The 60,948-nt window shown below is 41.0% G+C and overlaps 1 protein-coding gene across 1 annotated transcript; it reads right to left on the reverse strand.

Moving 5' to 3' along the window:
• Positions 1-23,328: 23,328 nt before the first annotated feature.
• srm (spermidine synthase) lies at positions 23,329-59,927 on the reverse strand. Its single transcript, XM_059951706.1, has 8 exons — positions 59,653-59,927; positions 53,884-54,004; positions 44,130-44,222; positions 40,765-40,918; positions 39,611-39,694; positions 30,591-30,736; positions 26,153-26,275; positions 23,329-25,560 (listed from the first exon to the last, which is right to left on the reverse strand). Exons 1-8 carry the CDS (start codon positions 59,781-59,783, stop codon positions 25,543-25,545), a joined length of 870 nt encoding a protein of 289 aa, XP_059807689.1. The 5' UTR covers positions 59,784-59,927; the 3' UTR covers positions 23,329-25,542.
• Between the last annotated feature and the right edge of the window lie 1,021 nt (positions 59,928-60,948).

Raw genomic sequence — 60,948 nt, forward strand, 5'->3', positions numbered from 1 at the left:
CTAATTATGCCACGTGGAAAAAGAAAGGGGACATTATGGTCAAGAAATTAAGCCAAACGTAGTCAGGAAGCGGCAAGGAGAGGGAGAGAACAAGAATTGGATTAGGCCAGGGCCGCATGACTCCAGGATCGAAGAGTCAGGACAAAAAAGATGAGAGAAGGAGAGAGAGAGGAGGAGAGGCGTGCACGTCTCCAGAATGACATCAACTGGCACAGAAGGAGGAGGGAACAAGAATTGGATCAGGCCAGGGCCACAGGATGCCAGGATCAGAGGAAAAGAACAAATTGTAGAAGAGATGAAGAGACAAAGGATGAAAGGGCTACGCTTCTCCAGAATGACAACAACTGGAGACAAAGGAGCTGAGAAATGCAAGTCTCCAGGATCAGAGACAAAGAACAAACGGCAGAAGAGAAGAAGAGATGGGGGATGAAAGGGCTGCGTGTCTCCAGAATGACAAAAGCAGGCACAGAAGGCGGAGAGAGGAAGAGACAGAGGAGAAAAGAAAAGATCGACTCGAGAATATGCGGCAAAGAGTAATTATTGCGAGAGTTTCTGAAGACGACAATGCCTGCTTTCAATGACAACACCTCAACAGAGAAAGAGCAAGGCAAAATTCATGACTCGCATGCCGTAACATTTCTGCTGATGTTGGAACGATGACCAGAGTATGCCCTCACTGCCGTGCCTTCCTGTTCACTGGAGAAACCGCAAATTTCTGCTGTATGAAGGGAAAGGTCAGGATAGGCAATTTGCAACCTCTACCCAATGAACTCCTCAGTTTATACAGCAATCTATCACAAACGTTATACAACCTATAGGTTATACAACCTATCGCAAACGAGGTCAGGAAGAACATCAGACAATACAATTGCCTCTTCCAAATGACATCCTTTGGTGCCAAAGAAGTCCTTCCAACGAGGAATGGATGAAATCCTTCTGTGATTATTCAAAGCCAAATCCATCATTACATCGGACATTTAATGCCAGACCCCAACCAGCAAGCCCGATTCCTTCAAATTTACTTCAAGGATCCTCAAGACAGTGTAGAATTGAGAATGGGGATACCACAGAATGATGGAATTCAACATGAGATTGTTGAATTATTGGAAAACTATTACGACAACAAAACCCGTACATTGCGTCCCTTCATCTTGCAGAAGAACAAATTCGAGGCATGCCAGAGGCATCCATTGTCATTGATCCTGACCAGAGACCAACATTTGAACATGAGAGAAGATTTAATGCACAAATTGCCAACAAGGTCACTGTCATTATACCGAACAGCACCGAACCTGAAGCAAGATCATGACACATTGTGTTGAAAGAACGAGGAGGTGACTTGCAAATAATTTCAGAGTCCCATCACTCATATGACAACTTTCAATACATAGTTTTCTTTCCACTTGGAGACAATGGTTGGCATCATCAACTCTGAATGACGAACAACAAGAAACTGATGGCAATGCGTTATTATGCCTATCGAATAATGAACCATGAGAATGAGTTTAATAACCTTCTCAGAGTAGGATATCTACTCCAATAATACTTGGTCGATATGGCTGCTAAGATTGAAGGCAAGAGGCTGAGCTACATCCGAATGAATCAAGCAACCTTGAGATCAACAACATACAGAGGCCTGACGGATGCATTGAATGATGACGATGATTTCAGAAACATCGGAAGGTGCATCATCCTCTCCTCAACATTTCTCAGTGGACCGAGATACAAGAGGGATCGACGTCAGGATGCCATGACGTAAATATGGAGGAATGGTAATGCTACATTGTTCATTACAATGACATGCAATCCAAACTGGCCCGAAATCCGACAGCAACTTTTTTGCATCAGCAACCAAATGATCAACTAGATTTAATCGCAGGAGTGTTTGACTTGAAGAGAAAGTCAGTTATGAGGTACCTCACTGGATCAGATGGTCTCTTTGGTAGGAGTATCACTTACATTGTAAGCGTGGAATACTAAAAGCGGGGTCTGCCTCATCTGCACTGTCTGCTGTGTCTCAATGAGGCATCCAAGCCAGGACCACAAGATTATGATCGATTCGTGCAAGCAGAAATACCAGACCCAAATGAAGATCCCAAGATGCATGAATTGCTCTTGAAGCTCATGATACATGGTCCGTATTGTACCACTAAATCACCATGTTGGCAAAATGGTGTATGCAGTAAGAGGTACCCGAAGCCATCATTGAGCATACAAGGTGTGGGGATGATTCATATCCTGCGTATAGGAGATGGTCTGTGGAAATGGGAGGATTCGAAGGTCATCAAGTAGGACAACAAAATCGAACTCTAACTTCTGAATGGGTGGTCCCCTATAATGCCCAACTACTGAAGCTGTTCAATTGTCATCTAAATGTAGAAATGTGCTCATCTGTCAAGTCCATCAAATACCTGATCAAGTACACCATGAAGGGGAGTGATCGGGCAATTTCTGCAGTGAATAGAGAAGACGAAATCACACAGCATTTGACAGGCAGATATATCAGGCCCTCTGAAGCTGTTGGACCGATACTTGGATTTCCAGTTCACGAGAGGGAACCAGCCATTGTTTGCCTTCAAATGCACCTTCCCCAACAGCATCAAGTATTCTTTCGAGATAATGTCGCTGTGCAACTGATTACTGATAAGGCAAGAACCACTTCAACGGAATTCATGGATCTTTGCACTCGTGATCCATTTGCAAGAACCCTGTATTATGTGGATTTTCCCAGATTCTACACTTGGACTAATAAGAGATGGTAAAGAAGGAGAACGGGGAAAAGAGTGGTGGAGTACTCCGGGATTTTTGAAGCAAATGTTCTGGGTCGAGTGTATACCGTTTCTCCATGAAGTGGTGACCTCTACTGTTTGAGACTTCTTCATCACATAAAGGGACCAGTATCTTTCAAATTATTGAAACCACATGATGGAGATATCCTTCCATCATTCAAAGAGGTCTGCAGAGAGAGAGGCTTGTTGCAAGCTGACGATCATTGGCAGCAAACTATGGGAGAAGCAGTGAGACAAGAATGCCCAGAGCAATGATAGATTAGTTTGTCGTCTTGCTAACAAACACTGAAATTAACAATCCACAGCAATTATGGAACCGGTTCAAGAATGGAATGTCTGAAGATCTCTTACAAATGGTGAGGAGAACTATCAATGATCCTAATACCATGATCGATGAGAGGCATCATGGAGAAGCTCTTCTGTATTTCCAAGAGAAACTTGAGAACTTGGGCAGAACACTTTAAGAATATAACTTGCCAACTCCAAGAAATGGTACATTTACTCAAAGTGCTGGCAATCTAGAATTATTGCGTGAACTGCAATACAACAGAGACGAACAGCAGGAATTTGTTTCACAGAAGGAGCCCCTATTGAATAATGAGCAAAGAGAAGTATATGAATATGTTTGCGACTGCTTGGAAAGGGATCTCTCTCCAATGAATTTCATTGATGCACCAGGAGGAATGAGCAAGACATTTATCATCAAATTGATCCTCGCTAAAGTTAGGGGAGATGGAGGTGTTGCTACTGCTGTAGCATAGAGGTCACCAACCTTTTTAAGCCTGAGATCCCCTACCTCGACCTTAGTGAAAGGCAAGATCTACCTACTAAAGCATTTAGAGAAAAAACAGCTCAGACTGTACTTCCAATTTATTTGGGCTAATTGTATTTGAATTACATGAAATGCTTTTGTCAAACTTCCAAATTAATTCAAACAAGAAAGCACTGTAACTTGCATATCAAACAGATCATAGCTGTCTTTCTTTAAGAATATTACAATAATTCACATATTTAATTCTAAGTTGCATTACTTAATTTTATTTCAACACGAAAAATAAATGAATAAAAAAAAATGACTGTTGCACTCAGTGTGATGATTGAGGCTGAATACTTTCTGCTAGTTCCCTGAAATTTAGCTCATAACTACAGACAGCCAGTCTGAGACTTTCTGTGAGGCGTCTCTCAGTAAGACAGCTCCTGTACGTAGATTTAATCATTTTCACCTGTGAAAATGCAATTTCACAGATAAGTTGACCCGGAGTAGGCACTGACTTTCAGTGCAGATGGGTGAGATGAGGAGACTCCTCCCTGCTGACAGCCCCCAAATGTCACCGTCCCTTCATCTTGCTTTAATCTCGATGCTATTTTGCAAATCAATTATTTCCATTTCAATATCACTTGGCACACCAAAATACTTGCTGGAATTTGGCTGCTACCTGTTCTATATCGGTCAGCAGAAATGGGTTTGCAGCAATATTTTTCATGAATATTTCTCCCTAAATGTTGTAGTAATTGCCACCAGTTTATGAATGGGGATGTCATGTTCACGGACATATTTTTAATCTCATTGTAAATATCCTCACCTCTCGTTCTCTCCTTTAATGGCAAAAGAGTGAGGAAGTCCTCCTTTGTTGGAAAATCCTGGAAAGCCATTCTGACAAATACAACAAGCTGAGCTTTTTGCATTACATCCAGGGATTCATCGAACTGTAGTGAAAAATATTCACAGAGTGACAAGTCCTTCAGCACTTGTCGATCCTCGTCCTCTGACAATGACTCTGCCCTACTTGTCACTGTTACAGGGCCAAGCAGTATATTGTGTATTGCGGTTGTGATGTCGTTTTTGTTTCCAAAGTTATTAAAAACGGTCTCTGCGGTAATGGCCATTGCTTCCTTGAATAAATCGCCATCTGTAAAAGTTTTCTTGTGTTTAGCCAAAAGGTGACTTACATGAAATGGTGCTTCAATAGCAGCCTTATTTTGAGCAGAATGTTTTGTGAAAAACGATTGCTGGGCCTTCAACCCCGATTTCAGCTCCTCAACTTTCCTGGCACGGATTGTGCTCTTTGGTGGGGTGGGGGGGGGGGGGGGTCTTTAAATTTCTGGTGGTTGGTGTTGTGGTGCCGCTCCAGGTTCCTTCTTTCAGTCAGTGCTTGTGTTTGGTGGCACAACAATCATGCAGACTTGTCTATCACCGAGGTTGATAGAAATTCCTCTTCCCATTCTGGATGGAATTTGTACATCTTCGCCTTCTTTCATGGAGCCTCCGCCATGCTAGCTAGCTACCTTGCGGGATATCACCAGTGAGTGCCGTATATTGATGTTAGTGACAGTCTGTACTCTTATCTAATCTAACTGGTCACTTTGATGCAGCATAAGCTACGCTGAAACCGTGGTGCATGGCGGGGGAGCTATACACACATGTGCACTGGGCAAAAAGAACAGAACTAAAACCCCGCAACCCGGAAACAATCTCTCTTTACAAACAGCTTTCAGTACTGGGACTATTGCTATATTACCATTATCCTAATTAGTATTACTTATTTTATAATGCTCACATTACAACAGTATTTGTGTATTTATTTTTCATTTTTTCCGGGATCTACTGGGAAAGTCTCAAACATTGACCGGTTGATCGCGTTCAACCGGTTCGCGACCACTACCGTAGCATCATCAGGTATTGCAGCAACACTGATGCCTGGTGGTGGGACAGCACATTCAAGATTCAAAATACCCCTCAAAGTCAATGAAGATGCCCTTTGTAACATCGATAAAAACACCAATACTGCAAATTTACTTCGAAATCTGAGGCTTATTGTCCCGGATGAGTGCCCCATGATTAGGAGGGAGAGCTTCGAAGCCATGGACCAGATTCTTCATGATGTCTGCGGCAAGAATGAGGCCTTTGGGGGTATTTTAACCGCTTGCTGTGGTGATTTCCGTCAGCTTCTAGCAATTGTGAAACGTGGAAATGATGCTGATGTAGAGAATTCATGCATAAAAAAATCTTACTTATGGAGAAGCTTCATCAAGTTTCAATTGAAGAGAAACATGCGATTGAGTGAGGGAGAAGGACGATATTCTGAGTTCTTATTGGATGTTGGAGAAGACAAGATTGAGAAAAATGAAAACGATGAAATTCAATTACCTGAAGATATGATTCTGCTGCAAAAACTATGGAAGAATGTATTGATTTCATCTACCCGGCATTCAACAATCCTGCAGAACTGTTCTCGAGGGATTCTTTCTTGGTTTCTGTCAATGAAATGATGCCAAAAATAAACTTCACATGCATTAGATGCTTCTCTGGAATCATGAAAGGATACTGTTCCTTCAATGCAGTAAGTGAAGGAGCTAACGCCACTCATTTTCCAACAGAATTCCTTGATTCGGTCAAACTCTCTGGATTGCCACCACATAAACTGGAATTGAGAAGGGGATCTCCCATTATTTCAGTGAGGAACTTGGATCCACCAAGGCTTTACAATGGAATGCAAATGATGGTGGAAGAACTGCACGACAATTTCATCGTAGCAAAGATAAACTTTGGTGTGTTCAATAATGACATTGTCATGATCCCAGGAATTACTCTCAATTTATCAGAAGGGGAAGATGTCCCTCTTCAGTGGAGCCAGTTCCCGATACAGTCATACTTTGCTATGACTATACATAAGGCTCGAAGCCAAACCATGGAGAATGTGCTGATCTATCCAGAGAAACCAGTATTCCTGCATGGTCAGCTGTATGTGGCTTTAAGCCAGGGAAAAAGAAATGAAAATGTTAGAGTATTCTTGAAGGGTGGCAGATCAATAAAAAACATTGTCATCAAAAGTGTCCATTAAACGAGAAGGAGCTGCAGTATATTTGTCTTGCTATGCACCTTTCTTCTTTAATATACTGAGTTTTTCTTCTTTAATTTCCAAAGCAAAGCAATAGCAATAGCATGCCAGGAAATTTAATGTTCATTCTGGTCACATCAGACTGCACTACCTTCTCTCAAAAGGTGCCCCAACAGGTCACCCGGTTGTCTAGTACAATACAAAAACAACAGAGCAGTTGAACATTTCATCTAACTCTTGCCTTCCACGACCTCAGAACAGTGTTTCAAAATTCCATCCTTTACTTGTGGGAGTGCATCCTGTGTGGACACAAAAGTACTGCAGTGCTTTTTAGCCACTTTAATAGCTCAAATAGATTACCATAGACCATAGAAGATAGAAATCTATGGCACATTACAAGTCCTTCAGCTCACAATGTCATGTCAACCATGTAACCTACTCTAGAAACTGCCTAGAATTTGCCCAGCACATAGCCCTCTATTTTTCTAAGCTCCACGTATCTATCCAAGAGTCTCTTAGAAGACCCTATCGTATCCGCTTCCACCACCATTGCTGGCAGTGCATTCCACACACCCACCACTCTCAGTGTGAAAAACTTACCCCTGACATCCTCTTGGTAGCTATTTCCAAGCACCTTAAAACTATGCCCCTTGTGTTAGCCATTTCAGCCCTGGGAAAAACCTCTGGCTATCCACACGATCAATGGCCCTCATCATCTTATACAGATGATCTTTTAATGTCAAGGAAACATATCCTAGCCAGCTTTATCATTTATGTTTTAACATTCCTGTGCAATTTGTCATGGTTCATGTCTATTTTTTTCCAGAATGGAGGATAGTAAGCAGGGTTACCACAAGAACACGCATCTTTAGTATGTACAGATGTCCTACATTTGAATGTACTAGAGGGAATGAGTGACACAAATTATGATGCTGAAGCAGCCAAGAAATCAGTTAGTAGAACGTATGAGACCTGGAATTAATAAATCCAGTCACATAATGCCAAAGCAGGGGGATACGCTGAACTTGTACTAAACAACAACTGAGGTAATGCAGCTCTCTCTGGTTATCACTACGCAAGAATGATGCACAGTTTCCAGACAGGCTGTGGAAAAGATTCAATAGAGCAGTTCCAGGAATCAAGTATTTCCTCTCGAAGATTAGACTGGAGAATTTACAAGGGGGATGGGTGATATAATATACAAGATCACAGAGTGGGGATTTTGGGGGTTTGACACTTCAAGGCTTCAGCAAGGAGAAGCTTGAGTGAGAGAAGTTGAAAAACTGTAGGTTAGATTGTTGTTTTTTCAGTTTATTTATTGTTTCCTTCTTCATAAATGCCCAGTTGGAATACTAGGAATGTGGGATGTGGGAAGGCAGAGAGACCTCCTGTGTCCCAGATGACTTCACCTGCAATCCAGTTGCAGAATCCAACGCTCCATGTTAAGGAGATGGAGCTAGAACTAGATGAACACTGGATCCTTCAGGAGGCTGAGGGTGTGACAGTATAGAGATGTAAGGGGGCAGGACACAGGAAACTGGGTGACAGCCACAAAGGGGAAAGGGCCTAAATAGCCAGTGCAGAGTACCCCTGTGGTCATTCCCCTCAACAACAGGTATACCACTTTGGATACTGTTGAGGGGGATGACCTAGAAGAAGAATGTTACACCAGTCAGGCGTCTGGCGTTGAGTTTAGCTCTATGGCTTCAGAAGGGAAATGGAGGTGGGAGGTGGGAGGTAAATAGGTCTTCTGTAGTGAAGGGGATTTGTTAGTAGGGGAACAGAAAGGAGCCCCTATGGATGGGAATGAGATTCCTGGGTGGTATGTTGCCTTTTGGGTGCCGAGGTATCTTGGTTCCACTCCTCAGCATTCTGAAGTGGGAAAATTGTGGTCCATATAGATTCTGATGAGTAGGTAGGAAGAGGGTCAAGGTTCTGCAAAGTGAGTTCAAGGAGTTAGATATTAAGTTAAGGGACAGGGCTTCCTGGGTTGCTACCCATGTCATTTGCAAGTGAGGACAGAAATAGGAAGATGGTGAAGGAGTTGGTGTAGGAGAGAAGGCTTAAGATTTTTTGATCATTGAGCTCTCTTCCGGGGAAGGTGGGACCTGTACAGAAGAGGTGGTTTGTACCTAAACTGGAAAGGGACTAATATCCTAGTGGGAAGGTTTACTAGTGATATATATGGGGTGGGGGTTAAACTAGAGTTGCAGGACAAAAGTGGTCCTCTGGAATGTTTGAATAGTAATCTTTGTGTGGAGCCAAAAGAGATGGGGGGGGTCTTAAAATGATTTTTTGGGAGGAACAGACACAGCAAGTTCCTGGACCCTACATAGATTACAAAGGAGGAGTTTACAGTCCTGAGGCATATTGGGGTGGAGAAATCCCTAGGGCCTGACAAGGTGTTCCCTTGAACCTTGTGAGAGGCAAGTGCAGAAACTGCAGGGTCCCTGTTAGAAATATTTAAATTAACTTTAGCAACAGCAGAAGTACCAGAAGATTGGAGGACAGCTAATGTTGTTCCACAGTTTAAGAAAGGTTTAAGAATAAGCCAGAAAATTATAGACTGCTGAGCCTAACATCAGTAGTAAGAAAGTTATTGGAAGGCACTGTATTCAAAGGGATTGGATATATGAGTATTTTGGATAGACAGGGGCTGGTTAGGGATAGAATAGCTTTGTGCATGGTAGGTCATGTCTCAGTTTTTCAAGGAAGTTACCAGGAAAGTTGAAAGAAAGACAATGGATATTGTCTACATGGACGATATCCATTCTCCATGTGGACAATATCCATTGTCTTTCTTTCATTTGACAAGGTCCCACATGGGAGGCTGGTCAAGAGGTGCAGTCACTTTGCATTCAAGATGACGTAATAAATTGGATTCGATATTGGAATTGCGGGCAAAGGCAGTTGGTATCATATGGTTGCCTCTCTGACTGGAGGCCTATGACTTGTGGAGTGCACAGGGATTATTGCTGGGTTCTTTGTTGTTTGTCATCTCTATCAGTGACCTGGATGAAATGTGATAAACTGGATCAGCAAATCTGGAGAAAACACCATGATTTGGGGTGAAGTGCATAGCAAGGAAGACTATGAATATTTGCAGCAGGTTCTGGACCAGCTGCAAAAATGGCAGATGGAATTTAATACAGACAAGTGTGAGTTGATGCATTTTGGTAGAACCAACCCGGGTAGGTCTTACACAGTGAGCAGTAGGGCATTGAGGAGTGTGATAGAACAAAGGGATCTAGGATCTACATCAAATCAAGGTGGTGCCTGTGTTCGCTCCCAGGGTAGACATCTTCTGGATAGACCAAGAAACCATATATTTCATTCCTTTTTTTGTTTTTTTTTTTACCTTGAAGGTGATTCAGGAACTAGTGGAGCCTGTGATTTAGTTTGGAGATAGTCTGGGTGTTTCAGTGGAGTGGTCTGCAGTCTTCAAGAGGATTTGAGGAGACCGTGGTAGTGTGAGTGAGCCTGGCAGAAAGGAGGCTGCAGGACAGGGTGTGAGCCGATGTCAGACTCCATTTCATAAGACCATAAGATATAGTAGAATTAGGCCATTTGGCCCATTGAATCAGTTCCACTATTTCATCCTGGCTTATCCAATTTCCCTCTCAACCCCCATATTCCTTCATACCCTGACCAATCAAGAATCTATCAACATCTGCCTTAAATATACCTAATGACTTGGCCTCCACAGCTGCCTGTGGCAATAAATCCCATAGATTCATGACATGCTGGCTAAAGAAATTCCTCCTCATCTCTTTTCTAAAAGCATGCACAGCATTCTGAAATGGGAGGGTGAACAGCCAGATGTCACGGTACACATCGGTACCAATGACGTAGGTAGAAAGAGTCAGGAGGTCCTGAAGAGTGAGTATAGAGAGCTTGGTAGGAAGTTACAAAGCAGGACCTCGAGGGTGGTAATCTCAGGACTGCTACCTGTGCCATGTGCCAGTGAGGGTAAGTGTAGGATGCTCTGGAGGATGAATACGTGGCTAAGGAACTGGTGTAGGGGGCAGGGTTTCAGATTTAAGGATCATTGGGACCTCTTCTGGGGCAGGTGGGACCTGTACAAGAGAGACAGGTTACACCTGAACTACAAGGGGACCAATATCCTTGCAGGGAGGTTTGTTAGTGCTATTGGGGGGAGGGGGAAGTTTAAACCAGACTTGCAGGGGGATGGGAACCAGAGTGCCAATGCAGATCGTAGAGCGGGAGTGAAAATAAATGATGCTGAAGCTTTATGCAAAGTCACAAATAGAAGGGTTGTGTGTGGTGGTAATAATCTTCTGAGGTGTGTCTATTTCAATGCGAGGAGTATTGTGGGGAAGGCAGACGAGCTGAGGGCATGGATCGACACATGGAATTATGACATTATAGCCATTAGTGACACTTAGCTACAGGAGGGCAGGACTGGCAGCTTAATATTCCAGGGTTTAGATGTTTCAGATGTGATAGAGGCAGAGGGATGAAGGGTGGGGGGGGTGGCGGTGGCATTGCTAGTCAGAGAAAATGTTACAACAGTGCTCAGGCAGGACAGATTAGAGGGCTTGTCTACCATTGGCCATATGGGTGGAGCTGAGAAACAGGAAAGGTATGACCACATTAATGGGGGGTTGTATTATAGACCACCCAATAGTCAGCGAGAATTGGAGGAGCAAATCTGCAGAGAGGTAGCAGACTACTGCAGGAAACATAAAGTTGTGATAATAGGGGATTTTAATTTTCTACCTATTGAGTGGGATTCCCATACTGTTAAAGGTCTAAATGGGTTAGAGTTTGTAAAATGTGTTCAGGAAAGTTTTCTAAATCAATGCAAAGAGGTACCAACTAGAGTGGATGCAATATTAAATCTCCTATTAGGAACCAGGTTCGGACAGGCGATGGAAGTGGATGTAAGGAAACACTTTGGTTCCAGTGATCATAACACCATCAGTTTCAACTTGGTCGTGGATAAAGATAGATCTGGTCCTCGGGTTGAGGTTCTAAACTGCAAAAAAAGGCCAAATTTGAAGAAATGAGAAAGGATCTAAAAAGCATGGATTGGGACAGGTTGTTCTCTGGCAAGGATGTGATTGGTAAGTGGGAGGCCTTCAAAGGAGAAATTTTGAGAGTGCAGAGTTTGTATGTTCCTGTCAGGATTAAAGGTAAAGTGAATAAGAATAAGGAACCTTGGTCCTCGAGGGATATTGGAACTCTGATAAAGAAGAAGAGAGAGATGTGTGACATGTATAGGAAACAGGGAGCAAATAATGTGCTTGAGGAGTACAAAAAGTGCAAAAAAATACTTAGGAATGAAATCAGGAGGGCTAAAAGAAGAGATGAGGTTGCTTTGGCAGTCAAGGTGAAGGATAATCCTAACAGCTTCTACGGGTATATTAAGAGCAAAGGAGGTTAAAATTGGTCCTCTTGACGATCAGAGTGGTCGGCTATGTATGGAACCAAAAGAAATGGGGGAGATCTTAAATGTTTTTTTTTGCATCTGTATTTACTATGGACACTGGCATGGAGTCTCCGGAAATAAGGAAAACAGGTTGTGAGGTCATGGAACCTATACAGATTGAAGAGGAGGAGGTGCTTGCTGTCTTGAGGCAAATCAGAGTAGATAAATCCCCAGGACCTGACAGGGTATTCCCTCAGACCTTGAAGGAGACTAGTGTTGAAATTGCAGCAGCCCTGGTAGATGTATTTAAAATGTCGGTATCTACAGGTGAGGTGCTGGAGGATTGGAGGATAGCTCATGTTGTTCTGTTATTTAAAAAGGGCTCTAAAAGTAATCCGGGAAATTATAGGCTGTTAAGTTTGACATTGGTAGGAGGCAAGTTATTGGAAGGAGTACGAAGAGATAGGATCTACAAATATTTGGATAGACAGGGACTTATTAGGGAGAGCCAGCTTGGCTTTGTGCATGGTAGGTTATGTTTAACCAATCTATTAGAGGTTTTCGAGGAAGTTACCAGGAAAGTGGATGAAGGGAAGGCAGTGGATGTTGTATACATGGACTTCAGTAAAGCCTTTGACAAGGTCCCACATGGGAGGTTAGTTAGGAAGATTCAGTCACTAGGTATACATGGTGAAGTAGTAAATTGGGTTAGACATTGGCTCAATGGGAGAAGCCAGAGAGTGGTAGTGGAGGATTGCTTCTCTGAGTGGAGGCCTGTGACTAGTGGTGTGCCACAGGGATCAGTGCTGGGTCCATTGTCATTTGTCATCTATATCAATGATCTGGATGATAATGTGGTAAATTGGATCAGCAAATTTGCTGATGATACAAAGATTGGAGGTGTAATGGACAGTGAGGAAGGTTTTCAAATCTTGCAGAGGGATTTGGATCAGCTGGAAAAATGGGCTGAAAAATGGCGGGTGAAGTTTAATGCAGATAAGTGTAAGGTATTGCACTTTGGAAGGACAAACCAAGGTAGAACATACAAAGTAAATGGTAGGACATTGAGGAGTGTAGTAGAACAGAGGGATCTGGGAGTACAGATACATAATTCCCTAAAAGTGGCATCACAGGTAGATAGGGTCGCAAAGAGAGCTTTTGGTACATTGGTCTTTATAAATCAAAGTATTGAGTATAAGAGTTGGAATGTAATGGTGAGGTTGTATAAGACATTGGTGAGGCCGAATTTGGAGTATTGTGTGCAGTTTTGGTCACCTAATTACAGGAAGGATATTAATAAGGCTGAAAGATTGCAGAGGTTTACAAGGATGTTGCCAGGACTTGAGAAACTGAGTTACAGCGAAAGGTTGAATAGGTTAGGACTTAATTCCCTGGAGCGTAGAAGAATGAGGAGAGATTTGATGGAGATATATAAAAATTATGACGGGTATAGATAGAGTGAAAGCAAGCAGGCTTTTTCCACCTAGGCTAAGAAAGTAAAAAAAAAACCAGAGGACATGGCTTAAGGGTTGAGGCACCATCAATAACTCACACTGAGACGTAAGGCGAGATATCGGCTTTTATTGACTGGAAGAAGGAACCAGGAGTGAGTGTCCATCATACTATGTCCTGGAGACTGAGGCCTCAGATCGCCTTTATACAGGGGCCTTTGGGAGGAGCCACAGGAGCAGTCAGCAGGGGGAGTGTCCAGACAGGCACATAGTTCACCACAAGGGTGAAGGGGGAAAAGTTTAAAGGGAACATTAGCGGGGGCTTCTTCACACAGTGAGTGGTGGGAGTGTGGAATGAGCTGCCAGATGAAGTGATAAATGCAGACTCACTTTTAGCATTTAAGAAAAACTTGAGACAGGTACGTGGTTGAGAGGTGTATGGAGGGATACAGGTGCAGGTCAGTGGGACTAAGCAGAAAAATGGTTCAGCACAGCCAAGAAGGGCCAAAAGGCCTGTTTCTGTGCTGTAATGTTCTATGGCGCCATTCTATTCTGAGGCTGTCCCCTGTGCCTCCACATAGAGTCTATCAGGGCCTTTCACCATTCAGTAGGGTTCAATGAGGTCCCCACTCCTTCTGAATTCCGGTGAATACAGGCCCAGAACCATCAAGCAGTCTTCATATGACAAGCTGTTTAATCCTGGAATCATTTTCGTGAACCTTATTTGAACCCTCTCCAGTTTCAACACATCCTTTCTAAGCTAAGAGGCCCAAAACTGCTCACAGTACTCCAAATAAAGCCATACCAGTGCTTTATGAAGTCTCAATATTACACCCTTGCTTTTATATTCTAGTCATATTATATTTTATATTTGACACTTTGGTCTTCATAGATCTTGTATGGCGTACAAGAGTCGGAACGTTATGTTGAAGTTGTACGAGTCATTGGGAGCCCCAGTCTGGAGTACTCTCTGCAGTCTTGGTCACCGACCTACAGGATAGATGTAAACAGGATTGAAAGAGTGGGACTGGAGAACCTGAGTTATATGGAATGACTCATTTGACAGAGGCATGGATCGGGTAGATGCAAGCAGGTTTTTTCATTGAGGCTGGGTGAGACTATAACTAGAGGTCATGTGTCAAGGGTGAAGAGTGAAACATTTAAGGGGAACATGAGGGGAAACTCCTTACTCAGAGGGTGGTTAGCATTTGAAACAAGCCGCTAGTGCAGATGGTGGATTCAATTTCAATTTCAATGGTTAAGAGAAGTTTAGATAGGTACATGGAGGGGAAGGATATGGTCTGGGTGCAGGATGATGCAACTATACAGTTGAAATAGTTCAGCACAGACTAGATGGGCTGAAACATTTGCTTTCTCAATGTTTTACTCTCTATGGATGCTGTCTGACCATTGCTAAAGTGATGTGGAACAATTATTTATAACAATCTATTTGCAATTTGTTCTCTTAGTAAATGAATTAATAGCATTCACTATTCAGGTTATCAGATAAAATGGTATACTCTACACAAAAGTAGTCATGAACTGAACTGAACCAGGTCACATACTGAGATAGTGTTCTGGCATACGCTGTTCTACATTGGTTCACCTAATGAAAATTACTTCATACTTTCTGAATGAGCTTTGCTTTTCCTCTTGAAGAAAATCATACGGCAATTTCATGCTCTCAGAATCTCCTTTAAATCCCGACATTTCTTTATTCTTTTACCACCATTTACTTTATTTGATCATTTATATTAATTTTATGTCTTTGCATTGTACTGCTGCCACAAAACAGAAAATTTCACATAGCATAAGGCAGTGATAATAAACCCGATTCTGAACCAGGCAAAGCCTCAACTTTACCGACAATGTGAGTGAACTGGCGTTTGAAATCTCTCTATATCCATTCCAGAAGCAAGCTTCTGATGCCTGTTTGTGCTGCGACTTTTTTGGAGTATCCCTCATAGGGTTCATGCAATTCCCTTTCTATCTTTACTGGCTCTATTCCAACCCGCTCATGGGAATTTGCTGGCATTTGGCTTATAATAATCCCTTTGGCTCCTGTCCCAGCTCATTGGAGCTCTCAATGCTGTTTGGGCTATGCTGAGGGTGCCCAGTAGGTCAACACATTCATCAGAATCAACTTATCTGCCTAATCTCTCCCTTTCCTGATTCTAAGATTGCAAATGCCTCACTCAGTAAACCTTTCCTCATTATCCTGGCATATCCAAACCCGGTAAGGAGTCATCAAATTACATCACTGTGGTTCCAATGAACCAAATGGTGTTAACACTGCAAAGAAAACAGACCATCATCTATAACTTTCAGAACATACAATGTAATTTCCATTAAATTGTGACGTGAAGGATTGTACAAATGTACTGTATTGGCAAAAAGATTATCTGCAAGCAAGATCCTGATTTGGCAATTTCATTTTTTTTAAATTGACTTCTTTTCAAGAGCAATACTGCAGAATTTAAAAGTGTTATCACAATTTGGGAAGTCACTTACTACTGATACACTTTGGACAAGATGAGAAAGGTCCATCAACCACTTAGATAAGGTGGAAAGAGAAAGGGCCCAATGCCCTTATTCAAGGGGCATAAAAAATTGATTTACAGCAATCGGTAGTATTAGAACTTGCATGTTCGCAGGTGGCAAGTCTGAATTTTGCATTAAAAACCTAATAATGGCACAACACTCACCACATTGGACAATGACTGCACGTGAACCTCAGGAGCCATCGAATCACATGATCAAGAAAAGGGACAAGGCTGGAAAGCTGCCAAGGGTATTGGACAAAATAGTTTTCTGGATCTTAACTTTGCTCTGATTCTAATTTGGAGGGGTGGAGGGCGGCACAGTAGAGTAATGGTTAGCACAATGCTTTACAGTACAGGCGACCTGGGTTCTATTTTCATGTGTTCTCCCTGTGATGTGTGGGTTCCCTCTGGCTGTTCCAGTTCCCAACTCCCACCCCAGTCCAAAGACACATGGGTTGGTAGGTTAATTTGTCCCATGATTAGGCTAAGCTTAAATCAGGCGATTACTGGGAAGTGCAGCTCGAAGGGCCAGACAGGCCTATTCTGCGGTTCATCGCAATAAATAAAAATAAACATCAGATAAAGAAGTCACCATTTCAGATAGAGCTCAAGTCCTAAATCATTGCATTTTTCGGGAACAGGAAGGACAGAAACATTAAAACTCATCTCTGATCTGAGCATGTTTGAATCTTTGGGAGAGTGGAAAGCTATATATGTATAAAAAAAATAAAAATCAGGGCAAGATCAAATTCATCATTATCTTAATTGAAAAAATAAATTTAAAGTGACAACTGCTGATTTGAAAAGCTTGTAATAGAATAATATTGTTTGCTGCTCATCTGATAATGAGAATAGTTACAGTAATGTGAACAGCACAGAAATTAACTCTAATCTAAACTATGGAGTTAAATTGTAAAGAGATCACATAGCACTCATTCCATTTTCAATCTAATTTACAGGTTTACTTGTATTTGCATTCTTCTTCAGAATCAGATTTAGTTTTACTGACATATGTTGTGAAATTTGTTGTTTTGCACATTACAGTACAATACTTGAAGAGCACTATAAATTACAGTAAGAATCAATAAAAATTAAATTTAAAAAGTAATGGAAAAAATAGATCAAAAGTATTGAGGTGGTGTTCACGGATTCATTGTCTGTTCAGAAATCTGACGGCACGAGTGTAGAAGTTGTTCCTAAAATGTTGAGTGTGCATTCAGGCTCCTGTACTTCCTCCCTGATGGTAATAATAGAAAGGGAGCATTCCAGAGTAATGGAGGTTCTTAATGACGGATGCTGCCATTTTGATACATGGTCATCTGGAGATGTCCACTATACAGTATTGGGAAGTTTAGTGCTCTTGATGGAGCTGATTGAGTTTACAATTCTCTGCATCTTTACTGAATTCTGTGCAGTGACTCCTCCATAGCTTTTGGCTTGGGTATATGCGGTGCTTTTTCAGAGATATGCTCTTTATGAAATCGGTAATTGTGTCATATTCATTCAGATTCGAAGACAAATCCTTGAATACTATCCAGTCTACCGATTTGAAGCTGATCTAAGCTCTCTTCCACCTCCCTTCACCATACACTTGCATTTTTCACCACTGGTGCTGCTGTCTTCAATCACTGCATGTACACCAGGAACAGTACTACAGCCAGATGATTAGACTTGCCAAAGTGCAGGTATGAGATGGCACAGCAAGCGTTCTTGATAGTGGTGTAACAATTTTCAAATGTGTTGGCTCCTTTGAATCCACAGGTGATAACTTGGTGGATAGTCAGGACTTACTCAAGCTGGGCTGGTTGAATTTCCCCACAGTGATACAGAAAGCACCAGGGTGCAGCATTTCATGCCTTTTGATTGCATTGCTCAGCTCCTCCAGTACCTACCTGACACTTACCAGAGGTGGAATATCACTGATATCAGGATGATTGTGGAAAGCGGACTCGATCACTGGATATTCCAGGTCAGGTGAGGAATAACTACCATGTCTCTATACCACAAAGAGTTAACCATAAGGCAACCTCTGCCCTGCTACCTTTAAATGTCCTGTCCATATGGTGGAAAGTGAAGCCCTTAGGAATGTTGGGGGTTAGTCATGTTTCTGAGAAGCAAAATACACATCAGTCCCTGTTGTCTGGTACTGCAATCGTGCTCTGAAGTCTTCAATTTTATTTTCTGAATATTAGCCAACAGGATGGTAGAGAGTGGGGGCCTTAGGGTCCTCTGTATCAATCTTACGTACAGCCCAGCATGCTTTCTACATTTCCTTAAGGGGAAACTACAGCCATGGCCCGAGCCTGCAGCCCAGAGTCTACTGACTGAGGATCAAAATGTTCTTAGATGTCTTAAAACACAGGATAAACATTCACTTTTTAAACTTAATACAGTCAAAAGGTAGAAATCACTGTCAAAACGTTTGAAGCTTGAAAAAAATCAGTCACAAGCTCAAAAGGGATACCTTATCAAATAGTGAAAGGAGTAAAAATCAAACAGTGATGCTAAATTTGAAAAATAACTGTAATTTGATGTTTTATTTTCCACAAACTGCATTGTTTGCCTAATTTTGCTCCGATATCATATGGTCTTAAGAGTGCAGTCAGATTACTGTATACCCCAAACATCTGAATCAATATCAAACATTCCATTGTGGCACAACATAAAACCAGGATTTGATAAGATCTAACAGCAAGAACATTTTCAGATGGAATGCGGCTGAGAAGGCAAGTCAAAAGCAGCATAAAAGCAAAAGAGGAAAAGCTAGAGGATTAGGAACCTTTTAAAAACAATAGAAGGCAATTTAAAAATACAATAAGGAGAGAAAAGATTGAATGTAAGCTAACCAATAAGAGGATACCAAAAGCTTTTCCCCCCAGATATATAGTGTAAAAGAAAGGTGAGAGAGGATATCAGACTACTAGAAAAGGATGCTGCAGTGGTAGTAATGGGCGACAAAAATAGCAGATGAACTTAATATATGTCAGTCTTCATTGTAGAAGGCACCAGGAGAATACCAGAAATTCAAGTTTCGGGGGAGGGGGCATAAGTGATAGTACTGTAGCTGCTATTCATAAGGAAAAGGTGACTGAGAAACCAAAGGTCTGAAGGTAGTCAAGTCACCAAGACGAGATGGACTACTCCCCAGGGTTTCTGAAAGAGGGAGCTGAAGAGATTGAGTAATAATCTTAAGGCATTCAGTAGTGATCTTTCGAGAATCACTAGATTTTGGAATGGTCTGGAGGACCGGAAAATTACAAATGTCACTCTACTTTTTAAGGAGGCAAAAGATAGGAAATTATAGGCAGTTAGTCTGACTTCAGTAGTTGATAAGATATTGGAGTCCATTACAAAGGATGAGGTTTCTGAGTACTTGGAGGCACCTGATAAAATAAGCCTAAATCAACATAGTTTCCTTAAAGGAACACCTTGCCTGACAAATCTGTTGTAAATTTTTGTTGAAATAACAGGTAGGAGAGACAAAGAAGTCAATGGATGTTATTTACCTGGATTTTAAAAAGGACTTGGAAAAGGTGCTGCACACAAGTGTCCATAATTCTATAGGAAAGATACTAGCAGAGATTAAAGATTGGCTGTCTGGCAGGAGACAAAGATTGGGATTAAAAGGGGACTCTCCTTGGTTGCTGGTACTAGCGGCGTTTCGCAGTCAGTTTTGGGACCCCTCCTTTTCACTTTATATGTCATAATTTGGATGACAGATTAATAGCTTTGTGGCCATGTTTACAAACAATACAGAGATGGGTGGATGGGCAGGTAGTGTCGAGGAAGCAGGGAGTCTCCATAAGGACTTGGATAGATTAGGAGAATGGACAAAGTAGTGGCAGATGGACCACAATGTAGGGAAGAGTAGAAGGAATAAAGGTGTATACTATTTTCTAAATGGGGAGCAAGTTTAAAAATAAGAGGTCCAAAGGGATGTAGGAGTTCTTGTGCAAGATTCTCTAAAAGCTAGCCTGCAGGCTGAGTGAATGATAAGGAAGAAAAAGGCTGAACAAGTTAGGCCTTTATTCTTTGGAGTGTAGAAGGTTGCGGGGGGATTTGATAGAGGTATTTAAAATAATGAGGGGGGTAGATCGAGTTGACGTGGATAGGCTCTTTCCTTTGACAGTAGCAGAGATTCAAACAAGAGGACATGATTTGAGAGCGAGGGGGAAAAAGTTTAAGAGTTAACAAAAGGGGGAATTTCTTTACTCAGAGTGGTAGCTGTGTGGAATGAGCTTCCAGTAGAAGTGGTAGAGGCAGGTTCAGTATTGTCATTTAAAGTAAAATTGGATAGGTATATGGACAGGAAAGGAATGGAGGGTTATGGGTTGAGTGCAGGCTAGTGGGAGTAAGCGTCAGCACGGACGAGGACCGAGATGGCCTGTTTCCGTGCTGTAATTATTACATGGTTATAAAAACGCAATATTAGCATTCAATTTCAGTAGACTAAAATATGAAGGTAAGGATGCAATGCTCAGGCATTGGTTAGATGACGGTGTGCTGAGAGCAGCTTCGGGCCCCTTGCCTAGGAAAGGCATTGAAGAGGGTCCAGAGGAGGTTCACAAGAATAATCCTGGAAATGAAAGGGTCAACATATTAGGAACATTTGATGGTCCTGGGCCTGTACTTGCTGGTGCTTAGAACATGGATGAATGGATCTTATTGAGATCTACCAAATATTTAAAGTCCTAGATGGATGATTCCTACAGTTGGGAAACCAAGCACCACAGGGCACAGCCTCAGACTAGAAGGATGTTCCTTTAGAGCAGAATTGAGGAATGTTAACAAGAGGATGGTGAGTCTGTGTAATTCATTGCCAGATGGCTGAGGAGGTTCAGTGATTGGGTACATTTAAAGTGGAAGTTGAGAGGTTTTTGATTAGTAAGGGCATCAAGGGTCATAGGGAGAAGGCAGGGGAATGAGGTTGAGTGAAAGAAATCAGCCAAGATGGAATAAAGGAACACATTCAATGGGCCCAATAGCCTTATGGGCTTGATGTACAGTTAATTATAAAGCCATTTTGTTTCATTGTTTTCTGATTGTTATAAAGGGGCAAAGACAATTACCCACAAACAAGAAAATCTGTGGATGCTGGAAATCCAAGCAACACACACAAAATGCTGAATGAACTCAGCAGGCCAAGCAGCATCAATGAAAAAGAGTATAATTGACCTTTCAGGCCGAGACCCTTCACTGAAAGGGTTTTGACCTGAAACGTCGACTGTACTCTTTTTCATAGATGCTGCTGGGCCTGCTGAGTTCCTCCAGCATTTATAGTTTATGCTAAGACAATTTGCCCTCTAGCTTTCAACTCATTGGAGATAAAGTCAATGTTCATGTATGGGTAATGGGACTGAGGCTTTGTTGTTAACTCACAAAATGAACAAGCCAAACAAAAAGCCATTCAAACTGAAAATCTAATACAACAATTAATTGTACATTTTAGAAATGTAATATTGCGCACAAGCTAGTGAAACAGAATTGAACAAACATAACAAAAATCCCATTGAGAAGTCACACCCCTTGATGCAGGCTCTCTTTCTATGTAATTACTTGCACAACCACAGCATGTGGAAGGTCACTGGAGCCAATGCAATAATTGAAATAGGAAAAACTCTCAGAATGAAGATCTGACAATGAATTGTTTAAGAGGAACATTTTATTGGAGACTGTAATGAAACTGATTAGATTCCAGAGACTTCAGTGAAATGTTACCCTGACATTTTCCCCCTCAACATGCATAGACTGATTCATATTCATTTTTATAACATTTTCACATTTTAGAGGACTCCTCCCAGCATTACCCCAAGACACTGAAGGAAAAAATAAGAGCTGTCATGAGCTGTCATTTTAATTACATTTCAAGACCTATGAAGAAGAACTATCATCAACTAGGTGAGAGAGGGAAAAAACTAAAGGCAATGAAAACTACAGCAGTGAATAATAAGGCAAGGCACTGTCATATATTAAGTACCAAACAGATAATAAATCCTGATCAAAGAATCATGAACAGTATTTGGTAATATTATTAACCAGTTTATACTCAAGTCCTACGTACAATAAAGTCAGCTTTTTAGAAATGCCCATACTTTCATAATTTTCTACTAAGTTGGTAACTTATAATTTTCAGTCCAATTAAGATATATACTGACCTAAGGGGCATTCAAGTGCACTGTTACTGATCAGAGATCATTCACTACATACAATGATGCAATAGTTCAAACTTCATATAGGTTCTTTTAAGGTAATTGTGTTCAAGGTGATGGAAGGGTGCTTGGGTATTAGACATCTATCCTACTTCAGACATGTGACCTCAGCATTACACATCCCTGGACAAGATATGCAGGTAGATGCAAAGAAGTTTCTTTGAAATTGACCCTAGTGCATTCCAACTTTCATTCATTGTGATAGTTTTGACCAACTGCATGGTTTCCAATCAACTATTTCTAACAGGATGTGCAAGCTTGTGTTCATTAGTATCAGCAACAAGACCTGCACAACTGCTGTCTTACAGAATTACAGGCACCTGAAATCAAACTTACTAGAGTCCATAAATATTAAGTGCTACAAAGAAACCTCAATATTCAACCCAATTTTAGAAAAAAAAGCCAGTTCTCACCGCCATTTCTTGAAATTGAAACTACAGCCATTGTATTCCATTCAGTTAAGCAACTTCTTCAATGAGAGATGGTCTTATATTAACCACTAATTTTTGAAGCACTCTGAAAATACTTATAAATAATTTGAGGAATTTCTTTAAAGAATTGTAAGACAACTGCAGAATGTTTTGATGGAGTAGAGAATGGATAAGGGAAACCTGGTTGAAATGCAGCATGAACTTGCAAATGTTATTCAATAAAGTGCCACACAAGACTTGCTACCACAATGAAATAAAAGAGGCTGAAATAGCGTGGATGGAAAATTGACCAAAACAGAGTAAACAGCAGGGGGAAATATTGTTTGACTCGGAGGGACACATCATGGGATTCACCATGGATCAGTATTGCTTTATTTTAAATATATATTAATGACTGTAGAAGAGAGGGAGAGAGAGGGAGAGGGAGGGAGGGGGAGAGAGAGGGAGAGGGAGGGAGGGGGAGAGGGAGGGAGGGGGAGGGAGGGGGAGAGGGAGGGAGGGGGAGGGAGGGGGAGGGAGGGGGAGGGAGGGGGAGGGAGGGGGAGGGAGGGGGAGGGAGGGGGAGGGAGAGGGAGGGAGAGGGAGGGAGAGGGAGGGAGAGGGAGGGAGAGGGAGGGAGAGGGAGGGAGAGGGAGGGAGAGGGAGGGAGAGGGAGGGAGAGGGAGGGAGAGAGAGGGAGAGAGAGGGAGAGAGAGGGAGAGAGAGAGAGAGAGAGAGAGAGAGAGGGAGAGAGAGGGAGAGAGAGAGAGAGAGAGAGAGATACACACACACACAAGCTGGTGCACAAGACTTCAAAGTACTTACAATATTTGATCGTGGAAATGTAAACAGAATCAAAAGCATGGATTGGTTTTTCAAGTTGAAACATTAGCTTGATTTAAGATATCAGATAGACTGAGTGTCTGAATAGAGAAAAGCCCCCCTAGTATTATCTTATAAAATATTCAAGTTTTTTTGTGACAGGATTATTTTCTATTTAACAGTAACCAGATTAAAGATACTTTAAACAAAGGTCTTAAATAAATTAAAAAGCGGTGCACTTCAGAAGTTGTCTCCTAGATTTTGAGGTCACATTCCAGTTTTCATTAATTGGTCTGATAATTAGTACACAATACTCTGCCTTTAAAGAAATATCAAAATTATGAACACATGGTACTTGGGCCAGATCAAGTTTTTTTTGGGAGAGGTAGAAAATTTTTTTTAATAAAGCATTATTGCCTATTACACATAATTACTAACAATATACATCCCCACCTGAATGGAGACCAAGGAAAGTTGGAGCTTCCATAAACCATAATATAGAAAAACATCAACTCTATTTGAAGCAATTGAGATTGTACTTAATGAGACCTGACCCATTTCTTCTGAACTTAGATAAGTCATTGAGTGCTCCTCAGATAGGAGAGCAGTTTTTCCATGCAAATCTGAAGGTGCTGACCCCAGGGCATTTATTGACATTATGTAGGATGTTCTCTTTAGTGAGATCAAAATGGTCTAACACAGGAGGAGCCCAAACCAGCAGGTCTCCACTTAGAAAGCAAATTGCTTTCAAATTATATTGTGGGATAATGACGTCTAAAGATATTTAGACCACTTTAAAATAATAAGAGCCCTGGTAAAATAGCAGCTGTTAATTGAACATTGAATAAACAATCATTTTAAATGAACAATAATTAATAATAAATCCCTGGGGATTTCCCCTCTAATGGGGGTGTGCAATTAAATAGTCCAAGATTTTAAATGTTTAAGGAACTTTGCCCTATAGGCCAATAAATTAAACTATCAGAAGGTGTACTTAGCCATCCACATCAAATGCTGAATTTCACTTGCTCCTTCTGAAAAGTTTCAATTTGACCACAAAGTTATTGTATTGGGCCTAGAGAATTACTTGGAGCTTCTATCAATTATGTCTTCCCTCCACCACCACCACCACCTCCCTGGCCGCCTTAATATTTCCCTGTCAAGTTCAATTAGTCCAAGGATGAGTTCCTCTAATGAAATAAACACATGCTCCTGCATACAGGTTAAACTTCATCCATCGTATTACAGCACACAAAGCTACAGGTTTAACTGGAATGGAAAAGAAGAACTTCATCACAAATGTTTGCATGCATGGAAAAAAATGAAAGCCAGTTTGAATTTACCTTACAATAACTTAAATGCATTCAAGGCTCAGTCAGGTGGGGCAGGAGGGGTTGAGAAAAGAGACAAAATAAAGTGAGAGGTCAAGGTGAAGGGGAAGAAAATGGGGATTTTAAAAAGAGGGGCAAAATCAAGACAATCCATTCCATAATTAGCCAAATGTCTGTTGCTAAATCATTCCAACTGTAGTGAATCCTACAAGAGACAAAATATTTTAAAAGAATAGGCATGCTGTTAAGAAAAAATTGAGCAGGATTTTCATATTATTCACGGTTTTCGCACACCAAGAGTTTTCACACAATTCCAAGTTCTAAATATTAGATAGTTGGATTTTTATTTAGCTTTTTTTTGATAAAATTTTAATCCTTTCCAATCTAGAACCATCACAGATTAAAGTTTCAGCAATCCGCTGTAATGTGAAGTACGTACAAATCCAGGTTACTGATTAGTCGGTTGACAACAGTTTCAGGAGGCTCATAGTACTGTCGGCCAAATCTACAAGAGATCACCCAGTGTTCTGGAAATCACAAATCTTCTCCTTTGTAAAAGTTACTGAAATTCAGTCTTTTATCAAGTGTTGCTATTTCCTTGCCTCCTAAGCAGTAAAAATCATAGTTCTCCCTCTCTGAAGACAGGAAAGGGTTAATATGTTGTATGGTAGGTAGCTGCAGCACTATAAATTCATGATAAACTTTTAAACACTTTCCAGTATTGATGGCAATTAACAGTGAGCACTGGAGTTATTTTTATGCATCACTAAGAGCCTGCAAGATGAACAGAAAAAAAATTATAATGGTGCAAGAATTCACTTTTAAAATCTCTTTTCCAAATATCAGAAGATTTACAGACTACAATCTTAGAAACTTTGGAAATAACAAAAGTTCACCTATCTGAAAATGGTGCTAGCTGGGGATATCTAGCCTTTTATGGTATTTCCATTTTGACTGAACTAGGAATCACAGAATGCAACCAATTTCTAAAATGTGAAAAAAGATATTCTACATGGGGGTGTTAATGTCAAAGCCTTCCAGAAGTGAGTGGCAGGAATTGTGTAATAAAACCCAACACTGAAAGCATTAAGTTAGGTAGGAAATTTCTGCTTTCTAAATTTTGATATGGGAGCTTCTAAATTAACCAGAACAAGAAGCAATGTCTAAGCAAGGAAGTTTTTAGTTGGAGAGGTTAATCTCAAACTGGAATACAAATCTTGTATGTATGATTACAGCTTTGCCAACGATGTGACAGAAGAATAAGGAGTTTGGGGAAGAAACATAAAGCATTTAAAATTCCTTCTTGGGAAAAGTACTAAAAACCATTGCAGACTTCAAATTTCTCAGAATTACCCAATAGGATTACCTTTCTGGCAAACTCTGGTAGAACAAATGCAGCCCTATGCATTTCTGCATTGTAATATTTCATTTGCATCCTATTCACTTCATCAGCTGACAGTTGCCGTACTGGTTCACGAAAATTTGTCTCCTGTGAAATAATCCAATAAATTAGTTTATGCTACAACAAAAGCCTGAAAATTCTGTAAAGTACTTTTACTTTAATTTTAATGACAAGCACACAAGTTTTTTTAACATTGTTAGGTATAGGTGTACATTTCACCAATGAAACCAGCAAAAGCAGTCTATTTGACCTGTCAAACTTGCTTTGAAATGTTTAAACAAACCACTTCAAAGCAAGAGTGTGTTGAATTCTCACATTTATATTTACTCAGCAGTACACATTTTCATATGACCACTGTGATATTTACACATTTGCCTGGGCAAACAAATCCTAATAATCATATAACAATCACAGCACGGAAACAGGCCATCTCGGCCCTCCTAGTCCGTGCCGAACTCTTAATCTCACCTAGTCCCACCTGCCCGCACTAAGCCCATAACCCTCCACTCCTTTCCTGTCCATTTACCTATCCAATTTTACCTTAAATGACACAATTGAACTGGCCTCTACTACTTCTACAGGAAGCTCATTCCACACAGCTATCACTCTTTGAGTAAAGAAATACCCCCTCGTGTTTCCCTTAAACTTCTGCCCCCTAACTCTCAAATCATGTCCTCTCGTTTGAATCTCCCCTACTCTCAATGGAAACAGCCTATTCACGTCAACTCTATCTATCCCTCTCAAAATTTTAAATACCTCGATCAAATCCCCCCTCAACCTTCTACGCTCCAATGAATAAAGACCTAACTTGTTCAACCTTTCTCTGTAACTTAATTGCTGAAACCCAGGTAACATCCTAGTAAATCTTCTCTGCACTCTCTCTAATTTATTGATATCTTTCCTATAATTTGGTGACCAGAACTGTACACAATATTCCAAATTTGGCCTTACCAATGCCTTGTACAATTTTAACATTACATCCCAACTTCTGTACTCAATGCTTTGATTTATAAAGGCCAGCGTTTCAAAAGCCTTCTTCACCACACCATCTACATGAGACTCCACCTTCAGGGAACTATGCACTGTTATTCCTAGATCTACGTTTCTCTGCATTCTTCAATGCCCTACCATTTACCCTGTATGTTCTTTTTGGATTATTCCTGCCAAAATGCAGAACCTCACACTTCTCAGCATTAAACTCCATCTGCCAACGTTCAGCCCATTCTTCTAACCGGCATAAATCTCCCCGCAAGCTTTGAAAACCCACCTCATTATCCACAACACCTCCTACCTTAGTATCATCGGCATACTTACTAATCCAATTTACCACCCCATCATCCAGATCATTTATGTATATTACAAACAACATTGGGCCCAAAACAGATCCCTGAGGCACCCCGCTAGTCACCGGCCTCCATCCCGATAAACAATTATCCACCACTACTCTCTGGCCATATCTCCCATCTAGCCACTGTTGAATCCATTTTATTACTCCAGCATTAATACCTAACGACTGAACCTTCTTAACTAACCTTCCATGTGGAACTTTGTCAAAGGCTTTGCTGAAGTCCATATAGACTACATCCACTGCCTTACCCTCGTCAACACTCCTCGTAACTTCTTCAAAAAATTCAATAAGGTTTGTCAAACATGACCTTCCACGCACAAATCCATGCTGGCTACTCCTAATCAGATCCCGTCTATCCAGATAATTATTAATACTATCTCTAAGAATACTTTCCATTAATTTACCCACCACTGATGTCAAACTGACAGGTCTATAATTGCTAGGCTTACTTCTAGAACCCTTTTTAAACAATGGAACCACATGAGCAATACGCCAATCCTCCGGCACAATCCCCGTTTCTAATGACATATTAAAGATCTCCGTCAGAGCTCCTGCTATTTCTACACAAACTTCCCTCAACGTCCTGGGGAATATCCTGTCAGGACCCGGAGATTTATCCACTTTTAAATTTCTTAAAAGCGCCAGTACTTCCACCTCTTTAATTGTCATAGGTTCCATAACTTCCTTACTTGTTTCCCACACCTTCCACAATTCAATATCCTTCTCCTTAGTGAATACCGAAAAGAAGAAATCAAAATCTCTCCCATCTCCCTCGGCTCCACACATAGCTGACCACTCTGATTCTCTAAGGGGCCAATTTTATCCCTCACTATCCTCTTGCTTTTAATATAACTGTAGAAACCTTTCGGATTTACTTTCACCTTATTTGCCAAACCAACCTCGTATCTTCTTTTAGCTTTTCTAATCTCTTTCTTAAGATTCCTTTTACATTCTTTATATTCTTCGAGCAATTCCTTTCCTCCATGCTGCCTATGTCTATTGTAGACATCCCTCTGCATCTAATCTGCAGCACAATTAAATCATAAGTGCTGGAAATCCAAGCAACACATACAAAATGTTGGAGGAACTCAGCAGGCCTGGCAGCATCAATGGAAGAGTACAGTCAACGTTTCTGGCTCAGACCCTTCAGCAGAACTGGAGAAAAATACATGAGTAGCAGCTTTAAAAGGTGGGGAGAAGGGAGGGGAAAAACACAAAGTGATAGGCGAAACCAGGAGTGGAAGGGGTGAGGTAGAGCTGGGAAATTGATTGGTGAGAGATTAAGGACAGCAAAAAGGGGAAATACAATAGTAGAGGACAGAAGGCCATGGAAGAAAGAAACAGGAGAAGGACCCCAGAGCGAGGCAATGGGCAGGCAAAGCGATAAGGCCAGAGGCAAATGGGGATGGGGAATGGTGAAGGGGGGGGGGGGGGAGGGTAATTACCATCTGTTTGAGAAATCAATATTCATGCCATCAGGTTGGAGACTATCCAGGTGGAATATAAGGTGTTGTTCCTCGAACCCAAGTGTGACTTCATTGCGACAGTAGGATAGGCTATAGACAGACATACTGGAATGAGCATGGGAAGTGGAATTAAAATTGATGGCCACTGGGACATCCCTGCTTGGTTGTGGGATCCTGTTGGTGATGGTAGAAGTTACGGTGAATTGTGTGCTGGACACGGAGGCTGATAGGGACAAAGGAGATGTCCTCCTTTTTCAAAGAAAGGGGCTTCCCTTCCTCCGCCATCAATGCTGCCCTCAACCCATCCTACCACCATCGAACTAAGGACAGGGTTCCTCTTGTCCTCACCTACCACCCTCCACATCTAGCACACAATTCACCATAACCTCTGCGATCTCCATCTTCACCCCCTCTCACTTTCTGCTTTCTGAAGGGATCGCTCTCTACACGACTGCCTTCACCATTTGTCGCTCCCCACTGATTTCTCTCCTGGCACTAATCCTTGCAAGTAGAACAAGTGCTACACCTGTCCTTACACCTCCTCCCTCACTACCATTCAGGGCCCCAAACAGTCCTTCCAGGTGAGGCAACACTTCACCTGCAAGTCTGTTGAGGTCATATACTATGTCCGGTCGGTGCTCCTGGTATGGCGTCCTGTATATCGGTGATATATATCGGTGAGACCAGACACAGGTTGGGAGACTGCTTCTCAGAGCACCTATACTCCATCCGCCAGAAGAAGCTGGATCTCCCAGGTGCCACCCATTTTAATTCCACTTCCCATTCCGATGTGTCTATCCATGGCTTCTTCCACTCTCGTGATGTGGTCACACTCAGGATGGAGGAACAACACCTTATATTCTGTCTGGGTAACCTCCACCTGATGACATAAACATCAATTTCTCAAACTAATGACACCACACCCCCCTTCACCATTCCCTAACCCCTCATCTCTGTGCTTGCCCATCACCTCCCTCTAGTGTTCCTTACCCTTTTCTTTCTTCTATGGCCTTCTATTCTCTCCTGTTTATTCCCCCTTCTCCAGCCCTGTAACTCTTTCACCAATCAACTTCACAGCTCTTTACTTCACCCCTCCTCCTCTCGGTTTCACCTATCATTGTGTTTCATCTGCTCCCACACCTATAAAATCTACTCCCCATCTTCTTTACTCCAGTTCTGAAAGGTTTAGGCCTGAAGTGTCGACTCTACTCTTTTCCGTAGATGTCGCCTAGACTGCTGAGTTCCTCCAGCATTGTGTGTGTTGCTGGCACAATTAAATGTTTATTGTACATCAATATTCTCAGAGACACTAAATATATTGAGGTGACTGTGGTACTCTCAAAAGTGCCTCAGTCTATTACTTTTAATCCTCATGATAAGCCTTAGCACCAGCTCACTTATATTGCAGCATTGCCAACAAAACCATTAGAAATTATTGGCCTAACAAATACTAACCATTCTCTGTTCAATTCAATGAATTTAACAAATGCCAAACATAGCACATGGTGTTAAAACACAGCTCACTCACAAATAGCAGATAGAGCGATCCAGAAATTTGTCAGAACAAACTGAAGAACATTTGACTTACAGGATTTTTACTGCACAGCATGAAGCCAATCTGCCCACTTGGGTACGTAGGTATTGTGCTGTATGCATATTCAACCACTGGAAACAGGGACTTGCAGAACCTCTGCATCTCCTTTATGAGGTTAAGGTGCAACCACTGACATTCACCTACAAAAGATAGAATCACATCAAAATGCAGAAAATCTCAGCTTTCTCCACTACTAAACTGTTGTCAACTGCATTATTTTCCTCTCCAAATTTATCCAACACCTTTATATAGTCTTTTGCTGGCTGGCCATTGTTTATATGAGGAAACATTACATTAAATGCAAAAAACACCAACGTTGTACAAAGTTCAAAGTAAATTTATTATCAAATTACATGTATGTCACAATATACAACAATGAGATTCATTTTCTTGATGGCATACTCAACAATTCTATAGAATAACAACAGTAATAAAATCAATGAAGGACCACCCAATTAGTGTGTTCAACCAGCGTGCAGAAGACACTGAACTGCAAATACAAAAAGAAACAACAATAATAAATAAATAAGCAATAAGAATCAAGAACATGAGATGAAGAGCTCTTGAAAATGACTTCACTGGTTGTGGAAGCATTTCATTGATGGGGCACCAAGCAAAAAAGAATCAAACTTGAACCTTCTGAAATTACGGGCCAGGGCATGAAATGGATGATTAAAATTTACTTCATTTCTAAAGCAAACATTAAGAGATACGCATATTACAACAAAGATTGAATTATTTATCCAACCATTTAAGAGTTTATGGGGTCACCAATGAAAACATTAGAGTTTGGAAGAGAGAATGCAAAACTATATATATAGAATTAACACAGGTGCATTTGAACAGTTGTTAATATTCATTATTCAAGTTTTCATAGCTGGGGGTGGTGGTAGAGATTATTAAATTCTCCCAATAGCGTGCGTCTCAAATAGAGTTTGAAATCCAAGTCCAGCTCATGGCCTTCACGTGTGGCTTAGCTACTAAGCCAGGCGGAACCGTTTCTACTGACAGGAGAAGGAGCAACGGTGGGTTACTGGTGCCGTAAAGCCAGTCACTTCAGGTAGATGGGGTTTGTTAGCGGTGGTTGGCAGTTCAACTGGGAGGAGGAAAACTCTTGATCTCAAACCTCCAGTTCCTTGTCACTATACTCAGTCATGGGGAAGACTTCAGGAGTAAACCACAAGGTAAAGTACAGACCTGGAGTCCCCAAGACAGTCCTGCTTTGAGTTCAATGCAGTCTGGCAACTCCTGCAATACCAGTGGTGTCAAACTGAATCTGTCTCCACCGTTCCTTTGGATTCATCAACTGCGTGGAGAAATGTAGCCTCCTGCATAGGCAACAGTTTGGTCTCCATATCCTACTGCCTGGCTCGTGTATCATGTAGACAGCTAGGATAAAATATCCATGGTCAACCCTAACCAGTTGAGGTCCCCAGTAAATTATTCAGACTGGAGGTTTAGCTCATGACCTTAGAAAACTAAGATAAAACAGTTAAGTACCCTCAGATATTAAACAGAGGAACTTTAACTGGGGCTGTTGGAGACCCTGACCTGGAGTTACACTCAGACTTTAGTTCTTTGTGGGAAGGGGGCCTGCTCTCAGGGCCTCACAACCGGCCACTTTTTGATAACCCACTGACGTGACCTGGAAGACTAGTACACTGGATCTTCATGGCTCTGGAGACTGGTTGATTCAAGGCCGGTGCCCCTGACTGACGAGTCGAGGGAGAATGCAGAACATCGGAAGCATCGTAGCTACCTGCCGTAGCTATTTGTCCAGACACATGAGCCTTGGGGCAGACTCTTTGGGCACAGAGCTCGGAAAAAGTGACGCAACAGACTTTTAATATCATAAATCAGCGAGTTGTTTGTTACATCTCCCTTCTTGCTGTGAAATGGGGACAGCTCTTTTTCCCTTATTGGGCAGAGAGGGGGATGTACGTCAAATTACCAGGTAAATGAGCAGTCTTTGGGTTACCGCTAGTCTATGTCTTTATTGATGCTTTGCTACATGCTTGAATGCTCGGTGGGGAGGTGGAGGGGGGATCGTTGCCTTCCTGCTGCTTGTGCATGGGAGGGGGCAGCTTTGGGGTTCTAATGTTTAACAGTCATTCATTCTTTGGGGCACTCCTCTGTTTTCATGGATGTTTGAGAAGAAAAAGAATTGCAGTATATTGTATACATTTCTCTGACATCAAATGTACCCATTGAACTAACATATTAAAGATATTTTTAGTACAGTCTTTCAGCACTAATTTCCACAAGGAGATTATTACACAGAACTTATGCACACAATAAGCCTTCTATCCAAAAGCAGGTTGAGCACCCCTTACCTGAACTTCCAAAATCTGAACTATTATTATTTTTTTTTTGAGTGCTGACATGACACAAGGCCTTCATCAGGTTTCAGCCCAAAATGTGACTGTTTACTCCTTTTCATAGATGCTGCTTGGCCTGCTGAGTTCCTCCAGCAATTTGCGTGTTGCTTGAACCAGTTAGAGTTAATTGAACAAAAGAAGTCACCGGAGGCACGAAGTTGAAGGCAAAGGCCATAAAGCAATACTGCTTGTAGCCCTGGGCTACAACCAATGGAAGTCTGATGCAGGTCAGTCAGATGACCTCAAGCCAATGAGTTTGAAACAACATAGACTGACTGCTTCAGGGTTTACCAAACTGCTAGAAAACTTACCACCTCACACCCTCAAGTAAATGAAATTACACTAGAGCCAGCATAATACAGAGGGGGTCGATTTAGTCTCATAAGATACAGGGGAATTCGTAACTTTGGTACCAAGATACCAGCACACACAGGTAATTTTTAATCTGACTGAAATAATGGTCAATTATTTCAACTACAGTTAAAGAGTTATTTAGTCATCTTCTTGGGAGACAACTAGGCAGAAATGAGTTTAAACCAATCAAAAATAGGTAAAGAGGACTATTGGAATTAGTGAGAGCAGGTTGTGCATCAGTTTCAGGTGGCAAAAGTTTAAGGGTAACATGAGGGGGAATTTCTTTACTCAGAGAGTGGTAGCTGTGTGGAATGAGCTTCCAGTAGAAGTGGTAGAGGCAGGTTCGGTATTGCAGAATTAGGTAGGACAGGAAAGGAATGGAGGGTTATGGGCTCAGTGCGGGTCAGTGGGACTAGGTGAGAGTAAGTGTTCGAGATGGCCTGTTTCCGTGCTGTAATTGTTATATGGTGATATCAGAGGTGGTAATGGTCAAGACCTTAGATATAGCAGAATTAGAAACCTAGATACAGTCCTCCAGCAGAAAATATGGGATATTAATGGAGAAAATAATCTAGATCAGATACAGACTAGGTTGGTCAGTACGCGCTCCAAGTGACACCCAAGTGATCTGGTTAAATTTCTGAAGCCCCTTCGAAACATAACAAACCTGATTATTGATCAGCAAACACGAGGAAATCTGCAGATGCTAGAAATTCAAACAACACACACAAAGTGCTGGTGGAACACAGCAGGACAGGTAGCATATATAAGGAGAAGCACTGTCGATGTTTCGGGCCGAGACCCTTCGTCAGGACTAACTAAAAGGAAAGATAGTAAGAGATTTGAAAGTAGTGGGGGGAGGGCGAAATGCGAAATGATAGAAGACCAGAGGTGATGGGATGAAGCTGAGAGCCAGAAAGGTGATTAGCAAAAGTGATACAGAGCTGGAGAAGGGAAAGAATCATGGGACGGGAGGCCTTGGGAGAAAGATGGGGTTGGGGTGGGGGGAAGCACCAGAGAACAGGCAGTGTGATGGGCAGAGAGAGACATAAAAACAAACTAAATGTGTCAGGGATGGGGTAAGAAGGGGAGGAGGGGCATTAATGGAAGTTAGAGAAGTCAATGTTCATGCCATCAGGTTGGAGGCTACCCAGCTGGTATATAAAGTGTTGTTCCTCCAACCTGACTTTGGATTTATTTTGACAGTAGAGGAGGCCATGGACAGACATATCAGAATGGGAACGGGGCGTGGAATTAAAATGTGTGGCCACTGGGAGATCCTGCTATCTCTGGCGGACAGAGCGTAGGTGATCAGCGAAACGGTCTCCCAGTCTGCGTCGGGTCTCACCAATATATAAAAGGCCACACTGGGAGCACCAGATGCAGTATACTACACCAGCCAACTCACAGGTGAAGTGTCGCCTCACCTGTAAGGACTGTCTGGGGACCTGAATGGTGCTGAGGGAAGAAGTGTAAGGGCAGGTGTAGCACTTGTTCTGCTTACAAGGGTAAGTGCCAGGAGGGAGGATGGTGGGAAGAGATGGTGGGGGGGGGGGGGGGGGGGGGAACGAGTGGGCCTGGTGCTCCTTATCACCCCACTAAGGAGCACCAGGCCACTGTCTCCTATACCATTACCAACCTTATCAGCTCTGGGGATCTCCCATCCACTGCCACCAACCTCAGAGTTCCCACACCCCGCACTTCCCGTTTCTATCTCCTACCCAAGATCCCCAAACCTGCTTCTCCAGGTAGACCCATTGTCTCAGCTTGCTCCTCCCCCACCAAACTCATTTCTGCATACCTTGACACTGTCTTATCCCCCCTTGTTCAATCTCTTCCCACCTATGTTCGTGACACTTCTCACACTTTGAATTTTTTTCAATGATTTTAAGTTCCCTGGCCTCCACTGCCTCATTTTCGCCATGGATGTCCAGTCACTATATACCTCCATCCCCACCTAGATGGTCTCAAAGCTCTTTGCTTCATTTTGGATTCCAGACCCAACCAATTCCCCTCTACCACCACTTTCCTCCATCTAGCGGAATTATTTCTTACTCTCAATAATTTCTCCTTTGGCTCCTCCCACTTCCTCCAAACCAAGGGTGTAGCCATGGGCACCCGTATGGGTCCCAGTTATGCCTGCCTTTTTGTTGGCTTTGTGGAACAGTCCATTTCCAAGTCTATACGGGTATCCGACCCTCTTTTCCTTCGCTACATCGACGACTGCATTGGCGCTGCCTCCTGTATGCATGCTGAGCTCATTGACTTCATTAACTTTGCCTCCAACTTTCACCCTGTCCTCAAATTTACCTGGTCATTTTCTGACACCTCCCTCCCCTTTCTTGACCTTTCTGTCTCAGTCTCTGGAGATGACTTATCTACTGATATCTACTATAAGCCTACAGACTCCCACAGCTACCTGAACTATTCCTCTTCCCACACTGTCTCTTGCAAAAATGCTCTCCCCTTCTCACAATTCCTCAGTCTCCGCCGCATCTGCTCTCAGGATGAGACTTTTCATTCCAGGACGAAGGAGATGTCTTCCTTTTTTTAAACAAAGGGGCTTCCCTTCTTCCACCAACAACTCAGCTCTCAAACGCATCTCTCCCATTTCCCGCACATCTGCCCTCACCCCATCCACCCGCCACCCCACTCAGGATAGGGTTCCCCTTGTCCTCACCGACCACCCATCAGCCTCCAGGTCCAATGTATAATTCTCCAAAACTTCCGCCACCTCCAACAGGATCCCACTACCAAGCACATCTTTCCCTCCCCCCCCCTTCTGCTTTCCGCAGGGATCACTTCCTACGCAACTCCCTTGTCCACTCGTCCCCACCCCCCCAATCCCTTCCCACCGATCTCCCTCCTGGCACTTATCCTTGTAAGCGGAACAAGTGCTACACCTGCCCTTACACTTCCCTCACCACCATTCAGCCAGACAGTCCTTCCAGGTGAGGGGACGCTTCACCTGTGAGTCGGCTGGTGTGGTATACTGCGTCTGGTGCTCCCAGTGCGGCCCTTTATATATTGGTGAGACCCAACGCAGACTGGGAGACTGTTTCGCTGAACACCTATGCTCAGTCCGCCAGAGAAAGCAGGATCTCCCAGTGGCCACACATTTTAATTCCACGTCCTATTCCCATTCTGCTATGTCTACCCATGGCCTCCTCTATTGTCAAAATGAATCGAAGCTCAGGTTGGAGGAACAACACCTTATACACCGGCTGGGTAGCCTCCAACCTGATGGCATGAACATTGACTTCTCTAACTTCCATTAATGCCCCTCCTTCCCTTCTTACCCCATCCCTGACATATTTAGTTGTTTGTTTTTTTCCTCTCTCTGCCCATCACACTGCCTGTTCTCCACCTGTTCTCTGGTGTTTCCCCGCCCTCCCCCTTTCTTTCTCCCAAGGTCTCCCATCCCATGATCCTTTCCCTTCCCCAGCTCTGTATCACTTTCGCCAATCACCTTTCCAGCTCTTAGCTTCATCCCAGCCCCTCCGGTCTTCTCCTATCATTTCGTATTTCCCCTTCCCCCCCACTACGTTCAAATCTCTTACCATCTTTCCTTTCAGTTAGTCCTGATGAAGTCTCTGCCCAAAACGTCAACAGTGTTATAGATGCTGCCTGGCCTGCTGTGTTCCACCAGCACTTTGTGTGTGTTGTCTGATTATTGATCAAATAGAACTCACTTCTAGGAAAACACACAACACTGATATTTGTGCTAAATATGCCAGTTGGTTGCCTGCCATGTTTGGCACAAATTTATAACAACCTGATGCACATCAAGTACCAAACTGGGTATCAGATGAGCAGCTAAAAGAATGGGTCAGAGAAATAGTAACCTTGTGTGACCTTACAAGTCTTAAACTAACCAACAGAGTACTGGTAGCTGAGAAAGGACTGTTTTGTGTTGGTGTAGTGCTCCACACCGAAATAATTTAACATATCTTTTGAATAGGGTTCACAATGTGGGCAAATATCATGAGAAGACTTGGATGTCCTCAAGTAACCCACCAACTCGTATTATTGTTACGAATGGTATAGGGAAAGGTTTATTAAGATGCCATGAAGGGGTACACCACTGGTCACCAGAGGAAATGACAATACAGAGGAACTTATGAATTGTAGTTTCAGTATTTATGACAATTGTTCATTGTCTATTTTGCTTGTGAATAATCAGTCTTTCTTTCAATATGCATTGGTGGGACAGATATATTATATTGCAACAGTGGCCAAGGGAAAGAAAACAGTGCCTTTTGTAAAATCACAATGTTACAATCGGGAACGTGACTTTGTATCTGGCCAGCTGCAAGGCGAACTTTCTCTCAGCCAGCAGTGGACATGTTAACAAAGGAGAACCTCACAATCCAACACACTGAATGGGATCAATATTTGTGGAACAATGAGTTGCCACTGGTTCCACATTTGACTGCAGACTGGACACACGTTGTGGAGGAAGCAATAGACTAAACACACTAAAGTAATTAAAGCACATGCTGGTAAGGCATTTAGAGGATGACACTTATAAAACAGAAGATATAACTGTTGGTATAAGAAGTCTGTAAATTCAGTAAGTAAATATTACTTCCACATTTATATAATTTAAGTGTTGCACACCTATAGTGGAGGTCCATGGCAGTCAACAGAATATGAAGATGATAATGATCTTAAGATAAATATCTTTGTATCGAGGAGGGAAATACTGACCAGAAGGAACTACAATTAGTGAACAGAACTGGGGGCGGCCATTTTGTGAGACTGTACTTGTAGCCACTATTTTGTGAACTGTTTGATAAACTGATTCTTGCTCTGGGATAACTTAATTAGAGGAAATGAATGTGGACACAAGAAGTTTCTGCTGATGATCTACTAAACTAAAACTGTTTATTGTGTTAGATAATTTCATCATATGGGCCCGGTGTCTGGGTGACCCAGTTTACCTGGTTTGAACCACTCAGAGTTGAATAGAAGAAAGTCACCCGAGGCACAAAGTTGAAGGCAAAGGCCATAAAACAATATTGCAGGTAGCCCTGGGCTACATCCAATGGGAATCTGACACAGGTCAGTTAGATGACCTCAAGCCAAAGAAATTGAGACATCATAGATTGACCTGATGAGGAAAAGTAAAGATAGAGGATTTTAGGTACTCAGGCAGTGACAACTCTCCAGAGACCAGCCATCGCTGATATTGAGGACAACACATTGCACACATGGAGATCACATTTGGACCACAAGGAATACCTGGTTAGTGTAGACCTTTTCCTGGGCATTACCTTTGCTGTTCGTGGAGGGACAGGGGAACTCAGAAGATGTGTACACAGGTGTTCAGTTGTGTAAATTCATGTGTTTGTTATCTGAGCCAATAGAGGTACAGGTGTCCCCTGTTTTTCGAATGTTCGCTATTACGAAAGACCTACATTAGTACCTGTTTTCGCTAACCAAAGAGGATTTTCGCTTTTACGAAAAATAGACGCCCGCTTTATACGTGTGTTTACCCCAAGAAAGACTACAATGACCCTGAAACCTTGTGCGGGCAAGTTGTTTGTGCATGCGTGTAAGTGCGTATGCATGTGTGTACATGCCGATTTTTTTTCTCCAAATTGACTTTGACTCGCTGTCTTCCCAATTTTCATAAGTGAAACTACACCGTACATACAATATTTCTACTTTGTATAGGGTGTATATTTATCATATCATTCCTGCTTTTACTATATGTTAGTGTTATTTTAGGTTTTATGTTTTATTTGGTATGATTTGGTAGGTTATTTTCTGGGTCTGGGAATGCTCAAAAAAATTTTCCCATACAAAGGAATGGTAATTGCTTCTTCGCTTTACGACATTTCGGTTTACAAATGGTCTCATAGGAACGTTCTACCTTCGGATTGCGGGGGAAACCTGTGCTTGACAGTAAATACAGATTCTGTCTGTATCTAACTGATCATTATTACTAAGGAGTAATCCTTGTAACATCAGATAAAGGATGCACAACTTGTACTATATCTTGCAATAAAAATCACACTAAAATTTAATTCTTTTGGCCCCGGTGACATAGCTTGATTTATCAAGTGGGGAAATGGAAATTAAAACAAGAACAGCTTCATATCCCTGTGATAAACCATTTTAAAAAGTTTATTAAGGAAAATAATGATTAAGTTAAGAAAACAAGATTTAATTATACACTCTACTTCAAGTTGGAAAGTAGAAAAAATAAAATTCGGAGTATCAGGAAACCATAATAAAGCACAAATTCGATTTGCAAAAAAAAACCCAACTTCTAACCTTGTGCACCAAGGATTCCACCTTCACGCAGTGCATTCTTCATTAGTCGATAGTATGATTCTTGAAATAGACTCTCAGCGGGACCTTGGAGTCAGATGAAAGAAAAGTAAAAGAGCAAGGACATCAGTTAACAAGACTGTAGAACAAATAAGATATGCATAGATTAAAAAGCTCATTAATTACAAGCATATTTCATATTTATACAGTTGACCTTGTGCCCCTTTCACCCACTTACTAATTTGGTAAGTATAAGTGGGACTTAATTAACAAGCTCTTGATGTGGAGAAATGGAAAATGGATTTATTCCCAGAATAGCTGAATTAAGGGAGCAATAACAGGTGCTAAACATTATGGACTTTAGCAATAAATCAGTAACCATCTAGCCTTCAAAGCTTACACAAAATGTAAGGCTTCCACTAATAAAAATCACTGAAGAAATTCAGGCTAATTTAGAAAAACTAGTACTCACTAAAGTCAGACCGCTTTGGTGAGCAGAAGTACATAGCTGCACTTGAATAAAGCTTCTTCTGCATTAATAACTCAATATTTTACTGAAATATTTACATATTAACAGAAGGGTTCTTTTTAGGCTAAAGGACTAGAAGGAGTCATTTTTGAATTAATATGTTAATATTTTAAAGATGATGGTGACTTAGAACCAGACAGTTCAATCAGCTAAGGACAAAATACATAAAGTGGCATCTTACATCCATCATAGTATGGATCAGTTTGTGGCAACAATTACAAGCAGTTTGCATGATAGACACCAATGACTGATGTAGGCTCATCCACTGGGTAATAGTAACTGCATTTTCAAATGTGTTGAGCTTTTTCTAAAATCCTCCATTTCAACTGAAGAATATTATTCTGACAGACATAAATTTATTTACTATATTCTGAACCTAGCTCTTCCAAATAATTTTTTGTCCAGAGACCAGAGAACTACAAATTGACCTTTCAATCAACAAGTTTATTAAGTTCCATTAAGGTCAGGAGATGCTGTCAAATATCAGGAAGATGTTATTCTCAAAATATTCACTCTTTAAACAAAAGTCTCAAGATTTGAGAATATTTCCACTTCTTCAGGAAAGCTGCTGGAATCCAGCAGCCATTCATCTTCACTCATTGCCAATTAGACTCTTCAGTATTCGTACCTACTGGATCTGAGGAATCAGTGATAATTACATCAAATGCATCCTGGTTCTCCTTCATGAACTCAAAGCCATCACCAACATGGAGTTTCAACTTTGGGCTCGAGAAACCCACAGCCATACCAGGAAGGTATTGTTTGGAAACCTTTATTACATCCTAAAGATTTAAAAACAAATTTCAGATAATGCAACTGTACCACAGTGTCACATGTTCACTTAATAAATAGTAAGCATAATAAATAGCAAACAGGGCATGGTCAGGAACAGTGGGTTACTTTTGGCTGTGGGAAAAGTTGGGATAATAATTTCATCAATAAAGATCTATTCATATCATGACCGAGTCAAAATGACTTTTAGATCAAGGAAAATCTGAAGTCAATTACAAATGCTTGAAAGGCATATAGCTCAATTCTTCTCACTAAAAACAACTAAAATTAATGCAAAAAATAGAAAATGGACAGCTTGGATAGAATTAAATATACTTATTATAAAATTAACTATCATAACCCTAAAATGAACCACTTCCAAACAGTTTAATTGATCACTGAATAATAGATTCTGTGCAGAAATATTTCTGTCACACCAGTTTGTAAAACAATTTCAGTATTACATAGAAATTATGCCCTGATATGCTTCACAATTTATTTAATAAAATTGATGCAGTTACTAGTAACAGAGATGTAGATCTGTACAGAGTACATGCCACATAGAAGACTGAGGAAAAGCATTTAATACAGTTAATCCAGCAACTTCCTTATCACACAATACAAATTACCAAACCAACAGGAAAATAGAAGTGTAAAATTAAAGAACTAGAAATGCTGGAAATCTAAATTAAAAAAAAACAAAATGCTGGAAATACTCATATGCTCCCACCAAAACGACTTCAAAGGTTAATTCTGTTACTCTTACAACATGTTGCCTAACCTGCTGAGTTCTTGCAGCATTTTCTATTTTTATATTAGGGAAAATAAAATACCTGTAGTACATTTCATAATATCTGAGAAGCTTCTTTATTATATTATAATCATTATCTCAAATAGAAATCTATGCATGCTAAATATCCCCCCCTTTGCCCCCACCAAAGCACAGGTTATGGAATCACAATCATTCAATACAGAATGCAGGAATTCAGCACATCAAACCCACGCCAGCTTTTCATTCAATCTCTGAACCATTTAAATAAACTGGTGTAGGGCAACCGTGAAAAATAAATTACTTAAATAATTTCTTCTTGAAATCACAATCACTTACACTTTCACAATCCTCAGGCAGTGAATTTTAGATGACATTTAATTTCTCTCTGGTTGTCTACAGGTTTTTTGGTTAAGCACTTTAATCTTCACCCCCTACAACTCACCTACCAATGTAAATAGCTTCCACTTAATTTTAATTATTTATCAAATCTCTTCTCAACTTTGACATTAGAACAATCCCATGTTTTCTAATTAACTTGGGGACTAAATCAAGGATCATTTTAAGACAGTCTTTTTTCCCAAGCTTCTACAAGATACTATATGCTTCCTGAAATAGAACATCAAAAATTGAGTACTTTAGTTGTTGCTTTACTAACTGTTTATGGAGATTCATAATAGCTTCTTGCTATCGTACTTAATGCATACTTACAAGCATCAGAAATCTAATGACTATAATTAACAGCTATTTCTCATTGCTGTAGAGTTATAGTCAAAGAGCACTACAGCACAGAAACAAGTCCTTTGGCCCATCCAGCCCACACCGGGAGCATAGCTCCCCACACGTCTCTCATTCATGTATCTATCCAAACTTCTTGTAATTGTTACAATTGAACCTGCATCAACCACTTCTGCTGACAGCTCACTCCACACTCACACCAAACTCAAGAGTTAAGAAACTCCCCCTCAGACTCTCCTGAAATATTTCACCTTTTGCCCTGTATCCATGACCTCTATGTTATAGTCTCAAACAAATGAGGGGCAAAATACCTCTATATGATTGCCACTCATTCTTCCACACTCCAGGTTAATTATTCCTTACAACATGATTGTCACATGTTGATTGTGATTAACTAATTGTGAGTAAATTCAGTGTGATAGCTAAGCAAATTACAAACTTGCATTAGATCCAGTGAAGCTTCTCAACATTTTGCAACGAGACAGGTAGGTTTTGATAGTTGATCAAAATAAATGATTTTCTTGAAATCAGATGTAATTTATATCTTCTCATAACAGCCTTTCTAACTGATTTGACCACCATCCACCCACACAAGGAATGATGGACAATAGAAAACTGACTGAACAACCAGTAGATTCTTGGGAATAAAAATCCAAAACACTGCACATATTGGAAACATAAAATAAAATCAGAAGAAGCTAGAAACATTTAAGTCAGGTAGGAACAGGTGAAAGAGGAACAAGAACAAGGAAAAGCTCTATGGGAATGCAACAGCTGTGAATGCTGCTTCACATGCCGAATTAGATCATTAATAGATTTTATTACCATAGTACTATAAGGCAATATTAATTCAAGTTCATTAACCTCATCTTCCCAATTTTCCTCACCTGTATAAGCAATATGACCTCTGCAATAAGACAGCCATATGATTCATTCTAAGTTCAGTTCAGCAGGAAACTCAGAGGAAATTGTCTAACTCAGTGGTAAAAACATAGAATTCAATACCACATAATAACTGGTGCAAATAGCATGATGGATAAACAAGTGAAGGAAGAGGCAGAAGAATAACATGTTAACAAGATTATGAAGCAACTTGGAGGCTTTTATAGGAGCATAAACACTGGCATGGATCAAATAATTAGCAATAGGTTGTATTGATGTCATTTCCATCCTAATGCAGCTGAAATCATTAAGCAACTTACATTTAAACTATCTAATGCCCCAGTTCCACTGCAAAAGCAAAAGTACTGATAATTTCACTTATGATTTTTTTTGCAAATTAACTCATACTGAGCAGTAATTATACACCCTAGTCTAATTTTCTGTACTCATCATAATGCCCCTGTATATTTCAAAATAATTTTTATTTCAGTTTTTAATCTTGTGCTCTAAAGTTTATAGTCATTTAGAGCACTTAAGGTTACAAATTCCTGTACGGCACATTATTTAAAAATTGCCTCCTAGTTTGCTGCTTGTATATATTCTTTAAATGAATCCACCGCTTAGCCAACTTGATGACATCAGCTGCTGGCCACCAAAGAATCTTTTGAACAGATGTCTCCCAGATAATAAAATTCCAGAAACTCTTGGCACAAAAACCACTGTATCTTTGTGGGGAGCATAAGTGAATGTAAATTCTGGACCAGTGTGCAATCCCCAAGTCCCATTAAAGATATTCAAAATGTAATCAACATGAAGGGACGTGTTCCCATTACCTCATCAATTTCACACTGTGCCACAGACTCCACGGTGGAATGCTTCACAACTTCTCGCAATACTCCACCATCACCACCACCAATTATCAGAACCTAAAATATATCAAGAGACAAACAATATTTACAAAATATTTTAATCACATTTAAGAATATACACCAAAAGGCAACTTCAGCAAATTGTGGGCATAACTTGCCTGAAACAGTGGCGAAGTGATGCTCTAATGAAGCAATCCCCACTCTAAGAACAATCGGAGTGCATAATTTGTGTTAACAGCTCAGTGAAATACTTGATAAGAATACTTCAACACCAGGACTTCAAACAATTAATTCCCTTTCAGGTACTTACATAAGATTCCATAAAACAATTCAAAATTCTCTTATCATCCCCCAATCTAAATCCATCCCTCAATCACCAGAAAAGATCGTTCATCTGACAATGCTATTTGTGTTGCTCTTGCTAAGTCATTAGCTTTGGTGGTTTCTTAAGTTATAATTGTAACTACAATTTGAAAGTATTACATTGAATAAAGAACATCTTACAGATGTCCACACCCCTCAAAATATTCTATAAATGTGCGTGCTCAGCCTGCTGTTGTTCATGCTACTAAAGCATGACTGCATTGCCAGATACAGTTGAAACCGAATCATTAAGTTCGCTGATGACACAATTCTGGTTGGCTTCATCAACAAGACAGCATACAGAGAGGTGATAGAGCAAATGATGGAATGGAAGAAGCACATCAACTTGAGTCTCAACATGGACATGAACGAAGAGCTGATTGGAAAGTGCAGGATGACCACTCCTCGCTGCACATAAAGGACTTCTCTACAAATAGAGTTAGAAGCACCAAGTTTCTGAGACTGCATATAACAGACAATCTCACCCGGTCCCTCAACGTCATCCTTTTGCCAAGATGGCACAGCAGTGTCTCCACTTCCTGAAGAGATTAAGTTGAGTGAGGCACAACCCTTCCCCCTCCACCCCTATTCTAATCAATTGTTACAGTGTCCTGACCAGCTGCATCACCATCTGGTACAGGAATTGCAAGGCATCCGAACACAATTCCCGAGAAAGTACAAGTTTACTTGTCATTCAACCTTACACAAATCCCCATAAATACAGCCAAACAACACAGCATTCTTCTGGGGCCAAGATACAAAACACGATACTAATAGTCATACTGCACATACAAGATAGCAGTAAAATCAGTTGCACAAAAAATATAACTCAAGACGCCTTAAATGGGGTGTAATTTGTTAAGTGTTCAGAGAAGTTACCTTAACCAATATGTTGAAGGCCCTAGGGAGAAGGCATATCTTGACCTACCCTTGGGAAAAGAGGCTGAAAGGAGGTGTCAGTGGCGGAGCATTTTAGGACAACTTATCTGAAGCCAAAAGACAACATTTTCCCCCACCTAGTTTATGAAATGAATTGCCAGAGGAATGGGTCATTGCAGGTACATTAACCATATAACAATTACAGCTTGGAAACAGGCCATCTTGGCCCTTCTAGTCCATGCTGAATGCTTACTCTCACCTAGTCCCACCTACCTGCACTCAGCCCATAATCCTCCATTCCTTTCCTGTCCATATACCTATCTAATTTTACTTTAAATGACAATACTGAACCTGCCTCTACCACTTCTACTGGAAGCTCGTTCCACACAGCTACCACTCTCTGAGTAAAGAAGTTCCCCCTCGTGTTACCCCTAAACTTTTGCCCCTTAAGACTTGGATGGGTATGTGGATAGGAAAGATTTGGAGGGATATGGGCCAAAAGGTTTGTTTCTGTGCTCTATGACTATCTTTAAGCTAAAGTACATCTTACATATTGCATAAAATGCATACTGTATAGGCAGTCAGAGAATCAACTGACAACTTTCATGTATTTACCATGCTCACTATATGCAATCAGTGAAAAACTATTTATTGTGTTGGCATTATTTTAAAAAGGCCACAGTTAAAGAAACTGCATCAAAAGCAGCATGAAATAAATTGGGCAATTGGAAAGGTAAAATGCAGTTAGAGGATTGGATCGCTATAGACACAATGGAAGATAACACACCAAACCAAATGTTCAATATTTTGGAATTCCAACAGTTCACTGCTCTACATAGACAAATTTCAACTGGTTTAGTGAATTTTGTATCTTTTCGAAACATCTAGTGAACATTTAGCAGTGTGGGTTGACTTGTTTTAAACTGCAAAATCATACAAGCAAGATCAATATTCAGGGTTAGTCTGTCTCAATTTAAGATTTAAATTTTGCCTCTTGCAACTACCCAGTAAGATAACAGCTGACCTTTTACCTCAGAATGACTTTATGAATACAATATCCCTTGATTCTCTTAATATCTAAAAATCTGAGTACCTACAGCCACGAGTATAGAATTTCAAAAACTACTGACCTTGAGGTGAAGAAATTTCTCCACACCCGCTCTGAGAATTGCCAATCTTTACTTTGACATCAGGTTTCTGGGCACCCCTATATGCAGTAATACCACTGCTTCGTCTCTACCAAGTTTTGTTCTGACTTTGTATGCTTCAATGCAATCACTTTTTATTTTTCTAAATTCTGATATTTATAGACTCCATATGACAAGGTTCCATTGTTACGTACTCGTGACACATGACAGTGGTACCCTTGTCACGTGACTGGGGTTGAAGCTTTACTGGACTTGAGGTGATGGTCTTGTGATGGTGGAGTGACATCATTTTCCCGCCAGTAGAGATCATGTGACAGTTTTTTTTCAGGTTATAAAAGGAAAACCCCACCCTGTGAGGAGGGGCAGTTCGTGGCTGGATTTGCCAAGTTGACTTCATGCCACTGCGTGATTTAATGTGATGACGCAGTTTAGTTGAAAGATTAAGTTTTATCTAATGCCTAAAGTTTAAAAGGTCATTGCCAGCAGGTTCTTTACGATTCTGCTAGTTCAAGAAATCAGTGGAGAGTGAAGATCAAAGTTCGGGAGTTAAAGATCGAGGAGAATTGATTTCTATGGTGAAACGGGTGGACCTTTGTTTGATCCTTATTTGGAAGGATTTCGTTGACTATTCTCACGTTAATCCCTGGGTTTACCAGAAAGGATTGAGGATAGTGAGGAAGGAAAGGTCAGTGCCTTTAAGCCGTTTCGTTTCGTAAATTCTTCGTGGGAAGTTTGAAGTCGGGGATCAAAGCAAGCGACGTGAAAGAGAATTTAAATCGTCTTATAAAGTCTCTCCTTTTAAATGGACTGTGAGCATATCGAACTTTTGGCAATACCACTTTAAAGAACTGTTTTTGCAATATCGCTTTAAGAACTGTTTGGGCTGCCGCACAGCAGCTGTTTCCGGTTACGTTAGTGTTTGTTTACTTTTGGGGGGTTTGTTTTCTGTGTTTAATATACGTGTTGTTTGTAAAAAAAACCCTTGCCGAACTCATATTTATTGTTGCCTGAATACGTAACATAAATATGGGGGCTGCGTCCGGATTGGATCGTTTGAGTTTAAATGCTTGCTAACTTTTGAATCGGTGTTTTGGAAAAGGAGAATACTCGGTTCTTTTGTGTGATTGGCTTGTGAGTGGTATTCGGCAACAATGAATATTGATAAGATTCTAGCTTTGCCAGATGCGGAGTTGTTGGCGAAGGCGAAAAAAACTGAGGTGTTTGAGATAGCTGGTAGATTGCAACTTAAAGGTATTTTGCAGACCACATCTAAGGCTGTGATACAGAGGAAAATCGCGTCACACTATGTGGATTCGGGTGTTTTTGATGATTCGGTTTTAGAGTCGTTTCCAATAAGTAATCTGGAGATGCAGTTGCAAATCGAACAAATGAGGTTGGAACAAAGTAAAGCTGATTTGGAGCATTGTAAATTGGAGATGGATCAAAAGAAGAGGGATTTTGACTATGCAATGGAGGAATTAAGGTCTGGGAATCAAGTCTTCCGGTTCAAGAAAACCGTTTGTTGCTAGTCAAGAAATTAAATTGGTCCCTCCATTTAGTGAAACAGAAGTGGAAAGATATTTTCAACATTTTGAAACTATTGTTCGGATGTCAGAGTGGCCGAAAGATAAATGGTCAGTGTTGTTACAGAGTGTAATTAAAGGTAAAGCACAACAAGTTTACACAGCTTTAACTGCTGCGCAAGCACTTGATTATGATATTGTGAAGAGGCATATTCTAAACGCATACGAATTAGTCCCAGAAGCTCATAGGGAAAGATTCAGATATTTGTAAAAGTCTGTGGAAAAAACTTATGTGGAATTTGCCTATGATAAAGCAATGTGTTTTGAGAGATGGGTTTCTTCTAAAAATGTAAATGGGGACTATGATACATTGAGAGAGCTGATTTTAATGGAGGAATTTAAAAGAAGCATTCCTGTTGAAGTAAGGACCTACTTAAATGAGAGGGATACTGATAAATTGCAGGACTGTGCTAGGTTAGCTGATGAGTATGTTTTAATCCATAAGAATAAATTTCCTCAGGGCAGAAATTTTAAGAGGCAAAATAACATGGAGACTCAAGGTAAATCAGAAATTAAATCAGAGGTTAATGAGAAAGGAAAGCCTGTGAAGGAAAGACAGTTTGGTCTTATTTGTAACTATTGTAAGAAGCCTGGCCATGTAATAGCTAATTGTTTCAAATTGAAAAAGAAAGAGAAGGAAGCAGTTCCAGATGCTTGTGTGCAACATACTGAAGCACCTGTAAAGTTACAGGGTTTGATAAACACAAATGAGGCTTTGTTAGAGTCTGCCCAAGTTAGAAAGGGATATGATCATTTTATAACTGAAGGGTTTGTATCCTTGAAAGAAAGATCTGCTCTGGTGCCAATAAAAATCTTTAGGGATACTGGTGCTTCTCAATCACTGATGTTAGACAGTGTGTTGAAGTTTAATGAAGAGTCTGGTACTGGTGAGGTAAATTACATCAGAGGTGTTGGGAGTGATTTTATGCCTGTACATTTACATAAAGTAAATTTAAAGTCAGGGTTAGTTACAGGATTTGTTAAAGTAGGATTACAGCATAGCTTACCTGTGAAGGATATTTCTTTATTGTTAGGTAATGACTTGGCAGGTGGACAAGTTTTTCCTGAAGTGCATTTGACAATGGAGTCAGAGGAACCAGAGTTGAATTCTAACACAGATTCTTCCTGTGTTGTAACTAGAGCTATGGCTAAAAAGGTTGATGCGCAGAATGAGGTAGTTACTCAGGACTGTTCAACTCAGGATTCGAGTTTTGAGGATGTGTCAGAGACTTTCTTATCTTCGTTGTTTGAACAAGATTCTTGGAGTAAGTCTGACTATAAAGATTTATCTCTGTCTCGGAAGGAGATGATAGCAGAGCAGAATAGAGAATCTGAGATTATAAAATTAAGAGAGCAAGCTTTACTAGGTAGTGAAATTGAGAAGGTGCCAGTAGGATATTACTTGGAAAAAGGAGTGTTGATGAGGAAGTGGAGATCGCCTACAATTCCTGCAAGTGAGGATTGGAATGTTGTTTACCAGGTAGTTGTCCCGAAAGTTTATCGAAATGAGATTTTGACTTTAGCTCATAGTGTGCCTTTAGGTGGACATCAAGGGGTAAGGAAAACCGTGGACAAGATTTTAAAACATTTTTACTGGCCTGGTCTAAGAAAAGATGTGGCGATGTTTTGTAAAACGTGCCATACTTGTCAAATTGTGGGTAAACCAAATCAGGTTACACCAGTAGCTCCATTACAACCTATCCCAGCATTTGGTGAACCATTTTCTAAAGTTATTGTAGATTGTGTTGGTCCATTACCAAAGACAAAAACTGGTTATCTATATTTGTTGACTATCATGTGTACTTCGTCTAGGTTTCCAGAGGCAGTACCACTTAGGAATATAAAAGCTAAAATGTGACAAAGGCCCTTATAAATTTTTTTGACTATTTTGGATTACCTAAGGAGATACAAACTGATCAAGGCAGTAATTTTATGTCTGGATTGTTTCAACAGATAGTTTATAAATTGGGAGCTAAGCAAATCACTTCGTCTGCATACCATCCAGAATCGCAGGGTGCCTTGGAGAGGTTTCATTCTACCCTCAAGAATATGATTAGGACATTTTGTGTGGAAAATGAAAGTGACTGGAATGAGGGTATAAACTTACTTTTATTTGCAGTAAGGGAATCGGTACAAGAATCTTTAGGTTTTAGTCCATTTGAACTTGTGTTTGGGCATAGAGTTAGAGGACCTTCAGCTTTATTGAAAGAACAGTGGATTAGTAAGGAAGTACACACTAATTTGTTGGACTATGTTTTGAAATTTAAGGATAGGTTACATAAAGCTTGTAGCTTAGCTAAGGAAAATTTAAAGTTGGCTCAGGAGAAAATGAAGACTTGGTATGATAAAGAAGCTAGGATGAGGATGTTTAAGCCTGGAGATAAGGTGTTGGTTCTTTTCCCAGTGCAGACAAATCCTTTACAAGCTAGATTTCATGGTCCTTATGAAATTGTGTCTAAAATCAATGATGTGCATTACGTGATAAAAACTCCAGATCGTAGAAGGTCAACACAACTTTGCCATATAAATATGATAAAACCACATTTTAAGAAACAATCTGATACTGTGACTGTTGTGGTTACTGAGAATGAGTTTGATTTAACTAGGAACATGATAGATGATTCATCTGACTTTCATTCTAAATCCAACATTGTTTCTGTTAGGTTACCAAATTCAACCATTCTGGAAAATATTGATGAGAAATTAGCACATTTACAGCTAGAGCAGAAACAACAGATGAAGGAGTTAATTTTTAAATATAAGGAGTTGTTTCCAGATGTTCCGAGAAGGACTACTATAGCTTCACATGATGTAGATGTTGGAGATGCCAAACCTATCAAACAACATCCATATAGGATGAACATAGAAAAATGTGAACTTGCTGAGAAAGAAATTGAATATATGTTAGAGAATAATATTATTAGACATTCGAACTCGAATTGGAGTTCGCCATGTGTTATGGTGCCAAAACCAGATGGTACTATTAGGTTTAGTACGGATTATAGGAAGGTGAATGCTGTAACAAAAACAGATGCATATCCAATTCCTAGAGTAGATGATTGTGTAGATAAAGTTGGAAAAGCAAAGTCCCTTACAAAAATTGATTTATTGAAAGGGTATTGGTGTGTTCCATTAACGGACAGACGTAGAGAGATTTCAGCATTTGTAACTCCATCTGGGTTATATGAGTATAATGTTCTTCCATTTGGGATGAATAATGCCCCAGGTACTTTCCAGAGGATGATTAACTCTGTGATTCAGGGATTGAAAGATACTGTTGCTTATATTGATGATTTAGTGACAGGAAATGATACTTGGGAAGCACACATTATTGCGATGGAGAAATTATTTGAAAGGCTTTCAAAAGCTAACTTAACTATTAATTTAGCTAAGAGTGAATTTGGACATGCCACTGTGACTTACCTTGGTTATGTTGTGGGTAGCTCCTGTTCAGGCAAAAGTTCAGGCAATTTTAGAGATTCCGACTCCAACGGGGAAAAAAACTCTCAGAAGGTTTTTGGGAATGGTAGGATATTATTGAAAATTTTGTAAGAATTTTGCTGATGTTGCCCTTCCCTTAACTAACCTTCTGCAGAAGAATGAGAAGTTTGTGTGGACAGTGCCTTGTCAAGAAGCATTTGAAAAATTGAAAACAAACTGTGCTTAAGGTACCTGACTTTGAAAAACCTTTTTCATTGGCTGTGGATGCTAGTGATGAGGCTGCAGGAGCAGTATTAATGCAAAGGAATGAGGGTGATGAGGTTGATCATCCAGTAGCTTACTTTTCTAAGAAATTTAATAAGCATCAAAGAAACTATTCGACAATAGAGAAAGAATTGTTATCTCTTGTTTTAGCTTTGGAATATTTTGAAGTATATGTTGGTACAACTCAAAAACCACTTATTGTTTACACTGATCATAATCCGTTAGTTTTTCTGAGTAAGATGAAAAACAAAAACAGAAGATTATTAAATTGGAGTTTGATGTTACAAGAGTACAATATTGTGATAACTCATATTAAAGGTAAAGATAATGTGGTTGCTGATTGTCTATCTCGATGTTGAATGTACACTGTAATTTTTTTTTGGAGTGGTTTTTTTTCAATTGTAACACTCCTGCTGTATTGTGAGTTATAAGCTGTTATATGATGGTATTGTATATTGTGTATGTTATAAAATTGTTTTTCTTGTAAGCAATTGTTAAAAATTTTTGTTCTTGTCAGACCAAAAATGTTTTTTTTTGGAGGGAGGTGTTACGTACTCGTGACACATGACAGTGGTACCCTTGTCATGTGACTGGGGTTGAAGCTGTACTGGACTTGATGTGATGGTCTTGTGATGGTGGAGTGACGTCATTTTCCCGCCAGTAGAGATCATGTGACAGGTTTTTTTTTCAGGTTATAAAAGGAAGACCCCACCCTGTGAGGAGGGGCAGTTCGTGGCTGGATTTGCCAAGTTGACTTCATGCCACTGCGTGATTTAATGTGATGACGCAGTTTAGTTGAAAGATGAAGTTTTATCTAATGCCTAAAGTTTAAAAGGTCATTGCCAGCAGGTTCTTTACGATTCTGCTAGTTCGAGAAATCAGTGGAGAGTGAAGATCGAAGTTCGGGAGTTAAAGATCGAGGAGAATCAATTTCTACGGTGAAACAGGTGGACCTTTGTTTGATTCTTACTTGGAAGGATTTCGTTGACTATTCTCGCGTTAATCCCTGGGTTTACCAGAAAGGATTGAGGATAGTGAGGAAGGAAAGGTCAGTGCCTTTAAGCCGTTTCATTTCGTAAATTCTTCGTGGGAAGTTCGACGTCGGGGATCGAAGCAAGCGACGTGAAAGAGAATTTAAATCGTCTTATAAAGTCTCTCCTTTTAAATGGACTGTGAGCATATCGAACTTTTGGCAATACCACTTTAAAGAACTGTTTTTGCAATATCGCTTTAAGAACTGTTTGGGCTGCCGCACAGCAGCTGTTTCCGGTTACGTTAGTGTTTGTTTACTTTTGGGGGGGTTTGTTTTCTGTGTTTAATAAACGTGTTGTTTGTAAAAAAAAAAACCCTTGCCGAACTCATATATTTACTGTTGCCTGAATATGTAACACCATGTATTGCCATGTGAAAAAGGATCTAGTGCAATGTGGGTGCAACAGGTCTTGCATACTGCATACTCCATTAAGACAGTTGGTAAATGTGGTGTTTCCTTTTAGGTCACCATCAGCAAATGATATGTAAAATTTTTTGGCATTAATATTTTCCCACTTTATTTTACTAATGGGGAATTTTTTACTTAATTATCTTCCACGTGCACTTTAAGGAATGTTTTCTGAAAGTCATGATATCCAACATCTAATGATTTCCCTTTATCAGGCTACGTACAACTTCAAAAACAACCAAAGTTGACAGACACAATTACCCTTTCAAAAATTGATATCAGCCATCTTGTTCCCCCTCGTGTGCCCTGTTACCTTATCCATAATATATTAGCTTTTTCAACCAGAGTTTTCTGGTTAATTGATCCAAGGTTCAATATTTTATTTTCTATCATTTCTTAAATAGCAGATTTATACTCACCACTTTCCAAACTGTGAAAACTGTTCAAGAAACAATGGAATTTTCTTGGGGCAGGCCATCACATCTTAGCAACTTACTGTTCTCCAATTCCCCCAGTACGTTCTTTAAAGTCAATGTCAAATTTAGGAGACGTTTTCATTACCCAAAGCTTTTGACAAGTAAAAAGCGTATTAACTTTACCTTTTTCGGATTAGGATGGCTGCACAAGGTTAAATTTGCAATCATTTCTTGGTACGCAAACTCATCCCTTTCGGTGCACTGTATCACACCATCCAGCACCAACACATTACCATAGCTTTTGCTGCATAGAAGAAAAGCAATATTTTAATTATCAATTTTAAGAGAATACTACAGACTTTAATCTAATTGTGTGCAGTAAGCATAGAGTTTCTTTCACAGGAGATTCGACTGGGAGAAGTGCTCAGATGCAGTAGCTTGTCTGGGATAAAAGGCAGCGGCCATAGGAGTAGCACAAGTCAGAGTAGTAGGGCTTTGGCTCATCTGGGCTTCAGTGAGGTAAGGAGGTAAGTTACTTTCATATCTCTTTTTTCCTTTAATAGTGGGTATGACTGCAAGGCAGGTTTCTTGTTCTGTGTCAGATGTGGGATATCCATGACTTCCAGACTCTCTGATGGCATCATCTGTGCCAAGTGAATCGAGCTGCAGCTCCTTAGAGACTGAGTCAGGGCTGCAGCTCAGTGATCTTTGGCTTGTTAGGGATAGATAGGAGCTACAGGCAGGTGGTCACATCAGGGCCACAGGAGACAGGTAAGTGTGTGACTGTCAGGAGAGGGAAAAAGAGCGTCAGGTAGTGGAGAGCACCCCGTGGCCGTTCACTTTAACAACGAATACTCCTCCAATTTGAGCACCGTTGGGGGGAGAGGGGGAACCTACTCAGGAGAAGCAACTATGGCTGTGCATCTGGCACTGTGGCTCAGAAGGGGATGTTATAGTTAGAGGTACAGATGGATGATTCTGTGGGCACGAGAAAGAAAAACGGATGGTAGTTTGCCTCCCAGGTGCCAGGGGTTGTGATGTTTCTGAATGCTTCCACAATATCCTGCAATTGGAGGCTGAGCGCAGCCAGAGGGTGTTGTACCAACGACATAGTTAGAAAAAGGAGGAGGCCCTGAAAGCAGAATAGAGGGAGTAGGAATTGAAGCTGCTAAGCAGGACCTCAAAGGTAGTAATCCTGCCTGTACCACGCAACAGCAAGCACAGGTAGAGAATAATATGGAATAAAGTGGCAGATAAAGGTGTGGCTGAAGGATTAATGCTGTGGGCAAGGATTCAGATTTCTGGATCATTGTGGCCTGTACAAAAAGGACGGGTTGCACTCCAATCCGAGAGGGACCAATATCCTGGCAGAGAGGTTTGCCAGTGCTATTAGATTTGCAGGAGGGTGGGAACTGAACTGAAGAGGCAGAGGATGGGGCAGTTGGCACACATGTAGAGACAGCTTGTAGGGATTTTGAGAGGATGGATAAGCAGATGATAGAGCAAAGATGCACTCAGCCTGATGGTTTGAGATCAAGCAGTATCATAAACAAGGCAGATGAACTTACAGCGTGGATCAAAACATGGAACTATGATGCAGTGTCCACTGCAGCGACTTGAATGACTCAAGGGCATGAATGACTGTTAGACATTTTAAAAAGGACAGGCAGGGAGGCAAAAGAGGTGGAGGTGTGGCATTGCTAATCAGCAACTCTCTTACCAGATATATGTAATGCCCTGGTTCACATCTTTACTGTTATGCTGTAGGTTTCATTTAGCAGCTCTGTTCTGCTTTCAGCCTTTTAACATCGTAAACCAGCAAATTGTTTGTTATGTCTTCCTGCTCAGTGGGAAAATAGAGACACCTCTCTCTCCCTTATTAGGGAGAGAGTGAACCTGTGGTATGTCAAATACTAGGTGCCGGTGCTTTTCATTTGCTTGTGGAGGAAGGGAGGGGAATGTTGCTTGTTGCCGCTAATGCACAGAGGGAGGGGAACTGGGGGGGATCTTTGGGGTTCTAACATTTAATTGTTCATTCTTTGGGGCATTCCTCTGTTTTCGTGGATGGTTGTGAAGAAAAAGCATTTCAGGATGTATATTGTATACATTTCTCTGACAGTAAATTGTACCTTTGAACCTTTAAATGCAATTCCTTTAATCATATGCAGTGCCCTGTTATTTCGTGATACTAATTTGTAACAGGATAGCAAATTACACAGTATCCACACAAACCGGGGTTTGGGGTGAGACGAGCGGGCTCAGTCTCATGAGTTTGGTGGGACTTGAGAGCGTCTTCCCTAGATTTACGCAGCCAAGGAAACCAGGGTGTTCCATACACTACTGTGTTTGTATTTGTTTCATTTGTCCTGCATCGTACACAACCTCTTCAAAGATATTTCTGCTCCTTTCATCACACCCTCAAAGCCACCCTTCTCTTTTCTCTACCCCATCTAAAACCCTACAATCAAAATGTTGGGTGTTGCTTCTGCTCCTCTTATAATAGCTTTGCATGTTAATTGCCTCCTCACCCTTCCCTCAAATCAGCACAAGGTTTGTTGCAGGAAAGAAAGACTGTACTAAACAATTGTCAGTAAAAATCTATTCTTTAATGTACTGTGAATACTGCTTGAACTGGCAAATAAACAGTCATGGAATATTTCTGCTGATTCAGCTATAATCTGTGACAGAGAACGAATTAGCATGCCATGTACAGGAAGAACTCAGTGGAAAGAGAAAAACAAGATAATTAATACCACAAATCAAACATTAATAAATACATGCATTATTCAAATTGAACTCATCAGCACAAAATCTGAAGAAATCTGTCTCTTAAGCTTATTTACTCTGTTCCTGATGCTGGGTCAACATGAAGGACAGAATACAATAGGCCACACATTTTCATTAAAAATTCTTAATTTTTGGAGATAACGTATGCCTCCAGTGAAGTCTGGGAACTTTCTCAAAAGTGCACTTCCATCTACTTCTGAGCTTCTTGTATACTTATATTGATGTTCATTTAAGTGAATGAACTACCAGAGTCATTAACATTTGAGCTTCATATTGATTGGTCTATACTCTAGAGAATAAACAGGCCAACAAGTTGAAATGGTTTGAACGATCAGTAGGACAGACAGATTACAAACCGGGTGCACAGTCAAGAAACCCAGGTTCTGTCACTGTTGTTTCAAATAATATTATAGATGGGACAACACTGAAGGAAGAACACATGGTTTGATCAAGCTATAATTTAAGATGTGCGCAAGATGTGGGACACACACACATCTCTACTCCCCAGCATGTGCCACAACTAATTGCAAAACCGAATGCAAGTGCATAGACAAATTGGGAAGCTAATACTTGTCATCTGCACTGTATCACATCGGAGCTCATTCACATCAGCAGCAATAAACAATGGTAAGCCACTGGTTAAAGTAAAATATTTTGGCAAAATTGTTTGGAATCAAATCTGTTTCAGTACATGTCCATAGTCTAGATGATCTCTCCAAAATGGATTTCAAAGTCTTAAGTAACTTCCATAATAATGACAATTGCTTATTTTCCCATCCTAATACAGTTTCCCTGCAGCAATGGTGCTGGGTGCCGATGTGTTGCCAGTAACTGAGAGTATACTCCAGTTTCCTCCCATATTCTAAAGATGCAGGGATGGTAGGTTGATTTGCCATCATAAACTGCCACTGCCCCTGTAGCTGAGTGGTAGAATCTGTGGGAAATTAATGGGAAGAATTTTTTAAAATGGGATTTATGTAAGATTGGTGTAAATGGCACTTGACGAGAAGAAAGGCCAACTCCATTAAGACAGAACTTCCTTCATTGGACCCATGAAGGGCAGAGAAAACATGGGACAAAAAAAACAGTTTGGTGCAGTACAAAGAGGCAGAAATGAGGACCCTCATTGCTACCCAAAATACCAGTCACATAACAGGAGTAAATAATTAAGTAACTGGGTGTTGGCGGCTGGCACAGTCACAATTGGTCTTGTTTCTGTGCTGCATGGGTGCAAGATTTTTTTCTATAAAATGTTCCAATCAATGCTGTTCTTAAAAAATCTCATTCAGTCGCTCTCAGTTGGCTACTTTGGATTAAATGCATAATAGCTGATAAACTGAATGGGTACGGAGTGATGACAAATCATAAATGTAATAAACTTTGAGAAGGATCTCATTTCAGCACTGACTTATGTAGGCTGACATACAACAGCTAAAGTGGGTGGAAAAACTCCAGTTCTAAAATGATTCCAGGAAATTAAAATTTTGTGTTGTTGTTGCCAGGACATTAAAATCTGGGTGCACGTATACAAGCTCTTGAAAAGTAGTGCAACAAACCAAGATCGCCCCTTAAAAGCCAAAGATTGGTGGTTTAAGTGAGGACAATGGCAAGGCAGCTACACTAAACGCTTATTAAAATATCGGTTATGCCTCAGCTGGAGTAATACAAATCAAAGCTTTAAAGGGAGTGTCGACATTTACAAGATTAGACTTCAACATTAAAACAGCACCACTGCATGAAATGCAGGAAAGCTGGAGTTCTTAGACAAAAATTAAAGAGATTTGTTAAGGCTATATAATGATGAAGGCCTATAAAATAAATAGAATAAACAGTTTCAAATTACACAACAGAACACAAATGTAATGTAAATAGAAAAACTAACAGTGAGGAATCTAACAGATTTTAAAAAATTACTGCTAGATATCATTTTTCACTACGCTTTGAGATGAAGAGATGCAATAACTTCTGAAAAGAGCTAGCTGTATGTTTAAAGGTCAAATTTCCTGGACCACAGAGAAAGAGTTGGGAATTGGAATCAATTGGATAAAGGAATTGTTGGCTTTGTGGCCAAGTTTGCAAACAATACAAAGTGAGGTGGAGGAGCAGGTAGTGTTGAGGAAGCAGAGGCACTACAGAAGGACTCGAGACAGATTAGGAAATGGGCAAAGAAGTGGCTGATGGAATACAGTGTCAGGAAGTGTATGGTCATGCACTTTGATAGGTCATAAAATCGGACTATTTTCTCTATTGAGAGAAAATTCAAAAACCTGAGGTGCAAAGGGTCTTGGGAGTCCTTATGCAGGATTCCCAAAAGATTAATTTGCAGGTTGAGTCATTGGTAAGGAAGGTAAATGCAACATTAGCATTTATTTCTCAAGGGCTAGAATATATAAGCAAGGATGTATTATTCCAGCTTTATCAGGCACTGATGAGGCCACAAGTATTGTGAGCAGTTTTGGGGCTCTATCTAAAAAAGGATGTGCTGACATTTGAGAGGGTTCAGAAGAGGTTCATGACAATGAGATTCAATGTACACAGAATTGTTTCATGCTGAAAATTATTATAAAAATTACCTGCAGGGTACATGCAATGCAAATGGATTTTCTGTATAGAATTGGCATCCTCAAGGTATCTCTCTATAAAGAGCCAAAATACTGTGCTTCCGACCCAAACATTTCAGATTTAAACCCACGCCTACCCTCCACCGTTAATAACTGCCTCCCTTTTAACTTCCAGTCATAACTTTATTTCACTGATTTCAACCTCTCTGACAAGCCAATGCAACCACTGGTTACAGAGGTCTAGGCCTTTGACCCTAGAACCAACCCCGAGACCCACTAAGAAATACCTTCCTGACGCTACTTCATTGACCAAGCTTTCTCAGCTAGCCCAAACAGGGGTTCCGAGGCAGATTATACTCGATCACCTCGGGACGTCTCTGCCACGTCAATGGCGCTACACAAAAGCAGATGCGACTGAATGCTCTGGGCACGTTAGTAAGGTTGGGATTTCCCCTACACGGGTGGTCGGGTGTCAGCTTCGACCGGGCCTAACCTGCACTGATTCTACTACAACCGCTCACAAGGACATTTCACTCCCTTCCTATTTACAAATGACTCATTACCCGCTGTAATCTTCCCAAAAAAACGGCTGGAATTTTCTGACCTTTTGAAGACGACCACGTCCTGAAAGGAAGATTTCTGATGGTAGAGGATCTCTTCCACTTCCAGCGACATGGCTTGGCCCGGCCACAGTGTGGAGGTCTCAGTGAACCAGCCGCTCTTTATGATGTCCATTGCCGGATGCCGGTGCGCTCGGTGTCAGCCGGAGCTGCTCGGGTCTCCCTTGATGCCCAGGGGCCGACCGACCGACCGACCGACCGGCCGCCCGCCCGGCTCTGGTTGCCTGTGGTGGAGGCACAGACGCCCGGCCGCCCGCCCGCCCGCTCCACGATGAGCCAGAAGACCACACGCGCCGGGCCGCTCGGCTTTATGGAAGGCCGGCGCCAGACTGACTGCGGCGCCGGCCAATCCGCCGTCGGCCCCGCCCACGTCTGCGATCGGGATTGGTTGGGGAGGAGGGGCGGTAGGCGAGCGGAGGGATGGGAGCCCGGGCAGAGCTGACAGCCGGCGAGAGATGATAGAGCAAGTGGTTGGGGCAAGATCAGTCGGGGGTTGGAGAGAGGGGCACTTAGAGCATATAAAAAAAACGAGAGGACATCCGAAGGAGTCCATAAAAAGGATCAGAGGGGATTTTTATTTTACACAGGGAGCCAGCAGCCAGAGAAGTCAGATACAGCTCCTGTGTTTGAGACACTTAGACACACTGCGATTTGTAATTCAGCAGGTCAAACAGTATCAATGGAAGGAAATTCTCGACGTGAAATTTAGTAACTTTACGGCAGCAGTACAATGAAATACATGATATAGAAAAAAATGAGTTATATATATTTATTTGTCTATTAAATGGGAAGTTAAAATAAGCAGTGCAAATAACAGAAAAATAGAGGTAGTGTTTGGATGGGTTCAATGTTCATTTAGAAATCAGATGTCAGAGAGGAAGATGTTCCCGAATCGCTGAGTGAGTGCCTTCAGGATTCTGTACCTCCTTCTCGATGGTTACAGCGTGAATAGGGCATGTCCTAGGTGGTGGGGATCCTTAATGATGGACGCTGCCTTCCTAAGGCACCGTTCCTTCAAAATATCTTGGATGCTACGGAGACTGATAGACCTGACGAATTTTACCAGTTCCTGTAATTTATTTCGATCTTGTGCCTCCCCCTCCCCATACCAGATGTGATGCAGCCACAGAACGCTCCCCACGATATATTTGTAGAAGTTTTCAGTGTTTTATGTGATTTCAGACGGTCTCAGCGGCTCCACAGTGGAGAGAGTGGAAAACATCAAGTTCCTTGGGGTGCAGATCTCAGACAATCTCACCTGGTCCAGGAACACCACTGGG

The sequence above is a fragment of the Hypanus sabinus genome, chromosome 27 (genome assembly GCF_030144855.1).
Source record: "Hypanus sabinus isolate sHypSab1 chromosome 27, sHypSab1.hap1, whole genome shotgun sequence".
Lineage (NCBI taxonomy): Eukaryota > Metazoa > Chordata > Chondrichthyes > Myliobatiformes > Dasyatidae > Hypanus > Hypanus sabinus.

Excerpts from the sequence above, each read along its gene's own strand:
- srm (XM_059951706.1), bottom strand. The coding sequence starts at position 59,783 with ATGGACATCATAAAGAGCGGCTGGTTCACTGAGACCTCCACACTGTGG. Across the intron at positions 54,005-59,652 it reads GACGTGGTCGTCTTCAAAAG|CAAAAGCTATGGTAATGTGT; the intron begins GTCAGAAAATTC and ends TCTTCTATGCAG. Across the intron at positions 30,737-39,610 it reads TGGAATCCTTGGTGCACAAG|GTGAATGTCAGTGGTTGCAC; the intron begins GTTAGAAGTTGG and ends TATCTTTTGTAG.